General features: G+C 50.4%; 1 protein-coding gene across 3 annotated transcripts; it reads right to left on the minus strand.

Moving 5' to 3' along the window:
- Window positions 1-13333: 13333 nt before the first annotated feature.
- On the minus strand, window positions 13334-52949 carry LOC144931008 (uncharacterized). 3 transcript variants are annotated; one of them, XM_078854866.1, is made up of 13 exons: window positions 52859-52949; window positions 45483-45656; window positions 39556-42882; window positions 24958-26175; window positions 23924-24055; window positions 23202-23345; window positions 22236-22312; window positions 21488-21662; window positions 20757-20862; window positions 20082-20128; window positions 18335-19700; window positions 16782-16991; window positions 13334-16026 (listed from the first exon to the last, which is right to left on the minus strand). In XM_078854866.1, exons 3-13 carry the CDS (start codon window positions 42674-42676, stop codon window positions 15831-15833), a joined length of 6792 nt encoding a protein of 2263 aa, XP_078710992.1. In that variant the 5' UTR covers window positions 42677-42882; window positions 45483-45656; window positions 52859-52949; the 3' UTR covers window positions 13334-15830. The 3 variants fall into 3 exon arrangements, with proteins under 3 accessions (XP_078710992.1, XP_078710993.1, XP_078710994.1); XM_078854867.1 differs by having other exon boundaries at window positions 45483-45651; window positions 52859-52943; XM_078854868.1 differs by lacking the exons at window positions 45483-45656; window positions 52859-52949 and adding an exon at window positions 45333-45475.
- Between the last annotated feature and the right edge of the window lie 19140 nt (window positions 52950-72089).

Here is a 72089-nt window from a genome sequence, read left to right on the forward strand (position 1 = left end):
CTGACCACCATCACTCCTAATAATAAGAATTAGCAAATAATAAAAAATGGTAAATGAGGAGCGTTGCAATTCTCCATTGTTTCACCTGCCAGGTTGCACGGAAGTCGAACTGTCAACCTCGTAGTTGCAAGTCCATTGCGGCAACGTTGAACCCGTAGCAGCATCTCCATAATAACAATAATGGATGGCAATCGTTTAAGCAGGAGAGACGGACTCCTGGAGAGTGTCACGATTGTGATGTTCGGTCAATAATATTCATGAGCGTTTGGCAAATGGAAGGAAACCGCGGCACAAGAAGAAACCCCGCGTACGAATACGCGGGGGTTAAACACTCAAATACCACGCACCAAATCTCCGAACCAGTTGACAGCCCAAGACAGCCTCCCACCCACGTGTTGACCCGGCTCAACCCTGCAGTGCATCATGGTCCTTTCAGTGCAGGTGAATGTGCATGTCGTTTATTTAGATAGGCAAGCATCAGTTGGTGTCAAGTCGATGAAACAGGAGAATTCTGCTACGGATGATTATTAATCAAATCGAGTGTTTCCGAGTATATTATGGAATTTCATACGCAGTCGCAAATCTGGAGTGCACGGAAAACACGCCGATGTGTAACATACCTACACGGAGATAGCAATCAGAGTCTGTACAGAGATGGTCCCGGGGTGGTGTAGATGTCGGAGTAGTGAGCTGGCACCCCTGTGATCATAGGATCAAGTCCAGGCAGCTGCCCTCGCCATTAAGCTAGGTTCTCAGACGTAGCCAGGTGATCACCTCAATCCGGCCACCAATGACCGCACAAAAAAAATCCATTGTTATTAGATTTCTTTCCGCCGTTAATTTGGCAAACTTCCATCTGAGAATAGATCGTTCGTCTCCTGACGGCAGAAGGCCCAACCAATGGACACAAAGTGTTGTGGAGTACGACCAAAAATAAGTAAATATAAACTCTGTATGCCAGAAACCCGCTTGCTGTACTGCGACATTTAAAATCACGCTTGGCTCGTCTCACACGGCGAGTGAAACATCCAGAGACAAAATGGCACAAAGGAATAAGTTTACCAATTTAGGACGGCCTGCATCGTAAACGCATTTTTATTCATGCCCTGCCTAATTCACTTGCCTTCGTGACGTAGTGCAGTGTGAGACCACTGGCTGCTTCAATCATTCGCTGTGAGCATTCTCCCATTGGCTCACCCACCAACCTCAAAACACAAACATCACTGATCAAGTCCCCACCACACACAATAAGAATGGGTTTCGGATCAATGTGACGCTGCGGATATTGTTTCCCAGTGCTCCCAGACGTGGCCAAGACAACCAAGAAAGACACCCTTTTCTGAATCTCGAGTGTTTTTCTTTTATAATTCACTAGTCACGGTGGCTAGGAGATGTTAACTACCTCGCCTCGTATACAGGAGATCGTGGGTTCGATCCCGACCCTGATGCCTGCTGGATATTTGGAGTTTGCATGTTCTCCCCGTGGCCACGTAGATTTTTCTCCAGGTCCTCCGGTATTTCCCTCCACAATTAGAATCAACACGTGTTTAGAGTATCTGGCTGTTATACATTTTCACGTCATAAGCCACTTCATTGGGCTATCATTTGTGGCCAGGTCGCTTCTGAATAAAGAGCTATACAGCTCAGCGGGCCTTACCTGGTAGAATAAAAAAACTAATTTAGTTTGCCAAGATTGTTTTTCTTTGTAAGCTGAACCTTGTGTGAAAAGGTGAATTTTGCTCACATTGCCAAGTCACTCAGAAGTCTGTATCCTGTGCTTTGCGTCGTCACCGAGACCCATGGGGGTTTGGCTGCCCGTGATCAAACTGGATTTTCAAGTGTGTCGAGTTGATGGTGCCGGCTCGCTCACGACGCCGTGCCTCCACAAAAATCCACAACATCATATTTGGCTGTGCAATTTATTCACGAAAAATGTGGATAAAGTCCAATTCGGAGGATTAAACAACAGCAGAAAACATTCTGTCTGCTATCATGCGACAAATCTCATAGTCGAGTGAATGGGAAAATGCATCGCCTGCCCCCCTACCGAGTCAAGGATAAATAAAACATACGGGGGGGGGGTCACCACTGCTCCACAACATTTGTGAATATATTCTCATGATCATATGATGTAGATACGACAATGTAATCTTTTTTGGGGGGGGGGAGGAATCTTTGAAATAATTAATAATTGTTTTCAGCTGCATCATGATGAACCCTAGCAGTACTCACGAAAAAGGGCGCTATATTAATCCGAAATAGTTCAAGTTCATTTATTAGGTATAGCCAGTGGCGGCTCCTGCAAAATCTCTCAGGGGTGGCAAATGTCTGGATGATTGATAAGGTCCACCCATGCAATGAATAAATTAACAGCTTAAGCATGTAAAGGCAACTTCACTTCTTTAATATTAATGAAAAATAAAGTGACTCTTACAATACATCTTGTTTGTTAATATACTCACTATTAAAACAAACCACTCAAGTTTATTTTATTAAAGATTCCACTAGGTGGCGATAAATTATATTGTTGGATGAAACGTGCTTACGTATGATGACGGTAGCACGTATGATGACGTAAGCACGTAAGTGCATGCCCTCCCGGAAGCCATAGAGAATGCATTGCAGCGCCCCCGTTCGAAAAAAAACATCTTTGAATGTAAGTCTATGGGGCCACTCTGGGCGATTCTCAGCCGGAGTGAAATCGCCCAAAAAGAGGCGGTACTCCACAGAACGTGACATGACGCTGATTGGACTATATCCAGAGGCACAGTGACGGCTAGCGTGACTCTGTGGTTGAATGACATTGGTGGTGCGTCGCCCAATCGCCCTAATGAAGAAACCGCCCCTGGGTATAGCCCTGTGAGCGATTTGGCTCTTGAATCGGGTGCAACCGCAACAAACAAAAAACATGAACAAGAAAACATCTTAAAGTGACTATGTGACTAAGTGCAAACAGAAAATCCAGGGAAAAAACCAGCAAAAATCCCAGTGGGATGCAAGTTAACAACAACCACAAGACAACTTAGATTATAAGGCCATCAGTCTAACTCCGTACTACAACAAACAAACATGGCCAAACCCAAAAAAATAGAATAGCATATCCACACAGCTGCTGTAAACTTAGCACACACAACGGTGTGAACTGCCGTATATTCCACAACAATTAAATTGCAAGTTTATTAGGCGTTTGCAATTGTGGCATTTAATTTCTTCCTATGCATCACAACGATTTATGCTCGGTATACAGTCAAGTTTCAGAGTAGAAAACATCGCGTCGATTCATCAACACTGATTCTGAAGCTCACGGGTACATGCGCCGAATCATGTGCGTTAACAATCAAACGTTTGTCGATGCAAGTCGTATGTACAGGGTGGTCCAGATGTTGTGACCCCCCCCCCACCCATTTAAATTCAATAAAACTCACTGTACAGTATTTGACAGAGGTGTGGACTCGAGTCATGTGACTTGGACTCGAGTCAGACTCGAGTCATGAATTTGATGACTTGCGACTCGACTTGGACTTGCATAACAATGACTTTGTCCCACCTATGAGATGTGGACTCGAGTCATGTGACTTGGACTCGAGTCAGACTCGAGTCATGAATTTGATGACTTGCGACTCGACTTGGACTTGCATAACAATGACTTTGTCCCACCTCTGGTATTTGAAAGTAATGTTTATTTAAAACAGAAATCAATATGCAAGTAAGAATATTTTCGGGGTCAATTAATTGGGGGGGGGGGGGGTGTCACAAGACATCTGGACCACGCTGTAGCACATTTGCGGTGTTGCATTGTAGTCCGTGCGACTCTTGCAGCCTGCTGGAGGTGCTACCATTCACAGCAATGTAGAACAAAAGATCGAATTCTTTTTTTTTTCGTTACATCCACGAGTGATATTTAATATACGAGTGAGCATATCAATGAAGCTCGCTGCCTTCGCTGCACAGAGCATTTCCATGCGAATGTAAAGCAAAAGGTGCATTTTTCGTTTCACAGAGCAAACAAGCGGCGTGTGTTAAAGGTTGCGTATGAACGTGCTGTGTTTTAAAATGAGGGTGTTGCTGCAATTCAAAGTAAACCTTCGTGTAAACGTCTCGAGGCAGGAGCATCATCAGCACTTGTAACTCTGCTATAGCTGTGATCGCCAGACGCACGCACCACGCCCTGCTGGGTGAGGTGCATTCCCTTCCCACTCAGCCCACTTAGGCCACTAATTCCACTGACCCCACTCGATTAACTCAGCCCACCACCTTCACTCAGCCCACCACCTCGGCTCAGCCCACTCACTCCACCCAACCCAACCCAGCACCCTCCACTCACTCCACCCTAGCCAGCACCCTCCACTCACTCCACCAACCCACCACCCTCCACTCACTCCACCCTACCCACTCCCCCCACTCACTCCACCCTACCCACTCCCCCCTACCCAGCACCCCCCACTCACTCCACCAACCCAGCACCCCCCACTCACTCCACCAACCCACCACCCTCCACTCACTCCACCCTACCCACTCCCCCCTACCCAGCACCCCCCACTCACTCCACCAACCCAGCACCCCCCACTCACTCCACCAACCCACCACCCTCCACTCACTCCACCCTACCCACTCCCCCCTACCCAGCACCCCCCACTCACTCCACCAACCCACTCCCCCCACTCCCCCCCCACTCACTCCACCAATCCATCACCCTCCACTCACTCCACCCAACCCATCACCCCCACTCACTCCACCCAACCCACTCCCCTTGACAAACAAAAAAACCTCCACCCGATCCGATTCATCCACTCGACCGACAAATTCCACCAACTGCACCCCCAATTCACACGCTCCAGAGCTCGCCTACGACCACGTGGCCCCCCGAACGTAGCCGATCATCGTCACATCTCGAGTCTGGAGGAGCTGGTGGTCACGGTACTTGAACGGCACTCGATTCTTGCACCCGTCCAATTGCTAGAATCTAACAACTCCGTCGTACGTGGTGGGGTTTTCTCCGGGTCACTCCCAGACGAAGGCCGACAAAACCACATTGCAGGTACACGCGGAATTCGCCACCGTTTAGGGTCGCGAGCCGGAATTGAACTCGGGTGGCTGGGTCGGTAGCCGCAGCACGCGACTAACCCGCGGCACCACCGGCTCAACGCAAGTGATACGACAACAACACAAGCGGTGCCACACACGCGCGCACGTGCTCCGCTCACAGGCGCGTTACTCACCTACCGCGTTCTCTCTGTTGACTCCCACCCACACACGAGCAGCGCGCTCGCACGCAACGTGCTTCCTCGCGCCGGCTTCTAGAAGACGAAAGCAAAATGCGAACTCTGGAACGCGGCCCCCTGGAGCCCGCGTGCTGCGTAAAGCTGCCACCGCTGCCTCTGCGTAGCGTGGCTTTAAGGGGGCCGCCTCATCTCCATGTCACGCCCCTGGCCTCTTCCTTCCTTCAGCACGGTTCCACTCCAGCGCGCACACAACGTGAGCCGGACAAATGTCCGCGGTCCATGCGCGCGTCTCGTCTGCCTCCTGCCACTTTAAAGGAACGAGACCGTTTTACACAGGAACCAATCGAAACCCCGTCGTCACTTCGGGGAGTGGATCATTTCAACCGCATTGATTGAGTGCGAGCAATTGCCAGACCTCTTTGGACGTGCAGTGGCTCTGATCCGATATGCTTTGCTTTAATCTTCAAACTAAAAACTATTTTTTAAATTGTATTTTACCAGCTAAGGCCCCCTGAATGAATTCTGATTAACTACCATCCTTCCAGACAGGAACCCAGCCTGCCTTTACGATATGTGTCGTGGTTCTACAGATAGTACACGCTATAGTATTACTCTTCAAACCAATGAAGTGTATGTATGAGAATAAGTTTGATTATTATTGTTGATTAATAATAATTGAAAGCTTTGTATGTTATTCAATAGCTATTCGTAGGTAACTTTTCATATATCCATTTAAAAAAAAAACAGTACTGTGAATCAGGAAACATTTTTTACATTTTACATAATCGTGTTTTTTTTCTTTTGGCTAATCGCACGATGAAGCTAGTTGTAATAATCAGCGAAACGTCGTACTCGGATTGTAAATGTTGTGGGTTTACTCTCCAACACACCGGTGTGTTGAAGTAGCAACTAATTGACACGTTTTGTTTACGTGACAAACCTTACTCATTTGCTGTGCCGGGTTGTTGGCGGCTTTAACGACACAGCATTTATATTTACGCGATCTAACCCATATATTTGTATACTCTTTGGTTCTTTCGGTAAAGTCACGTAGGTAGAAAAATAAGATTAAATAAAAAATAATACATCACGATCTTTCGACCGCAACACAAGCGGTCGTCCTCAGGCGGAAAAAATAATCCAGCAGTGGAACTGCTGAACCAGCGAGAGAGCTGCTACAACAAGAGGTTATATATGTGGCGATGGGCAAGCAAGCGGGGTCTGAGCTGGAAAGGAATTCCATCCCCGGACGCTAGCATGTCAGTTGTTGTTAATGGGGAAGATTATTGAGAGAGATTAGGGAAAGAGAGATTAGGGAGAGAGATTAGGGAGAGAGATTAGCATTAAATGAGCTTCCGTCGCTGCACAAGAGCACCGTCCCCGCATATGCGCACAACAGCAGTGTTAGTGGGAGATTAGCACGATGTTGATGGGAGAGATTAGGCAGAACACAAGTTGCGGCGCTGCCAACTGCGCTGTGAGAGGCAAGCGCGTCCACGCAAGAGAACCACCGCAACGGTGATCGCGCCAGTGAGACACACAGCCCATCACACAGCCAGAACCATCGATACATCGAGGCTAAGGGAGCAAAGGTGGCCATGTTAGTGAGACCCTTGGTGGTAGCCCGAAGGTTTGCAGAGTACCGTAGTCTCGAAAAAAACAATATCGTGCGAGCTCACTGCGTTATAACAATGATCAGCCACGGCAGAGGTATTGGTTCTGCCGTGTTTCAAACCTGCTTTGTGTTCGCGAACACATGGATTCCTATCTAAAGCCTGACTCCCACCACCATCCAGCCCAGAAGAACTCCCTCATCAAAACACTACACCATAGCATCACCGCCAACTCAGCAACAGCATCACCACCAACTCAGCAACAGCATCACCACCAAATGAATGTGATCCTTCGCTCGGATCAATGACATTCGTACAGGACGAGGAAACCGCATTATTACTGATAATAATAATAATAGTACAGGACGGAAAACCATTGGTTTCCAACAACACAAGCACTCGGCCTTTATGCATAATGCAATTAAAAAAAATATCACCAGTTCCTCGTGCTGTTCTGGCTTTTAGGTCAGCACCAACATTTAATTTGACCAAATGTGACGAGTTATTAAAACTGTTTGTCTTTTGTTATTATCGGTGACCACATCGTAAACACCCGTAAAAAAAACACACGGTTTCCGGTTTGCTACACACAGTACGATGACAATCAACACCCAATTGCTGTATGCAACTACAGTCCGCGTGTTTGTCTCCGTTTCACATGTTACATGCTATGCGGTGTAAACAAACTCATGGTCAGCAGACTTTGCTTGCAATGCGAAGTCTGCCAGCACGGCTTCCTGATTTTTGGAACCGGGATATTCGATACAAAAAAAACCTGGTCAAACGGTTACCGGTTTAACAACCCTTATTCCCGACACCACCTTCAACCTCTAACCGCCGTGTCGGGTTCGCTGCCGATACCCGTTCCGTGTTTTGAAGTTACCACCTCCGAGTTTTACTTTCCGCCCCTGTGGACCGGCGGTGGCGTGGGCGGTTCACACCTGCTTACACAGTAGCAGCAGTTAGAAGTTGTCCTAAAAAGGTTTTTTTTTGAGCAAATAAAAAAAACACTCAAAAAATGGCTTGTAAAAAATTGTGCTGGTCGCGGGTCAAATCACTTTTGTATATTTCATCCGGCATGTCGAGTCTCCAAAACAAATTTCATTAGATAAAACAGCACTTACAAGTTAGCACGAGGAAATGAATTTGGACATGCAGTTGAATGGCCATGAACCCTTTTCTCTAACTGTGATCTTCCTTATTATACATCTGGGTCCCTAACGCTAACCATGTCACTAACACTATCCTTACTTATAAATCATGACTCTTATAATCCGTAACAATTTTTGGGATCTCATTACTGTCCTATGCATTTTTTCTGGAATAAGTGCCGTTGTATTGAGTAAAAAAACCCACGTTGGAAAATATATTAAGCGCATCGAAAATAATGCCTCATTGAAACATATTTCAAGACCAGGAAGGTGGAGAATACTGTCATTTTATATCCCTAATAAACATTTTATCCTCTTCACAATTATAAACGCTACTAATAAAACCATGACAACCAACCCTGTAACCATATTCACGGCAAACGTACATCCGCATGACGCCAACCCTCAACAGTCCCCGATGTCACTGCGGTATTACAATCTCGCAGGATTTTTCTTTCGAACAGAATGAGATTTGACATATATTGAAGTCTGCTTTGAAAACCCATCTCTTTAAAGTGTCCTTCTCTATTTAGTTTGGTCGGTTGCCCTGGTTCTGTTTTTGTTTCCTAGAATGGAACACCCATTATAAATGTAAATTATTATTATTTTTGATCATCACGGATAATCCACAGCGGTTAATATATTCGCCAGAACGCCGGTCAATACACGATTCGCCAGTTTCTACATTTTTACTTCAAGGTCATTTTATTGTTTTACACGAACGAGCATCCCGGTTTAGGAAGTGCACAAGGTAGGTCCGTGGTGCGTGAGCACATCACAAACAGCAACAAAGACAAACGAGCATCAATAACAGCACAGTACGAGGACGAGGCAATTAAGGAATATTGCCAAACCAACGTCGCAACTGGTTGGTCTTTAAACTCAAGCTGATAACAGGGCAGACACCTATCTCTCTCTCTCTCTTACGGTCTTCTACGCTCTCAATCTCTTGGGCTTTCACTTTCGATTGTGTGGGCGCGCACAAACATACAGTATACACGTGTTTTTTTTACATCAATCAGCCACACGGCCTTCAATTTGAGTGCATCATTTCAGCAGCATTGGGTCCTCCTGTTTTGTTTCGCCAGTTTAGAAACACTGAGACACACGCATTTAGATTATTTAAATCATTTTGCTGCTATTAACGGTGCTAATCGGAGGTGCGGGGGGAAGGACAAAGTAGTTCTAAAGAAACGAGTTTTTAATAAAGATTTAATCTCGATACACTCAACAAAATGCTCTCTCTGTGCGGGCCTGGCTTCTCTCAGTGACTTAAAAAAAATTTCCCTTAATTGCTTCTCAACTGGTTCAAGTCAATCCTGTTTTGATCAGCGCAACACCCCACCCCTCACCCCCCTTATTAATTGCTCCCTATTATGTAATCAATGCCCATTCAGCGCCTCCACCACTCACCGGCCCTTCTGTTCGCGACATATGGAGACGTGCCGGATATTTTAGTCAAGCGCATCTTTGGTGAACGCCAAGCCAAAGGGTGAAATCAAATAAAATCCCCGCCGTGGCCACACGAGAGAGCATTGTAAAGCGGGTGTCTGCTCGACACGCTCACGTTTGATTTTCACTTTTGCCCTTTTTGGGTGAATGTTTCCCTCATCAGAAACGCCTTTGTTGTGCCCAATGCGTTTCTCAACCTCGTTTCATTTACTTCACTGGATATTCATTCGGGACGTGCCACCGGACAGGAGGTGGCACGTGACTCGGAACCGCACCTCCGATGATGCGCCGTTGGCTACTACGTACGTACGTACGGTGCGAAGGAGGTTCAAAGTGTATCGTGGATGTTGTGTGCCGGGAGTGTCAATAAATTCCGCGTCGCTGACCCCGTTTCAAATGAAGCCGAGCGCACGCACGCACGCACGCGCGCGCGCGTACACGTCCGGTATTGCAGTGTGTCGTCAATCGATAGAGATTGCAATTAACTTTCCAATTATCCATCCACACACGTCACAGAGGGCTCGTGAAATAGCGCCGAGACTGCATTATCTAACGAGATAGATTTCTGGCACGCGCGACTGAGGGACACTTTGGACAACAACAATAATCACGCGAGCAGACGATGCACGCCTCTTTCTCGGATCTGTTCCGTGCACTAAAGAACACATTTTCGTCTTCACACAATCACACACCCATCAGCCACGCGGCCTTACTGAGAGCGCATACATTGCAGCAGCAGTCGTTAAACACAAGCCAACTCTGGTAGCTGCTTTCAAAAAACGCAGTTTCTGATCAGCGGTGTCAGGCTTGCTTAAACCGATCAATGCTGGTGACCTGCCAAGATGTCTAAGAGGCAAGATGCCTGTGGTGCCTAATAGGTCCCAGTTCACTCCAAAACTAGATCGGGCATAAATCGTTCGCGTAAATTGGGAGAATGTAAATGACCAAATAAATAAGCGGACTACACGTACAGTACATGCCTTGACGCCAGTGAATTATGTTACCCGTATCTTTGCATTCTGACTTGATCAGTGAAACTTTGGTGATTCATGCGGCAGATCGGAGAAATGTCGCAACTTTTAAACCACGGCGCTGCAGCGTGGCCGTTGCATACCCCGTGGGAAAAATTGAGAACCAATGGTCGTGCACCATAATAGAGCAATGAAAACTAAAGTGTAGTGGACACACGTAGCTGGATGAATAGGTGTGATACAGACACCTGGAAAAGGAATACACACATATACAGACTAAGACGGACAGTATTTATGTACGTTTAATTTATTTCGCACCGTACGTAGCCAACCGTGCAAATGTAAAATGCGGGGTAAGTGCAATACAACTAAATACACAAAGCAATTCGAAAATAAATCAGTTTTGAATCTAGATTTAAAGCTCTGGTTGAAGAGCGTTCCAGACGGCCGCAGAAGTGCATCTGAAAGCGCAATTCAATGCAGTGACTGTATTTGTTCAATGGCGAGCAAACCCACTGTGAGAATGGCAAGAGTATTGTTAACGTTACCGTTTTATTTCAACGTTGTTATAACAAAAGCCAGCATCACGGTGAGTGGAGTTTTTTTTTTTTGTTAAACACAGTTGCTGAGCACATGTCCAAAGCTTTCAAACGGCTGGCAACAAACAGCCCCGTCACGGTTGCGATAGACAAGGGTGAACACGTTTCTTAAATTTGAGCAAGGTTATAAGATCTTGGGGAAAGAGACGGTGGGGAGACAATTTCAATGATGGCTTTATCATCAGAGGTTACGACGACTCACCGCTGAACTCTCTTGCAAACGAGCTCTTCCATCTCCATAGATTTCCCTTGCAAGATATTTTAAGAGTTTTGTATATATATTACAAAAATATTAGACGCGACTAACAATGACACAGGTGAGAAGAGGGTAACCACTTTGTGATCTGTACCTTGACTGCGGTGAAGACACCTCGAGCCTCTCGTGTAAGGGGGCAGAGCGCGATGGAAAACCGCGTCCGATGGCACTGTGCGCATCGGAGGGCACCCACGCGTCAGCCGACGACCCCTCCCCCAGCCGTGGCAACTTCCAAGAGAGATGCGCGCAATTAGAACGCGCTGCGAGCTCGGCGCAACCCTCGAGAGCGGCCGTCGACGACCGCCGTTCGCGCTTTGTTTTTGAGCGGGCGACTGCTGCTGCTGCTGCCGCTGCCGCATCGGACAAAGAGGCCTGCAGCGTGCGTGTCACGTGAGCAAGCGAGCAACACCTCGACGCGAGATGCGCGAGAGGGAGAGGGGCCGTGTCTGCGGCGACTCGCGGGAGCTCATTTTCCAAACCTCGGCCCTCGTGATGAGCGGGGAGGTCCGTGGTTTCAGCCCCAGGAGACCCCCCTCCCCCCCAACCTCCACCTCCCCCCCCCAACCTCCACCTCCCCCCCCCCAACCTCCACCTCCCCCCCCCAACCTCCACCTCCCCCCCCCCAACCTCCACCTCCCCCCCCCCAACCTCCACCTCCCCCCCCCAACCTCCACCTCCCCCCCAACCTCCACCTCCCCCCCCCAACCTCCACCTCCCCCCCCCCAACCTCCACCTCCCCCCCCCAACCTCCACCTCCCCCCCCCAAACCTCCACCTCCCCCCCCAACCTCCACCTCCCCCCCCCCCAACCTCCACCTCCCCCCCCCCAACCTCCACCTCTCCCAACCTCCACCTCCCCCCCCAACCTCCACCTCCCCCCCCCAACCTCCACCCCCCCCCAACCTCCACCTCTCCCAACCTCCACCTCCCCCCCCCAACCTCCACCTCCCCCCCCCAACCTCCACCTCCCCCCCCCCAACCTCCACCTCCCCCCCCCAACCTCCACCTCCCCCCCCCAACCTCCACCTCCCCCCCCCAACCTCCACTTCCCACCTCCACCTCCCCCCCCTCCACCTCCCCCCCCCCTCCACCTCCCCCCCCACCTCCACCTCCCCCCCCCTCCACCTCCCCCCCACCTCCACCTCCCCCCCCCACCTCCACCTCCCCCACTTCCCCCTCCCCACCTCCCCCACCCCACCCACTTACCCCACTCCGGCGATTTGAGCTCAACAGAGCAAAGCGGCAAAGCCACAGTGGGCACGGTTGAACTGTCGTTGGGAAATGCGGACCAATGTATTTTTGGAGTGAGAATATAAAAACAAATTCTCTCCCCTTCTTTCGGGTATAGTTCGAACAAAGGAGAAAAGGGTCCGCGATTCACCTCGTTAATTTGCAGTTGAGTTGGCACACAATGTGGATTGACCATCACCATCAGCCGGAGGCAAGCCTCAACAAGCCGTTGATATCCCACGCTCCTGTTATGTAATAATCCACCTCGCACGATTAATATAGCTGTCCAAGTTGCAAGCATGTTTTAAAAAACAGTACTGAATTATTTAGCAATTTAGTATTTTTATTGTTTAAGTGTATAAACACACTATACAATTATTTCCCAAACACATCCGTTGTCAAAAAGCATAGAAACGACTATCCCCTCCCCTCAACGTATGCTGTTGGCGAGCACACTAGGAAGGCACACGAGGGGGTTGCCATAACCACACCCAGCCACCTTTGTCTCCCCAGTGCTAATGTTTACACAAAGCACCAAGCAATTATTTAAAGATGTGTGGCAATGCATACGAGCAAACGTGTGCACACATCCAACGTTATTTGTAAATAACATGCACGGTTGTTTTATAAGGTGCACACAATTATACCTTTAGGTTATGTACTATTATTCAGTCGTCACAACGTGATGGTACATTGTTTTAACATAAAATAAAAACAGCACACAATTTCACATTGAATCGCCACTAGATTCACACTAGCAGTTGAACATTCAATCATAGGAATATAAGGTGCTCATTGATGTGGCAGTCGTATACAATGAAGACAAAGCACCCCCCAACACTACTTTAATGATGTGCTTTATTGTAATGGGTATTATCTTTTACATTGCACACAACCATAGTCAATAAGTTACAATTTATTAATGAATCTATACTGTACATGAGCCAGCTACGGACTGAACGAGACGCACAATTAAATACGAATTAATTTCCAAAGCCAAAGATATACAACGACCGGGCCAGCATGGGCGTGCAAAGTGCTCACGATTCTCAATTGCGACGAATCGCCACAGCGCCGCCAAGGAGTTGACACGGTGTTTCACGTGGTTACAACAACAGCAACAACAAAAGTCACATGGTCAAAAGAGTCCCTTTGCGGTAGCATAAGTTATGGCGAGGATGTTTGTAAACAACAAAAACAAGTTTTTTTTTCTTCTTTCAAACTGTAATCGTGAGACATCCGTGTACGAATCTTGCACAGTATACTAAGCAAGCGCACGTACTTAGCCACGGTGTACGGCGTGTAACTCTGATGCTCATATCTTGAGAGTGGTAGTCATAGCATTATTCATTTGAAGGCTTAAGGAGGGTCAATTCAATTTGGCAAAAACAAAATACCAACACATTTCTTTAAATTGAGGCATTGTATGGACAAACTAGAGGCTTCTCACACATTACCACAGCATCACTAGAAATCCTGCCTTACGTTTCCCAACTTGTAAGCAGCATTTTGAAATTATTTTTCTCTTATCAGTTGTAAACTAAATACACCCCTGCAGTTCCGATGTGGTAGCAAGTAACGTTTATGGATCGGTACCGCCTCATCTTAAAATCCGGACATGGCCTTCTGAATGTGAAATGTGTCATGGGTTAAAATCATTAGTGCTCGGTTCATACGTTAGGTAAAATACAACTGCATCGTCACTCCCTCCTTCAATTGCACTACTAAATTTAAAATAGTGTTACTACAATCAGTGCACCTAATTTGTTCAATCTCATCAAAATGAAAACTTTCCTCTCGGACACGCAATACTTACTTCTTCGCGTTACGTTGTATTCACTCGCAATATACAGGGGCCCCGATGCCTTCAATAATTGAAATACCGTTTACACGCTACGTTATAGTTGAATAAACTGCGGGACATCCGTTGCACGATTAAACTGCAGCCACAAGGTGGCACACGCGAGGGAAGGTCGGTAGCATTTTATGCAGCCTCAACGTCGAACTCCAGAGGGAAGGCAGCTTCAACAACATCCCATCAAAGTGCCCGCCCCCTCTTCGAATGTGCGGTCATCACGTGAAAGGATCTCGGGTTTAGCTCTGCGTTAGCCACTTACGCGGGGCCATTCCGCAACGCGAAGGGTTCCGCTTCGTCTGCGAGAGATCCCGAGAGGATGCATTGGGTCGCGTGACGGGACGCGACAGCAGTGGCACGATCGGGATAACATTGCGAAGAATAAATATTACACGAAAATTAACGAGTACAATCAAATTCCCATCGGACGGTCCCTTATAATTCCTGGGATTCAGAAGGTACTGCCTGGGAATGGACAGGCCACACCAAGGCATGCTACTAAGCCATGAGACAGGGCACGTGCTACAGAATACACGGCAGTTTGTGTCGTCCGTTCCGCAGACTGCATGCGGCCTTACTTGCACAGCAAAGCAACGTTGGTCTACACCTCGGGCAGGGGAGCGGCTAAGGGATTATTATACCGTGTACAATAGGATGTGCCTATATTTAGACAGAAAAAAATACTCAACACTTTGATTCAGTGCTTATCGACGAGCCTTTCGAGGATCATACCCTGCTCCAGGAAGCATTCGTCACCCTTTTTCTCGCCATCGCAAGAAAGCCGCAGTTACGTTCCGCAAAACGGCCCTTGTGGGAAGGTGAACAAACAACTTCTGGGCTCTGCCCATCGATTTATCGCGCGCCGGAACCCGTCCCATCGCGAGCGGCACCGCAACTCGACCCGGGGTCTAACAGTGCACCCAGGGGAGAGCATTTAACGCGACGTTACGGTTATTTTTGTCGCACTATCGTTTACTATCTGGAGTAATTTTAGACAAATTACATTGCCTAACATGCATATCCTGACACCAGAAGATGAGTTCCCTTTGAGTGAGATTCCTGGTAATGAATGCATTTAATCAATAAGTCCTTGTTACGTGGGTTCAAACACAACGATGTATTAATTGGTTATCATATTTGGCATTTAGTCAAACGGCAATAGTGCTTCAATCCGCAAATGAAAATCTAAATGTTTAAAACGTCGGCGTGTGTTGTACAAGCGGACATCCCTTGCCGGGATCACTTAAAATGCAACTCTAACCCTCTACGTACAAAAACGCACAGCCACACTTAAACCTACCTCAGCAGCGATATCTTCAGTGTATGAACCTAAAATACGCGACTTGCCGTCCATACACGACGACAGAAAAAGTCGGCAAAATCGAAATCGTTACCAATACCACGACAGGGCCAGTCGAGCGCCGCAACGATGACCACCCCCCAACCCCGGTCACGCCGCGACCCACGGGAGGACCTGCGGCGCTAGTGCTCGCTGTCCTCCACCGGTGAGACGAAGCCGGCGGCGCCGGGGGCGGGCGCCGGCCCCTCCTGCCCACCCTGTGCACGGCACAGGAGCCGCCCGGGGACGGCCGCGCCCGTCGCCCGCGGAACGTCGCCCCGGCGGACGCTCGGCTGCCCGCCATCGGCCGCCGCGTGGTGGCAGAGCGCCGTCACCTCCCTGCCACCACCACCGCCGCCGCCGCCGCCACCGCCGCCGCCGCCGGAGCCCCCGAAGCCGGAAACGAGAGTCGGAAAGAGATTTACAAAATGAGAAACTCGCAATCGGTTTGCGTGCAGGTGCTAGGTGGATTGTCGCGTCGAAGGATTGTGGTGGTGTCGGCCTGCGGAGGGCTTTTAGCCGTCAGTGGAATGGACAATGACTGCTGATGATGACGACGACGGTGTTGAGCCCGCGGGCCTCGGTGCGTTTTGTTTGTTGAGGTGACGACAGAGCGGCGACCAAGGAATGGGACGCATCCAAGGGAAGGTCCACCGGGGAGATGGAGCGAAGAAATCAACTTGTGTGCTAGATGGATTATTGCATTGCAGGTCTGTGATGGCGGAGGGTTTGCAGTGGCCTTCATTGAGCAGTGGATTAACCATAACCAATGATGATGATTACAAAAAATATAACTACAGTGATGAGATTATCGATAAACCAATACAGGACAATCACATCAGCCAGCCAACCAACCTAGGAAGGAGCATCGGCAGCAGAGACTGACGGTGATGAAGATAATATTGAAGTTCAGCAAGTCTGGGCTAGCAGACCCACTGCTAGACATCTGTGGCTACAGAAGCAAGGAATCCTCAAAACCATTAAACTAAAATCCTACGACCAGCAGCAGCAGTTCATCATCATCATTATGAGCCATGGTCAACCCGCTGCTGGATGAACGCCTGCCCAAGTCTTCGCCAGCCACAGCAGCTCACCTGACTCTGTCCTCACGGCTTTCAGTGGAGCCTCGTTCCCGTGGCGATGCCTCGTGAGCGGCGAGCGATTGGGCGCCTGCGGTCGCCCCTGCGGGGACAGAACCGCCGTTGTCGGGGCTCGGGGTAGCTTGGTTGGTCTCCGTGGCGACCGGCAGGCTGGTAACGAGGCCGAACGCTGACATGTCCAAGCCGAGCCAGCTGGAGGGCAGCCTGGAATGAGGCCCCCACGTTGTTGTTGTTGCCAAAACGACAACAAACAGTGCGACAAACGGTTAAAATGTATCTCTCTCCGTGTGTTGTCTAGTCAGGGCCGTACAATCATTTATTGAAACGGAATGCACAAAATGAGCGAGGCACTCACGCAGCGATTACACAGGAATTTGACACACTTGTCCCTAACACTGCCCTAAAGTGGAAAACATATATAACAGCTGTGACGTTTTGACCAAAATGACCTTCCTTCAACCCAGAAAGAGCCCTCAAATCTCTGTTATGAGAGACATCTCTCTGCTGTGTGTGTAGGTGTGTTGAACTTCTTCCGTGCCGTACATAGCCAACCGTACAAATCGGTGGGGGTGCATGCGCAGCCAACCTTGTTAATCGGTGGGCGTGCGTGTGTAGCCAACCTTGTTAATCGGTGGGGGTGCGTGTGTAGCCAACCTTGTTAATCGGTGGGGGTGCGTGTGTAGCCAACCTTGTTAATCGGTGGGGGTGCGTGTGTAGCCAACCTTGTTAATCGGTGGGGGTGCGTGTGTAGCCAACCTTGTTAATCGGTGGGGGTGCGTGTGTAGCCAACCTTGTTAATCGGTGGGGGTGCGTGTGTAGCCAACCTTGTTAATCGGTGGGGGTGCGTGTGTAGCCAACCTTGTTAATCGGTGGGGGTGCGTGTGTAGCCAACCTTGTTAATCGGTGGGGGTGCGTGTGTAGCCAACCTTGTTAATCGGTGGGGGTGCGTGTGTAGCCAACCTTGTTAATCGGTGGGGGTGCGTGTGTAGCCAACCTTGTTAATCGGTGGGGGTGCGTGTGTAGCCAACCTTGTTAATCGGTGGGGGTGCGTGTGTAGCCAACCTTGTTAATCGGTGGGGGTGCGTGTGTAGCCAACCTTGTTAATCGGTGGGGGTGCGTGTGTAGCCAACCGTGCCCAAAACATCGTTTTTCTAGATTAAGGCCACAGTGGACAAATATTTCGAGTTTTTTTTGATCGTGCACAGCTACCAAAGCAATATGAAAAAGTACATTCGTATATTTTTGAGTAATTATTTACGAAAAAAATAATGATAAACCCAAGAAGAGTAAGTTAATTTAATATTTTGCCCCTGAATTCGTGATTTTATTGTCTCCATCAAGCTGACGTGCCGGTCAAAGTAGTTAAACTTCGATTTAATAAAAAAATGCCACAGCCGATAACTGTAGCGACACAACCACCGCACTCTACGATAGCTGGCGCCAAACTTTTCCACACACCCTCCTGCATGGCCTTTTACTTCGGAATGGAAAGAGGGGTTATTGCCCCTTGATCTGACCTAAAACGACTCCGTGACCCGTTCGCTTGCCTGTTGATCTGGGGTGACGTCAGCGTCTGCACATCCTTTGCATTCTTCTGCTGCTGCTGCTGCCTGTGAGGGCTCGCGCCGAAGAGACGACCCAGCCACAGGACGGCCGGCGGCGGCGGCGGAGCTTCCACATCGCCTCCGCGCCTCTCCACTGCCTGGCCCCCCTCAGGTGGCTTGTCAAGGTCATCCGAGTCTGGGGGGCTTCGCAGCCACCCTCGTTTCTTCTGCCCGGCTACCGTGTCGGAAGGCGGCGTCTTCTTCAAATAATCCTGCCCGCCGCTTTTGCGAGTGGGCTCCCTGGACACCCTGAAGGCGTCCGGCGTGGGAAGCTTTTCCTTGCCGCCCTGCGCAAAATTCCTCCCGTCGGGCGAATGCCCTTTGTGCGGCTCTGCGCTTTTCGAAATTTGCTTTTCCGGCGGCTCGCCCGCTTTCACGTACGTGAACGAGTGAGGCCTGTTCCACCTGGAAAACCTCGGCCCCCCGCCCTCTCGTTCTGCAGTCAGATAAATCTGAGAGCTCTCCTTGAGCTGTTGCCACCAGTCTACGTTCTTCGACTGCCACTGGCTCGACGTCGGCTGCGTGTTGCTCACGGCAGCAGGACTGCAAGCGCCGGCGCATTCCTCTTCTTTCCGCACCAAAGAATGCTCCGCGCTACTTTCGCCGCCTTCCTGAGGCTTCTCCGCCTCCTGGCTCTGCATGCCGGAAGCCGAATGTTTGCACTCCGCGCACGTCACCATCTGATTGGGCGCTTTATCGATCTCAGCGTCATCCCGTAACGCGGAAACGTTGCGCAACGCGCACTGTTCGGCGGCAGCCGAGCGTTTCTGCCTTCCCACGTCACCTTCCACCACGTCGTCCCTCGGCTCCTGGCACGAGCTGTACAACGACTGCTCCTGCTCGGGGTTGAAACCTTCAGGGTCCTTCTCGCTACGATCCGACAGGCCGACGGCGGCCACGCGATCATCCCCTCCGTCGGGCGACACGTCCGACCCCCGCACCCCTGTGTCCGCCGCCAGCTCGTTCATCGTGCGACCTACGACCCCTTCGCCAGGCACGGCGGCGGCGACGGTGGCGGCGTCGGTCGCGTCAGCAGCGCCAGCGGCAGTGGCGTTGCTCCAGTTGCGCATAAACTGGAAGGTGGAGTGCACCGAGCGCTGGAGATTCTCGAACTGGCTGCGCAGTCGCTCGTGCTGCCGGATCTGCTCGTGCTGCTGCTCCCCCGACGCGACCTCAAAGCGCTCGTCCAGCCGGAACGGGAGCAGCGCCAGCGGCTGCAGCAGCAGCACGAGCTCGTCGACGAGCGGGGCGCACGCGCCGTTCGGCATCGCGAGGAAGCCTTCGGGCAGGTAGTGCGTGGTTAGTATACCTGCGCGCACACGGACAGGGGGCGCAGTGAGACGCAGGCATCGATTCATTGGTCAGGACGCGCGGCCGGTGTGAATGTCGGAGGTGGAGAGGACGCGTTATTAGCGCTGGCGGGTCGTGGTTGGCATGGGCCCTGGTGCAACGAATGAAATAGGGCCCCATGTCCAATTTTCCCCACCTGTCCGATGTGCCCCACCTCCTCCCACCCCTTCGTAGCCCGGCACCTGGGCTCCTCCGGCCCATGGGGCTTGGTGCAGTTGCACCGCCTGCGCACTCGATAGCTACGTCGCTGATTGTATTTTTTTCTTTACGACAGGGGAAATAATGTACGCATATATTAAGCACAAAAGTGATTTTTTTTTTCTGTTGACAGTCTGTGTACCTTCGTGATTGTGCAGGTAGTTGATCCAGAAATCCAGGGACTTCATGCTGTGGATATGAAGACAAATTAGAATAACACCAGGCACAAGTGTTGAACAAAACAGGTTCTAAAATATCATGTGCATGCACGCATAATGCAAAAATTTCCATCACGCGCTTGTCTTTGGAAGTATTTAGTCATCGGTATGGAAGCCGATGGGCACCTATTAGGGTGAAACACCTTTGCATATTTTCAAATTATCCATTTTTGCTTTTGGTTGTGTCTGCGAGCTTTGGACATCGCTCTGATCAATTTGGCCAGATTTCAATGGGTTAGGTCTGCATCGCAACACAACTTTCTACTGCAGTATGGTTGACAATGGATCATCTTCATTGGCGTTATAGATCCCCTCCCATTGCAGACCAATGGAAGAATGGAGCCAGTTGATGAACACTTTCAACCTTAGTTGGAAAGCAAGACTAAAATATATCAATATAAATGTTTACTCAGAAGTGGCATTTTGACACAAGCAAGCTCCCACATTTGTGGCACGCGGTGGAGGTGGTGGTGACAATGGTGGTGGTGGTGGCGGTGGTGGAGGTGGTGGCGGTGATGGAGGTGGTGGTGGTAGTGGCGGAAGTGGCGGTGGTGATGGTGGGGAACGAGGCACGGGAGCGGTTGGCTCAGCACACTTACTTGAGCAGGCCGAGGATGAAGGCGTTGAAGCGCATGCTCTGGCTGCTCAGCTCCGTGAGCTGACACAGGTGCTGGTATAGGCCATGCAGTCTCTTGGTTGAGGGACCTGGGCCGTCAGCGGTCAACATCAACACGAGGTACGACAGTTCCGCTTTGCGACTGGGCTGGTTTAACCAGACCTCATGTTGGAAGACAGAATACCAAGCCTCTAAAATTGGCTGTAGCTTACACAAGAATATTAACTTTCGGCAAATGTGACCAGATTTCAATGTGGAGATGCATGGTGGAGATGGAATGACAAATCAGCCTTGGGTACGGAAGGATGTAAATACACGGGCCATGTGTGGAGGATTGTTTGACACAATGTTGAAGCTTCATTCATTACAAAAACTTAACAATGATAATTAGTCAAATGTTGCCACATTTGTCGTATTCAATTTAAAAAGCGGAAAATGACATCACAGCACGTATGTTGAACTTCTTTCGCACCGTATGTAACCAACCTTGCTAATGGGAGGTGCGTTACCAAAACGCATCTGCATCTGGGTGACATCATAGAGTGGCCTGACGACAACAACCATAACTTTTAAATATTTCTTTCTACTTCACCAAAGCTTTCTAACTCAAGCTAGACACCGCGAGACCCGCGGGCTAGGAACGTGACTGCAAAATAAGTGCCGGATCTTTATGTTGTGTGACGCATCTTTCATTAATCAGAGACGCAAGCGCACCGAGCTGCGTGGAAGACTCCACGACGCTCCAGGGGGTGTTTCTTCGTCGGCCGACGATGAGGTCCAGGAGGTGAGGCCTCAGGCCATCCTTGAGTATGTTGTTTAGCGCAGGACACAGGTACTTGAGTACCAGGTGGCCCACGTTGGGACTCACCGAGCTGTCGCCGAGCTTAGCCTACACCACCGATGTGAGGACACACGCACGCGCAACCAAGACAAGAGATCCCCCGTGTAGCCTTTCACAGTCTGTTGGTTGCAAGTGCCGTCAGCGATAACCTATTAATGCCAGTGTGGCCAGCGGTACCACGTCCGGCCGCCTTTGTTTCCCAAGTGCTGATGTTTTTACACACCTCACTCGACACCCTTTTAAGACCGAAACGATATAGGTGAGGCACATGATCGGTTCAGCTATCACTCGCCGCTCATGTTAGCTGTGGCCGGGAATCGAATTCCGGTCACCGGGTTTGTAGCGCAGTGCACCAACCACCATGCCAGCGCGTCACGAACCCAACACGCACACAGGTGGACACGCACGGGCTCACCAACACAACCACACAATAAGAGGCAGACACATCACCACAGCCCAACGAACACAACCACAATAAGTACACGAGGACACCCGCACCGAGTCATTGACAAGCAAGGCCATGGGCTGAAAAAAAAAAAACTATAGTTCTACACAACTTAATTTATAGTCGTTTTCGACATTAACTTCATACGTGGGTGCGTTGTTAAATGTGTTCCTTGCCTTCACCCCTGCGTCTCGAGTGGTTCCAAAATGAGCCACGATCAGGTCAATCGCAGAATTCACCGTCTGCACGAGCGCTGCAAGGAAAACAAAAAGTGTTCACGCCAACACCTGTCAGGCAGTAATTACGCAAGGCTGACGATAATTTTTAATAGTTTATGTTTTTATCACCATTCGCATCCCATATGCGCTGTTCGGAATTAGGTCATGTGGCAAATCTGTCCATTGAGGTGTCATTGACATGAATGAGGTAGCAATTTCTTACAAGATGTGATCCGTGACCCGATATTGTGGCTTATTGGTGCTGTCGCTATCTATCAGCTGTGCAATTTTCAAGACCCCATGGCGTGAAGCGAGCCCCGTTTATAAAATCATGTGGACTGACAAGTGCCATCAGGGAGGGATGTGAAGAGACATCGGTGAGCCCTGGCAGTAACCTATTAACCTTTAACCTCACCGGGCTTCCCAGGAGCCATAACTCATGTTTCAGTGACAGTGCACCTTCGTTAGCGAGAGATTTAATGAGTACAAATCAGTTCCAGCTGGCAGCAAGATGTTAACTCCCTCGCCTGGTATGCACGAGGTCGTGGGTTCGATCCCGACCCTGACGCCTGTATATTTGGAGTTTTTCTCTCTCACCGTGGTCGCGTGGATTTTTCTCCGGGCCCTCTGGTTTTCCCCTCCACATTTAGAATCAACATCACGCGTTTAGAGTATTTGGCTGCTTTAAATGTCCACACAATAAGCTACTTCGTTGAGCTACCATGTGACAGCCAAGTCGCTTCTGAAAAAGAGCTGTATGATCTCAGTGGGCCTCACCTGGTAAAACTAAAATCGTAAAAACTAGTTTTATACTCCAGGACGTCTCAAGAGGGCCTCAACAGTCGGCGGCAGCTTGGCACGACCTTCATCACGAGGCGGATGGACCACGGCCGCCGATGGAATCCAGCGCGGCGCCATGCTCACCTCTCTTCTCCAGAAGATCGATGGACGTGGACGAGTCTGAGTCGTCGGGACTCAGGCAGAACTCGTGCGGTGGCCGCTCCGCCATCGAGAAGTAGTCAGGGCAGAAGTCGCTGTAGTAGGCCTGCAGCGGCCTCGCGGATGGACCTGGGGCCCAACGGACGCACGCCACGGGGGGGGGGGGGGGGGTGTGCTTAGGGCACGACAGACCTCGACGATCCCTCGAGGGTGGCACCGCCGGTCCTCGAGGCAGCAAAACATTGGCGACTGAACGCCAGAGGACGTTTAAGCGTGAAGAGGAGTTAAGAGCCATAGGCAGTGTTTTCACGTGGTCCGTGTGCAATTGGTCAGTCCTTATGCTTCTGCGTGCTCGGTCACCGCACAGCAGTATCACCTGGGGTGGGCCGTAGTACCCTGGGCATGCACGCGAGTGACACTGGTGGGGCTGTAGTACCCTGGGTCTGCAAGTGAGTGGCGCTGGTGGGGCCGTAGTACCCTGCGCATGCGCGCGAGTGACGCTGGGGCCGGTAGTACCCTGGGCATGCACGCGAGTGACACTGGTGGGGCTGTAGTACCCTGGGTCTGCAAGTGAGTGGTGCTGATGGGGCCGTAGTACCCTGGGTTTGTAAGTGAGCGGTTGCGAGTGCGAGCGGCGCTGGGGGGGGGGTGTAGTACCCTGGGTCTGTGAGCGAGCGGTGCGAGTGGCACTGGGGGAGGCGTAGTACCCTGGGTGTGCGCGCGCGTTCGGGAGGCCCACGAGCTGCTCCCGCGGTGAGGGAACGAGCCGCAGCGCACGGCCGGCGAGCTCGAGGAGCGGCAGCCCCGCCGCCCGTGCCACAGCACTTCCAGGTCGGAGGCTGCGCCGGTAGGCGGGGGAGACACCAAAATGCACAATGGGGTACAGGCGCAGCCCTGCAATTTTCTGCACACGCCACTGCCGGTGAATGGGCCCTCCAACCAGAGGGAGCTCTAGAGAGCCCCTCCAGGTGATCTTTGATTTTTCCCCTCCACGGTATTTGGCTGCTATACGTTTCGATGCGTTGATAAGCAACTTTGTTGAGCTATCATTTGTGATAGCCAGGTCGCTTCTGAAAAAGAGCTATATAGCTCAATAAGCCTTACCTGCTAAAACAAGTTTAAATAGTTTAGTTTTAGTTAAATTGGCCTACTCTTCCACACTGCCAGGACGGCCTGCAGCAGGTAGGAGTGCCCACACTTTACCCCACCACACACCATCCACCAATTGAGCAATTGTGGTGCGCACATGTATACTGCGAAATGGACAGAGGATTCACCGTCGTTTACAACTGCTATGCCAGTAGATCGAACGTCCAGTGTGCTGCCAACCATTAGAACATGGCAGCACACACATACCGGTCAGTAAATAGAAATAATATCTGAGCAGAGGTATTTAGTAATTGCACTCGGAAACATGTTCAAAATTCTCCACTAAATAGGCAATGGCTAATGCACATTTATTCAAGACTGTTATTTATATATTTAAACAGCCTCCAAAAAACCCAAACAATGGCTCAAACCCAAAATAATCGACGATATTAAGCGGGGATTAATTTATCGTGAATATCTTTCAGGTATTAAGCCGTGATTGTAAGTAACAACAATGCTGTCGCTTGCACAAAGCATGTGGCTTTAACATTAAGAAAATAAAATGCCACAAATTTTTTAATAAATGGAAATGCGACAGAGAGCAATGGATCAAAACGTTCAAGAGAACTGCACAGAAGAAGATTAGTTGTACCGGGCTGTATCAGCGTCCCTTGGCTGGCTCTTGAGTTGGCGCAGCTGCTGTGAAATCTTCCACCGTCTCCTACCCTCTCAGCAGCTGGACCATCCCTGAGCGGCCTCGGCGCCTCAGAGCCACCCCACCGCGTCTCCGCCAGGTGCCTGGCGGTGGCGGCGGCGGCGGCTCGTTGCGAGTGACCCTGAGGAGGCCCGAGTGCACCGGAGTTCGCCTGCAAGGACGTGAACCTCGGCGATCGCTTCAGAGGCTGCGGCCGCCACGTCTCCCCCCCCCCAAAAACCCCTCCGCCCGAGCCACCGGCCTTCGGCGACGCGCCAAACGCGGCCGGCGCTGCGACCGAGTCGCCCAGGAATCCGCCCGGCTTCGAAGACGAGTACCTTCCCGGCACGCTCGAGCCGGCGGGCGATTGCTCCGCGCTACTGTCGCCGGCGAGGGCCAGGCCGCACGAGTACGTCGCGATGGTGGGCGGGTACGACGAGCTGCGCGGCGGCGGCGGTGGTTGCGACGGCAGCGGCGCACCGGCGGCGGCGGCCCGAGTCGGGGAAGCCGACGCCAGCAGCAGGAGGTCGGCCCGAATGGGCGACAGGCTGCCGAGCGGCGAGGGGCGGATAGCGCCGGGGGGCGGGCGCCAGCGCCTCCGCGAGCGGCACTCGCACACCAGGCTCTGCCGCGCCGTCCCCACCGAAAGCGCTGCTGGCGCCGCGCCTCCGTCCGAGTTCCACTGGTCGCTGTCGCTACCGCTGTCCCTGGCGTCGGCCGCCTGCTGCGCTGACCTCGCCGCTCCGTCGCCTCCGTCGTCCCCCAACGACTGCTGCAGCGCGACGTCCCGCGAGCTCTGCGAGCCGCCCAGCGACTGCGAGGACCCCAAGGCGGCCAGGCGGGTGCCCGTCAGGGTCGGGCGAGAGATCTGCAGCGGAAGCTGACCGCCGGGGTGGCCCAGGGGCGCCGACCGGCCGTGGGCGGCGCTCGCCGGGGGCGGGGGGCCGCCGCTCCCCGCCGGGTCCGACGCCGGCGGCTGCGGCTGCCCGCGAGCGAGCGGGAGGGCGGCGCTCGGCTGCTGCGGAGCGCCGCGGGCGGGCCGGACGGGACGGGCAGCGAGCTGTCGGCTCAGGTGGTGGTGCAGGATGAAGGGCTGGATGGGCAGCGTCGTGGGCCTATGCTCTTTGCCGTATTGCGTCGGTGTCGTTGTTTTTGCACACGGATTTGTGCCCAAGCCTGAGCACGGAAAGGAGAAAAAGGGAACATTCAGGCAGATGAAAGGGGAAGAAGGCACCGTACTCTAATGAGCCCAATGGAAACACACAGATAACCTCAACTGACAGCTGCAGGGAGAGTTAAGTTAATTATTTGCATTCATAGGGCAATTGCTTCCGTAACTAAAAGCGTCTTATGCATATGTGTTGAACTTCTTTTGCACCGTACGTAGCCTTACAACACACAATCGTCTCAGAAATTCCAATGCCCGACTGCGGTCCAGCGAAGAGGACCCCCACAGTGGCAGCTGTCCCTGGGCGGCACAAGTCGAACGCAGCACCGGCCAGCAAACAGGCCTCGGGGTCTTCCGATGGCAGAGCAAAAGATTTCCCCCGTGGCTTTACGCTGCCGTGGCTGCTGTTCCCCGGGCCATTAGGGGTAATACGCCGCAGCTGTGCACGGCGAGTCGGAAGAAGCGCACACTCGACTCGGCCACATGAATCTTTTATCAGCCCACGTTTAGTGTCTTCCGGGCTTGCCACAGAAATATCAGAATTCCCGTCGAAGCGTAACCATCAGGCTACTACAGTATCCTCATCTTGGCTTCTTGTGCCGTGCTGAGCACACGATGGATGAATCGTAACACGCCCTCGAGCGCAGCTAACAAGCGTCGTTGTCATCATCATTTAAGATTTTTTTTTTTTTCCCACGCTTTAAATGTTTAAATTACCAGCACATTAGTCCCGTAGTCAAAATGATAACTTTGGTGAGTGCATTAGAACTGTACTGTACTTATGGAACAAAAAAAGGACACTCCCACCCCCGCTCGTGTTGCACAAACCTCCCATGAACCCGAATTCAGAAAATAAAGACACGTAAATGATGGTGGCGTGTTAAAGTAGCTATATCACAACCTTTATAATGCATAAGTAGGGGCTGGGCAGCCTAGGTGGGTGAACAATTGGCCGTGTCAGAGCATTGAGCCGGAGAACTGGGTTCGAATCTAGGTGTCCAAGTCCAACACCAGGAGCTCTTGAGTTGACCATGTCAGATCAGTCACCAATGCACACACACACACACGCACAACAAAAACAACCCCGCAGGTTATTCCATTCGGTTTTCACTTAAATCGGCTCATTCATTTGGCTCCGAGTATTAAAATGCAGTATTTCAGTTTGCTATGCAGGGCCTATTATAAAGGCGTGCCCCATCATGAGTGTAGGTAAAGAGGCCCCACAAAGCCTGGTCCGGTCAGCAACGTCAGCTTCTATGCTCCAGGTGGTGCACTGCTGGCTGCCAGAGTTCCAAAGGAAAACACAATTCATCTCATGAAATGCCTTAATTCACCGGGAATAATAACAGTAATATTCTAACTGGGAAGGGGGGAAAAAATCCCAAACACGTATATATACAAGGACAAAGATCCTCCGTATAGCCTTAACAGACTGTTGGGGCAAGTGCTGTTAGCGAGCACCTATGAAGGCCGGAACGGCACACGAGGGGAGTGGGTGGGCAGCACCATGCCCGACCCCCTTTGTCTCCCTAGTAGCAATGTTTACACACCATACCAGGCACTAATTTGAGTCTGAGTCGACCTAGGGAAGGCCCAGGACCGGTTCAGATAATCGTTACTCGTGCTGCCCTTGAGCAGGAATCGGAGCGCAGCGCGCTAACCGCTACACTACCGTTCCCCGCTACACACAAATACGCAGATATTTGTTTACATTTCTGGAACATAATTTCTAATTTGGCTCTTCCTAAGAAATTCCCAAGAAACAAAAGGGCTTTGAGAACACCCATTCATCCAGACCTTCATCCAATAGTGGATAGACTGTGGCTGATGATGATAATCTCCATCTAGAATATCCATCGAGCACAATTCACACTCAGTCTACCACCGCCGCTCCCTACAAGGGCTACCTTTGTCTCACGTGATTGATGTGCTTGTTAATTTTATTTGGGTTTGCTGCACCAACGCGCCACATTTACTAGCTCGTACCGCTTAAAATTAGTGTGTAAGGGATTCCTGCTAAGGTTGATACTTTGTACAGTGGAATGGTATTCGTGTTGGTCACATGGTTTATTTTAAAACGTTATTTGTAGCTTGTTTTATTTTCGTGACTGACATTTCCCAGCTGCCATTGTTGATGCAATCAAGTGCTATTGTATATGCTTTTACAAAATCAATGTTCCACTCATCTTTAATCATGATGATTATTATTACTACGACAGTGATGGACATCAGAACTGGTTATCTCATCAAGTGTGCTATTGACTGAAACAAATGGAACATTCCAGATGGCTGCACAGCAATGGATTGCCGAATCTGGTGGAGATGTTGCGTCTCATTTCCTCCCGTGTAATGTATTTTCTCTCCTGAATCCAGTTTCCTCCCACATACCAAATATTATTTACAGATAATTGGCCAATGATACCAATGTAGGCACCCTCCCTGTAAAAAAAAGCATCTTGAGACTCGATGCCTTTTGTGGATAAATACAATAATTTGTGACTTTACAGGCCTTTACGATTCCACTTCTGCATAAAGGCCCCAACGTGCCGTGTTGGTTGTGGCAGTCGCTTGACTATACTGAACATCCAGCACGCTCACCAATGCGGGTTTAGCGAAACAAGTGGAACCCAAGCCTCATTTGGACATCACTCGCCACTGCTCTTAGCCACAGGCAGGAATCGGACTCGCACACAATCACTGTGCCACACCGCTCCACCCCATCAACTCTGCACTGACCACCACAGTGAAGTATGGTCAAATAAACCTCCACAACTGACAGCCTGGCAGGGCCTTCATCCAATAGCGGATTGAAAAATAGCCGTGAAATAAATTTAGCGGCGACAAATGTATCCTAATATCTGCATTTATCGTGAGTGGCTACGCGGATATAGTTTATACCAGGAACAATTTCCACAAATGGGCACGGACGAAAATAAATGTAAATAGCGCCCCCATATCCTCACTGATTATAGTGGTTCCACAAACAACACCGTTGCATTTAACTCCATCAGCTGAGCATAGTTTCTCGTCATTGGACACCTCGACGACAACAACAACGTCGTCATCATCAACAACAAAAACCGCTAGTCATCTACGGCCCGGGGCTCAAGGCTGCCCGACAAGAGCAGGTGTCAATTTTAGACACTTCAGAATCTTTATTTATCCTGGGAGGAAAAAATACGATCAGCCATGAAGCTCTTTTTCACAGATGCCTAGCAGGGGCGGGTCAGACATTAAGCACATTTTTTTTTAACCAGGTAAAGCACACTGAACTATCAAGCTCATTCTCAGAAGAGACCTGGCCACACATGATAGCTCACCGCAGCAGCGGCTTATCACGTGGTAATGCATCGCAGCCAAACACTCGAAACGCGTGACCGTTGATTCTAAATGCGGAGGGGAAAACCGGAGGACCCGGGAAAAAAATCCACACGACCACGGGGAGAGAGACGTGTAAACTCCAAATATACAAGCGTCAGGGTCCGGATCGAACCCACGACCTCCTGTGTAGTTATCAGTGTGGGGGGGAGGGAGACCATACCCAGGATATTAACCCCAATAATTATTAAGTCCAAACGGTGCGTGGTGTCTTGGCTCTTGGCCACTGTGTTTCTTCAATGCCACTTTTAGGAATGACGCATAGCTCAGCCTGTGCTCGGTGCACGCTATAAATACAGCTTGCCCCTGAGCTCCTCAAGCAGTGTAGGGCCCCCACGTGTAAAGCGCCGGCGTGTCTCGGCAGTGTTAGGAAAACAACAACAGCAACTGCAAAAGCTGCCATTTGCCACGAAGCGAAGTCAACACGGCGCTTGTGCCAGGCTAGGTGTCACTTTGAGGCCAAGCGGAGTGTTGAAGGCTCGCTGGCATCATCAGGTCACGGGGCAGACCCCATGGGTGGAAAAAACCCGATTTTTCCAGCGGCAGGGCATCGGGTTTTTTCTTTAATACAATTAAACCCGATTTCGAGGAATTAAAACCTGGTTTAATGAATACGAAGCTCTGATCCAAGGCTTAGGCTGCTTCCTCGTCGGTGCTGCTATCGTACTCGGGGAGCCGTCGGGCACGGGGTAGTCGTAGAATGCGGCGGGCAGGTTGGTCGTGATGAACACGAGCTTCTCCACAATCGTGGGCGCCAGTGAGTTCCTTAGCTTGGAATGGATGAAGCCCATCGTTGAGAAGTTGGCGAAGTGCGGTTCTGCAATTTGACCCAATTAAACCGGATTTCGGGTTTAATATAAAAAGACAATTAAACCCGATTGTAAAAAACCCGCCTGTGCCACCCTTGGCAGACCCAGGTGCTGTGGGTTGCCCGACAGAGATCGCCTGTTAGATGCGCCACCACCTGCGCTACCCACTGCCGCCAACTTGCTGTTCTATCCGCCCGGTGCTCCGCTCATCGTCGTTGTTGAGCGTCGCTCCTCCAGCAAACAGTGGAGGGGGCGACTGCCCAGCAGCGTCCTTCACGAGCCCCCTTGACACCTCTGGTACCCAGTCAATCGGCATCTCCACTCAGCTCCACGTCCTCCTGTGTACCACAAGGGTCCGTCTCTTGTCTAGCCCGTGCCGCCACCGCCGCCACACCGGTCCCCTTTTCGAGCCCCCATCGATCCGACCAAGCCGCTCGTGCATGCGGGGGGCTACACGAGCCAGCCAACGCAGCCTCGCCGCCTGCCGCGGAGGAGCCCACCCAGAGGACCGTGTCCAGATATTTCACGCACAACTTGCTCGCACACACTCACACGCCTTGCTAACACACAGACACACCTTGCTAACACACACACACACCTTGCTTACACACACACCTTGCTAACACACACTCACAGACCTTGCTAACACACACGCACGCCTTGCTAACACACACACCTTGCTAACACACACACACCTTGCTAACACACACACACGCCTTGCTAACACACACACACGCCTTGCTAACACACACACACCTTGCTAACACACACACACGCCTTACTAACACACACACACGCCTTGCTAACACACACACACGCCTTGCTAACACACACACACACACCTTGCTAACACACACACACACCTTGCTAACACACACACACCTTGATAACACACACACACCTTGCTAACACACACACACACCTTGCTAACACACAAATACCTTGCTAACACACACACACACCTTGCTAACACACACACACCTTGCTAACACACACACACCTTGCTAACACACACACACACCTTGCTAACACACACACACGCCTTGCTAACACACACACACACCTTGCTAACACACACACACACCTTGCTAACACACACACACACCTTGCTAACACACACACCTTGCTAACACACACACCTTGCTAACACACACACACACCTTGCTAACACACACACACTTTGCTAACACACACACACCTTGATAACACACACACACCTTGCTAACACACACACACGCCTTGCTAACACACACACACCTTGCTAACACACACACACGCCTTGCTAACACACACACACACCTTGCTAACACACACACACACACACCTTGCTAACACACACACACGCCTTGCTAACACACACACACGCCTTGCTAACACACACACCTTGCTAACACACACACACACCTTGCTAACACACACACACACCTTGCTAACACACACACACGCCTTGCTAACACACACACACCTTGCTAACACACACACACCTTGCTAACACACACACACACCTTGCTAACACTCACACACCTTGCTAACACACACACACACCTTGCTAACACACACACACACCTTGCTAGCACACACACACCTTGCTAACAGACACACACACCTTGCTAACACACACACACCTTGCTAACACACACACACCTTGCTAACACACACACACCTTGCTAACACATACACACCTTGCTAACACACACACCTTGCTAACACACACACACACCTTGCTAACACACACACACACCTTGCTAACACACACACACACACCTTGCTAGCACACACACACCTTGCTAACACACACACACACCTTGCTAACACACACACACACATACCTTGCTAACACACACACACGCCTTGCTAACACACACACACCTTGCTAACACACACACACACCTTGCTAACACACACACACACCTTGCTAACACACACACATACCTTGCTAACACACACACACGCCTTGCTAACACACACACACCTTGCTAGCACACACACACCTTGCTAACACACACACACACACCTTGCTAACACACACACACCTTGCTAACACACACACACCTTGCTAACACACACACACCTTGCTAACACACACACACCTTGCTAACACACACACACCTTGCTAACACACACACACACCTTGCTAACACACACACACCTTGCTAGCACACACACACCTTGCTAACACACACACACACCTTGCTAACACACACACACACATACCTTGCTAACACACACACACGCCTTGCTAACACACACACACCTTGCTAGCACACACACACCTTGCTAACACACACACACACACACCTTGCTAACACACACACACCTTGCTAACACACACACACCTTGCTAACACACACACACCTTGCTAACACACACACACACACCTTGCTAACACACACACACCTTGCTAACACACACACACGCCTTGCTAACACACACACACGCCTTGCTAACACACACACACCTTGCTAGCACACACACACACACCTTGCTAACACACACACCTTGTTAACACACACACACGCCTTGCTAACACACACACACCTTGCTAACACACACATGCCTTGCTAACACACACACACCTTGCTAACACACACACACATATACCTTGCTAACACACACACACGCCTTGCTAACACACACACACCTTGCTAGGACACACACACCTTGCTAACACACACACACACCTTGCTAACACACACACACATACCTTGCTAACACACACACACGCCTTGCTAACACACACACACCTTGCTAGCACACACACACACCTTGCTCACACACACACCTTGCTAACACACACACACACCTTGCTAACACACACACACCTTGCTAACACACACACACCTTGCTAACACACACACACCTTGCTAACACACACACACCTTGCTAACACACACACACCTTGCTAACACACACACACACACCTTGCTAACACACACACACCTTGCTAGCACACACACACCTTGCTAACACACACACACATACCTTGCTAACACACACACACGCCTTGCTAACACACACACACCTTGCTAGCACACACACACCTTGCTAACACACACACACACACACCTTGCTAACACACACACACCTTGCTAACACACACACACCTTGCTAACACACACACACCTTGCTAACACACACACACCTTGCTAACACACACACACACCTTGCTAACACACACACACCTTGCTAACACACACACACCTTGCTAACACACACACACGCCTTGCTAACACACACACACCTTGCTAGCACACACACACACACCTTGCTAACACACACACACCTTGTTAACACACACACACACACACGCCTTGCTAACACACACACACCTTGCTAACACACACATGCCTTGCTAACACACACTCTCACGCCTTGCTAACACACACACCTTGTTAACACACACACACACGCCTTGCTAACACACACACACTTTGCTAACACACACACACGCCTTGCTAGCACACACTCTCACGCCTTGCTAACACACTGCACACACACTGCGCGCGCACACCCAACACACACACCACACACACACTGCGCACACACACACCACACATACATCCACACAACACACACACTGCGCACACACACACCACACATACATCCACACCACACACACACTGCGCACACACACACCACACATACATCCACACCACACACACACTGCGCACACACACCACACACACACCGCGCACACACACACACCGCGCACACACACACACCGCGCACACACACACACCGCGCACACACACACACCGCGCACACACACACACCGCGCACACACACACACCGCGCACACACACACACCGCGCACACACACACACCGCGCACACACACACACCGCGCACACACACACACCGCGCACACACACACACCGCGCACACACACACACCGCGCACACACACACACCGCGCACACACACACACCGCGCACACACACACACCGCGCACACACACACACCGCGCACACACACACACCGCGCACACACACACACCGCGCACACACACACACCGCGCACACACACACACCGCGCACACACACACACCGCGCACACACACACACCGCGCACACACACACACCGCGCACACACACACACCGCGCACACACACACACCGCGCACACACACACACCGCGCACACACACACACCGCGCACACACACACACCGCGCACACACACACACCGCGCACACACACACACCGCGCACACACACACACCGCGCACACACACACACCGCGCACACACACACACCGCGCACACACACACCGCGCACACACACACACCGCGCACACACACACACCGCGCACACACACACACCGCGCACACACACACACCGCGCACACACACACACCGCGCACACACACACACCGCGCACACACACACACCGCGCACACACACACACCGCGCACACACACACACCGCGCACACACACACACCGCGCACACACACACACCGCGCACACACACACACCGCGCACACACACACACCGCGCACACACACACACCGCGCACACACACACACCGCGCACACACACACACCGCGCACACACACACACCGCGCACACACACACCGCGCACACACACACCACACCCCACACGCACCACACCCCACACACACGGCGCGCACACACACCGCGCACACACACCGCACAGACACCCCACACCACACACACACCACACACACACAGCGCACACACACCGCACAGACACCCCACACCACACACACACCACACACACACACACCGCACACACACACACACAGCAGCAGCTCGTATGCTGTTAATACCTCTCTGGCCGCTCCACCGCCCCTGTTTTCCCCTCTCCACGCAGCGCACGCCCCTGGCGACTTCACCACACACCCCACATTTCCCACCACACATCCGGCACGGCCCGGACTGCTTCCTCGTTGAGTCGGTGTTGCCAGATTGAAGGGTTTTATTTCCTTCATATATATACACACATACGCAGGGTGCTTCAAAACAATGTTAACACTTCTGAGAATTGGCAACGATATCACAAGAAATGTGTCTCCGGGCTCTGGAGACCACCTGGAGAAGATTCCAGGCACGTGTTGACAATGATGGCGTTAAAGTGGAGGCTTTTTGAAACTATTAACATTACATTTGTTATCATGTTACAGTGTATTCGTACTTTTCTATTAAAAAGATATATATAAGTGTTAACACATTGCTGAAGCACCCTGTGTATGTATATATCTCTTCGCATCCGAGAGGTTTTCAATTGAAGCGTTTGATTCGATTTCATAATTTTGAGTTGTGTAGTTTTCCTTTCATGAAATTGAACCTCCATGCGTCTGCCCGTAAGCGTGCCCCCATTAAAGGTCAACCATGTTGGGGTCAATTAGGCCCAACTTGGCCCAACGCCTTGTGTAAAGTTACGGAATGCACGTTTTCCTGATGTCTGGGCGAATGCGCGCAAGTGATGAATGACACCGATATGAACTGACGAGAGAATGGGGGGCCACAGGGGCAGGGCGCGTTACTCGAGCGGAGGGGTGGGCCGGTGGTCGAGAGTAATGGGGGTCACGCATCGCGTGACCCTGATGGACGGTGACCCGCCAAATCTGCGGAAAAGAGCTTCATAGCTCATCGGATTCCTCCTTCGGTCGAAACAAAGTTTCTGATTCTGGTGGGCGGCTTTGGGGAGGCTTTCAATCCAGCATTGCATATAGATCATCCGACAACGATGAGACAAATGCTAAAACCACTATTTGCACGGACCGCCTATCGGAAGCCCGCTTGCTGGATTGCAAGGTCGTTATCGTCTGTTGGGCTACGTTGAGGGCAGTGAAGAAAAACATACTTCATTGGACCGTACTTCTACGATCCCACGTCTATGCTCCGCACTTTCGCCAACCTGCACTGGCCAACGTGGTGAAGTTTCGACAAAGAACCTCGTCCCCAATATGGTTGTAAATTAAGATTATTATTGTTTTATTGATCCATGAAAGGCTCACTGAGTGTTTAGGCTATTTTTCAGGATGATCTTACAATGTATATATATTGTGCCTGTTTACCTGCGAGAGTCTCAAGACTACTTCTCAGGAGGGTCCTGCCAAGTTTTCGCAGTAGTAGGGGGCGATTTGTTGCTTACGTACTGCATACTCTATTCGATTGAATACTGTACAGTAATTACGAAAACTACACAACCATTTTTTTTCATTTTACCAGGTAAGGCCCACTGAGCTATTATTAACGATAGCTAAACAATGCGGCTTATCACATGGAAATTCATCGCGGCCAACTACTCTAACCGCATGATGTTGATCCTAAATGTGGAGGGAAAAACCGGAGGACCCAGAAAAAAATCCACGCGACCACGGAGGGGAGAGAAAGGCATGCAAACTCTAAATTTACATGATATTTTTGGTCAATTACTATACAGTAAATTTCGATTTAAAGCTTGACTGCAGGGATTCATCTTCTTGGTTCTTTCGGTAAAGTCACGTAATAATAATTTATTTTTTCATAATGAAAATAATAAAAAAATTCCATAATAAAAATAACAATAATTTTTATTATGTTTTATTTTTATTATTTTATTACTTCCCTTCTACGTGACTTTACTATACAGTAGTATATCCAGCAGTGAGTGGACCACAACAGGGCTGTCCAAGTGCATGCAAACGAGTGACTAAATGCGTCTCATTTGTTAAGACCCGCAAATGGAGCTTGTGACTAAATAGGACTGTATTCATCGAATTAAAGAGGTTTTGTCCGTTCCATTGGGAACACTGCTATTGGACACAGAGAGAGAGAGGTTGGGAGCAGTGGCACACGCGATGATGGGAGACCGCAAATCTCAAGGGCAGAGCAGAATAAAAACACACAAAGGGAGAGAGCGCCAGTGTGTGGGTGCAGCCAACACTGTGCCGCACTGCCCACGTGGTTTCATCCTCAGATGGCGTTTGTCAAGCGCACATGTTACATCTATTATTATCATCCAAAAAAAAACACATTTTCATCTTTTATAATTATTGTAAAGTCTCTTTGCAATGCATACATTATACAATTATATTTCCTAACGTGAGTTCCAGTCGTCTTAACTTCATTCTGCTGTCTCTGTCCTTTAAAGTGGTCAATGTCGACAGTGCTGCCCTTTGTCAATCCACTGCTGGATGAGGGCCTCTGCAAGCCGTGCAGGGCGTGTGTGCGTTATTTGACCATACTTCACCAAAGTTGGTCAGTATGCGTTGGTGGAGGCAGGGAACGTATGTGGAAAGCATCGAAGTCAAATACAACAACGAATATTTCTGCACTGCCCTCTGCTGCGCCCAACATAGTCCAGCAGTCTACAACATCTGTTCGGCACGGTGGTTGCCTACGCAAGCACTATCCCAGGCTCAAACCTGCTTAGCTCCATAGATCTGCTGCTGCTCAGATCGGACGCGTTCCACGTGATTTTGTTAATTTGCCTTACATTGCACCACAGTTTCAGCCTGCAAGCAGTCGGTCGGCACAAAACATTCATTTTAGCGCGCACAAGAGACAGCCGAGGCTTACGGAGATCTTTGTAGAAGGGCAAAATAATAAATAAATGAGGCGCACAAGGGGCAGTGTTCGTTAATGTCGAGGGTGTGAAGTATTTCCTGCCTTTGTTTAGACACCGCTGCTGCCACCACGGTCACTGACATCTGAGAGAGAGAGGTTGCTTTTCTTATTCTTCTTCTGGTGTGAGACGAACGATGCTGGCGACAGTCCAGCCCACAAACCATTCCCATCACGCCCGTCACGTTTCCCCCCAACCAAACTGACTTTCCAGATTCCCACGGGATGTAAAATGTACTTTTCTAACACGCCTTGCTCACGTCCTTGAATGTCATCGCGCGTGTGTGTAAAAGACATGTCCGAACCTCGCACAATTCACAAATACGCGGATTTTGTTTATTTTACTAAACTTCTTCTCGCTTACAGACTCTTATCCGCCCTGTGCCAGGAATTCTGGGGGGAAATGCTGTTAGGCGAAGATAATTTTTAGCGTTCGCAGTTTTTTTTTGTTAACGCTTGTCAACGCTCACGAGGGAGAACGCTGCGAGTCCAGTGAGACGCAAACAAAAACCGTTGCTTTTCTGAGTGGCGAGGCCACTGGGTGTAATTGAAGTCACAATTTAGCATTCAGAGGGTGGCCCACGGAAGGGCCATTAGTTGCGTTAAGTGCCAGTTACCTTGTCAGCCAAGGTAGCCGGGTCATACGCCGCTCCATGTCTTTCACGTGTGTTCACGCATTAATGACATTTATTGGGGGAATGAAATACCGTACTGGTGTGCGTTTGTTGAATGAACACAGCTGTACGTTCATTGCAGAATTATTGAGTTAAACAGGATAACAACAAATATATTTTTGTTCCCACATGTTGTATTTTATAGGCGTGTAATAGTGCATCGATTCATCAATTGAAGTTCATTTTAAACCTCACAATGTAGACATTCAATTGTGCACGTGATTTATTTTCGATTCGTATACGGTGCATGCAATTACTCTCATTTATGTGACCCCTTGCAGCCACTAGCACTATATTCTCCACAATGTTGACAACAGCACTACTTCTCGAATCGCCGCCCCGAATTCTGAGTTTATTGAACCGCGAGGGGGCCAAATGATTACACTTCAGCATTTAATGATTGTTAATATTATAGTTGACGTGCGGGACGTCTAGACCGTGCGCCGGTTATGTAGCAGTGGCAGAGAACAGCAATGCCGACGCGGCTGTATTTTGGCAGCTGTTCGGGGTGGCCATGTCTACTCTGGGAGACTCACAGTGGCCATTCGTGGCGGTGAAAACAACCTGATATAGATAACAAATGGTCTCGCATTTGTCACCGTCTAGATTCATCTACGGCTGTTCCCAGATGTCCCTTGCACAGAGATTTGTTGCCTAAATGGGCTCTGACCTGTGTGTGCTGTATACAGACAATATCAAGTTTCATGATTCAGGGTCACAATTCGATAGATTCTTATTTACCATTGTATTGAATGTGTATCTGGCCACTGCAGCTGCTGCATACACCAACTGTATGCAACACCAACTGTATGCAACGCATATTAATTCAAAATACCCCATTCTCAATTGCATGTAAGCATCGTAAGTGTAATCATTAATATACAAACCAAATTCATCATCATGACGACGTGGCATGCACCTGAAGCTGCTGTTTTTTTGTGCGATTCAGGGCACGACCTCACCTGCAGTCCCGTGACCTTCCCGTAATGCCCACGAACGCCCACCGCCGGAAGCGCCCATCACGTCCGCGTCTCTTCTCTGGCCGTCGGCACATTCGCCGCACACCTCTCCCCGCGTGCCAACGCTCGCGCCCGCCCGCGCCGCCGCCTCCTCTCTCCTTCCCTTGGGCAGAGCGCCGCCGCCACCGTCCTCCTCGCCGCCGCTGCGGGCTCCGTCGCCGCCCGTCGTGTTGTCCGCGGGACACGCGTAGGGGGGCGAGGGGCTCCACGTCTGGAGGTACTCGGGGACGGCTCTGCCGTTCAGCGTGAAGCTCGCGGAGGAGGGGACTTTACCGCCGCCGCTGCTCTGCGGGAGATTCGGCTCGCTCTGGAAGGGGTTCGACCTCCGGGACAGGGATCGGCCGACACCGGGGGAGCCGTCGAGGGCACCGCCTGCCGCTTCGTTGGTGGCACGGCATGCGCTTCCGACCGAATCGTAGGGTCCGTTCCCGAGGCTCGAGCGCTCGTCGATCGGCGTGATCTGCATCGACGCCAGGTCGCCGTGCCGGCACTGTGGCGGCGGCGGCGGTGGCGACGGGCCGCCTCCCTTCTTGCGGCTCTGAGCGATCTTGGCGAAAGAGGTGACACGCTTCTGCGGCGTGGCCTGCTGCGACGCAGGGCCCTGGCTCAGCTCGCTGGGGCAGCTGAGCAGGCGGTTGAAGGAGACGATGCCCTGCAGCGGCTTGCGGCCCAGGCTCTGGTCGTAGCTCTTCGAGCGCTGCCTCAGCGAGGGCGTGATGTGCTGCGGGAAGCTGTGGCACGTGTTGAGCCCACAGACGTGTTTGTAAGGCCGGATGTCAAAACCCCTCGGCATGTCTTCGTCCTTCTCGCCCTCTCTGTAAGCACCGTTGGAAGACTGCGGACTGTCGGTCAAGGACTCCTGCCTACTCTCGATGGAGGTCTTGCTTCGGAAAGACCAGGTGGTCAACTCTAACATTTGACTTTCATCGTCCCTCGTTGGAGTCTTAAGCGAGGGGTCTTTCGGAGACTCCCGACATCTCAAACCTTCGCCCAGGCTGTCGTCCCTCTCGTGTGGGTGCGTCTTGAACCTCTCGGCCCAGCTCGCAAAATCCATCGAATCCAACACCGGATTCTCATCGCTCGCCGCCACCTCGCGCTCCGCGACTTTGCCGCTTGCCTCCGCGCCAGCTCGCCAGCCGGACGCTTCCTCCTCAGACTGCTGCTGCTGCTGCTGCACCCCCACCGGGCTCTCACCACCATCTCTCTCGACATCCCCGAATCGTCCTCTCGCGAGGGCAGGCAACGTGCGGGAGCGGCGGCCGCCGACCTCGTCCACGAGAGTCGCCCCCTCTCCGCCGGCATGCGGCCTGTCGAACAAGTAGTACTCCGTGGACGCCTCGGCCGGGCCGAAGGCGGCACCGCCGGGCCCCTCGGACGAGGCGCTGCTTTCGGCCGACGAGCACACGGCCGTGTGCGACGGCGTCGACTGCGTGGACAGGTCCACCGTGACCAGCCGGTAGTAGTTCTGCATGGCCTGCACCAGGCGCGCCTCTCCCCGCGACCCGCTCGCCCCCGGCAGGGGCGAGTCGCGCCCTCCGGCCGCTGCGCTCGCGCGGCCGACGCCGAGGCCGTCGTCATCGTCGGCGGCCGATTCCTCGACGGCGCGCCCGGCGCCTCCCCCCCCGCCCGCGCCGAGTCCACCGGGCGCGACGGCGGCGCGGTCGCCCGTGCCGCGCAAGTTGCCGTCGGAGTCGGCGCCCGCGTTGTAGTCGAGCGCCGACGCCGAGCGGAGCTCGCGGTCGACGCACACGGTGAACGGCTCCGAGGGGCTGCTGCTGCTGCTGCCGCCGCCGCCGCCGGTGCGCTGGGAGCCGCACGGAGAGCTGTGCAGGTCCAGGTAGAAGGACTCGCTCTCCAGGGGGCTCCACTGCATGGAGGAGGAGGAGCCCGTGGGGGCCTGGCCCACGTCCCCGTCGCTCCCCTTGTCGACGTCGCGGCGGCCGCCCGGCGCGTCCCCGCCGAAGTCGCTCAGCTCGGTGCGCGCGCTGCCATTGCTGATGCGCGTGCTGCACATGCTGCACTCGTACTCGCCGCAGCCGCCGCAGCCCCCGCCGTGCGGCCCGTCGTTCTCGCAGTACTCGTAGTTGGCGTCGCCCAGGCTGGCGTAGCCATTTCGCTCGCAATCCACGTCGTCGCCGCCGTAATTGCCGTCGCACCCCCCATCGTCGTTGTCGTGCGTGCGCGCCGATCGGGAGCCGCGCCCCGCCGGATCGCGGCGCGTGCCGCCGCCGCCGCCGCTGATCCCAAAGCCCTCGACGGGCGCGTCGTCCTCCGCTCCGCTCTCGTTACAGTTGTCGAGCATCTCCTCCGCCTCCCTCAGCAACTCGTTGGTCAAGCCGCTCCTGCTGCGGTAGCCTCCCACGTCGGCATTGTCGATGTCTCTCACGATGGACAGGCCCTTCCCCTGGCACTGCAGCGACAGCCGCTTGAACCTCACGTTGTTGCCGTTGTGGCCGTCGGGGCACGACGAGGCCCTGTTGAAGCGATTTCCCGCCCGGCCGTTGCCCGTGACCTGCGACCTCGCCCTGCTGTTCGTGTTCGTCACCTGGCCGTCGGCGGCGATCGTCACGCCGCACCCTCCCTCGAGCTGCGAGCTCAGCGACCTCCACCGCGTCATGCACCGGTTTTTGTTGTTGTGGAGGTGGAAGGAGGACTGCTGCGTGTGCCGAGGGTCGTTCTGGACGACGGCGCCGCAGGGTCCCGAGAGCCTCGGGGAGTCCTGGTCCTGGACATGGGCCGTTCCGTCGGGCAGCGAGGCGACGGCCGTAGAGCACGGAGAGGACAGCCCGGCCTTCTCCCGCCCCCGCACGCGTCCGCTGTCGCCGTTGTTCGTGCTGTTGTTGCTGCTGCTGTTGCTGTTGTTGCTGCTGCTGTTGCTGCTGCTGTTGGTTCTGCTGCCCGAGAGAGACACGGACCCCTGGCTGCCCAGGTCTGACGTGAGGCTGAAGGGGGCGGCACGCTTTCCCATGATGCCCTGCGCGCGGACGGCTGGCACCTGGCAGTGAACGAGCGGGATGTGGTGGACGATCAGCGTCTCTCCGGTGAGTTTCGGCGGGCTGGCCATTCCACGCCGCGTGGGCCGCACAAACTTTCTCGGTCTTCGCCCTCTACGGTTGAGAGGCTCCCGGCTCCCGAGTGGTTTTCGGCCAGGTCAAGGAGAATCGGCCCTCATCGTTTGGTGGAAGAGGATTCCTTTACGCAGACTTGTGATGACATGACTACGGGAGCCTCGTGTTTGCCGACTCTGTATGGCGGCGTTCACATTTTGGCCTGGAACGAGAGAGCGGAACAAGCACGAGTTGGCAAAATGCTTTAAAATGCGTTCACACAAAGCAATGGCAGTTGCAGATTTTGTCAACGTAATCGCTGTGTTTTCACATTGGAAGGCTGAAACAATAAGGGCAAAAATATTTGTCCCCTATACGTGATTTCCTACGTGTTCTTCGTACAACCACGGAGGTCGACTTTTATCAGCCCTGCTGATACAAATCACGTGCAGCTCTTTTGTCGATCCGCTGCTGGATGAGGGCCTCCCCATGCCGTGCAGGTTGTACTTTGCCAGGCTGGTCAGTCCAGCTCAGTGAAGAGGTGGGAAGCATAAACATTTGAGCAGAGTACAGCTCAACAATGTATTTTGGTCCACTGCCCCCCTCTGACTACGTAGCTTTGTATTAGTCGACAATACCACATAGAAATCAAAACAAAGCAATTCACGATCACTGAAAATCAATCGTTGCTGTCAGTAAGTTTTCGCAGTTCTGCGGTACGCCTCGGCAATGTCTTGTCAAGTTGTGCCATCTCTTGTTCATTTCCTGAAGAATCTCTAAGCACAATGGGCGAAACGTCGGACATCATGCCGAACAGCATGCAGCACGGCCCATCAACGCATCAAGAGGGATGCGAGACAGTGTATTTTTGTCCCGCACATAGCTCGCAACCGCAAAGAGCGATAACGAAGCTTGTGGGAGAGGCACAGGCGCGACATCTCTTCTGAAGCGTGTCCCGTGATGACGCGGCCTATGAAACCACAGCCCACGACGAAGCGCAGGGCACAACGCCGGCGAGGAGCTTGAGTGCGGGAAGAGCACAAAGCCTTGCCGCGAATGTTGTCACACCCGCGGTTTAGGGTCAAGTCTCAGGCTTACCGTTACAAACTCACGAGCATCGTCGCCAACTCCTCAAAAATTGTTTGCGAGTATAAAGTGAACCCCAGAGAAATAAGCTATGATTCGTGACATTTTAGGATGTTCTCTGCAATGGGGGGTGGTTGGGTCTCACTCTGCCAAAGAGAGATGTTTGGAATTCTTTGTCAGTGTCAAGGCCAAACTGCTCACGCGCACTCAAAGCGAAGTACAGTTGCGTACGGCACGATGGAATGCGCTCGGAGACATCAGAGGCAGCTTGTGCTTCCGAGCGTTATGAAGCGCTCGTACACCGTTGACGTAAGCGAAAACTTCCATCGTAACGTGCGCTGGATGCGCATTTTTTTGACACGGTCTTTGGGGCTTTGGCGGGCATCGCATTCATGAGCCAGGCAACAAAGCCACGCGTGCACTGCAGTCTGCGTTATGTTTAACGTGAACCATGGCTCGCAGATTTCCCAGCTGCCGCTGAGTTTTATTTGTCGGAGCTCCCCGCCGATAATCTTGGCTTTCGCGGTCACAAAACCGTCATTTCCCGTGAAGTCACGGACTGCATTAATGCCACAAAAACAAACGCACATGACTGACAGTGTAAGACACGCTTGCCTTCAAGGCTGCGTGAGCAAAATTTGAATATGTGAACAATGAATTTTAAATAGCCACATCACCATGACGAAGACGATGAGAGAGCGCAGCTTCTTGAATGTGGCGCAAGTCCAAACAGATCCACAGACGATGACACGAACGCCGATCATCGCCTGCCTCCCCGAATAAAACCGTGCGGCACACGATAAAACGGACGATTGGCATAGCAGGGCAGCTTTAAGATCGAGTTGAAACGTAATTTTACGTGTTGCTGTACTACACATAGGTTTATCATGCTTGTTGTGAACACAATATCTCAACTGTACTGAAATTACCCAGGTCTCCGTTGTCAAAGTGACTTGTCTCTGGAGGCTTTTGGCTCACTTACATAAGGGATGTGCTCGTTACGCTGTAGCAGGAAGACACGTAACAATGTAAGCTACATCCCTTTCCTTTACTTACGCTTTCCTCCTGCCTCTGACCGCTATTCTTTATGGAAGGTCCTGAACGTTGGGTGGGTGCTGGATCGGAAATTACACGAAAATTCGTTGCCAAAATCTGGCCGTACGAACGTACTCTAACCTCAGCCCTCCAGCGCAACAAAAAAACGCATGAAAACGTTACGTGCCGGTTTCTCCGCAAGCGGGCATTCATCCCAAGCCCAGAGCGCAGCTGCGTCACATCGGAGACTGTCATCACGGCCTCGCTCGGCATCTCGCTCCTTCCCCGCAGATGAACGGTGTCGGCAAAATCGTTGCCGACGCGCATCCATCTCGGAGCGGCGGTTTAAAGGGAACGACCGGCGCCTGCCTCCGTGTGGCACAGCGATGTTCGCCGCACCCGCCCCTTTATTCCATCACGCAAATTCGCTCAGTTATGCAGCGTTCTCTTCCCCCATCTCTTTTGTGAGAATACATTTTTTTTCTAAGCACACCCACAAAGCAAAACATTGAGAGATGGGCAATACTGTACTGTACAATGCGGCATCCTTACTCCTCGCAGCAGACCCCCGCCCCCCGTGCCGGCACCAGACCTTGGTCGCGACGCACGGCGTAGGCTCACACCGCACCGTCCCATTTTCTAGAACAACCCAGGCCACCGCCGCCACCGCCGCCGCCGCCGGCGTTCGATTGGGTGACGCACCGCTCACGGACACTGCGGAGAACGACGCGCACTCCCCGCTCGGCCGCTCGCTCGTTCGCTCCTCTTCTCCCTCGCACGCGCACAGCTGGCTCCCTCAGCGGTGATTCATCCTGCAGCCCTCGCCTGACATCACCTCCAGAGGGACGCAGGAGCATCTGATCCGATCCCTCTGCGCTGCACGCGCATTGGATGGGGCAGGCGGGCAGGGAGTGAGGGAGGGAGGCAGGGATGGAGAGGAGGATGGGAGTGAGCGGGGCAGGCAGGGAGGGAAGGGGTGAGGATGCTGAAAGGGGCGGCGACCAGGGTGATTCCAATATAGCTTGTAAAATGGCTGCCGTGGTGATGCTGTACGGTGAGAAAAATGTTAACAACACCGAATGAAAATGGCACATGCAGGGAGCTCTTCATCTAGCAGTGGATAGACAATGGCTGCTGATGATGATGATGCTGATGGTGCTGCTGATTACGAAAATTAAAAGGCATTTCATCAACAATATTTTATTTTAAGTGTATTCACGGAATATTCCTTACACTGCTCACAATCGTTGTATTTAATACCACAGCATGTATGATGTTTAATTAGAGTGCCAAATGAATGCAGCATATATTGTCTGGTCATGCAGTACATGGAATGCCATCTACTTGTGACGAAATCTAGATGCAAAACCTCGCGTAAAAATAGCACTGCAGTATACGCAACTATTCACACGCAATATTGTTTTTAAAATGTGCATTTATAGCACATATAAAGTATATGCTCCATTTATTAATGCTGTCCCACAAATTACGCAGAGACATATACAAACGCCGTTGGCACACGCATGTAATCTGTACGTTTCGACAATTTTAGGATGGGTTTTTTTCATTGCATAAAATCAAATCTATTTTGATCCATAATTGCTTGTTGGGTTAGGTTGCGTACCCAAAAAGCCAAATGGTGCCATACATCCTCCACCTATTTTCCTGATGTAATCAAGCAATGCCGGTACTGTATATTGGGTCAGCACATATGAGCATTTAATTCCAGGTACAAAATGCAATCTGTTTTGGTTGACAGTGATCAAAAGTAAACAACAACAACAATAATACGAGTGATCGGACTCGAGATTGAATCAATCACATCCCATCTTTTCATTTTCACACCGCAATTATGATTGGGATTCATCGTGGGGTTTATTGAAGGCGTCTATGCAACCGCATCTCTGCATGCTGTAAGAAAAGTGCAATGTGCATGCCTGGGATGAAAGCGAGATATTCTATTTGTATGTGCATAAGTAAGGTGTCATTTTTATCACATAATACATGGGAGCCAGGCAGTCACAGACAGTCAGAGGCAGCTGAGAGGAGGACGGTTATGAGTCTCGGACTTGACCAGGGAGTCAGCAGCACGGATGGCTGGAGCCCACAGACTAATCAAGACCATTAGGACAGCATCAACAGCAGCAGCAGCAGATAACAAGAAGCAAACCTGTTTAGGTTTTATTTTTTCCCAAAGAAGGTCCTGTATTGACGGAGCGGAGACAATGCAATGTGAAGCAGCCGTAAGGTTTGGCCATCAGATGCCTGGTGTGTTGATGGCGGTGCTTTACAAAAAAAAGGGGGCCTCTCATGATGGGGACGGTGATGATGGTAGTGGGGGTAGCCACGAGTACCCAGCCGTCTCTGGAGAAATGTGCAGTGTAGCGAGAGCTTGTGCGTGTGTGCGTGCGCATTGCCAGAGGGCGTGCATTATTGATGCCGTGAAAGCGTCACATGAGCTCACGGAGAGACAAAGGCGAGCTCGTTAATTCCTCCAATCGGTGACCAGCGCAGCAAGGCCAAAAATGTGAACGGGGTTCATTAATTTGACGGTTCGAGAACAAAAGGAGGTGCCACCGAACAATTTGCTCGTCAAAATTTCGAAACGAGATGCAAATAAAGCAGCCGCGGATCTACGCCGGGAAAAAAAATGTAACGCCGCCGAATAATATTAATGTTGTATACGCAGCACATGTGCCGCACTGTACATGTGATGCATGAAACCAAACTTTAATGGATGACTCGAGAAAAACCATTGCTATTATCACAAATGTATTGTTGATTACAATAGGTTATTAATAATTACAGCACGGCATTTATGAATAAATGGTATCCTGTGTAGTTTCAATGAGCGTGCACTGATATTTGATGTATACTGACAGGAAGCTGCATGAAAAGAGCGTCGTTTGTGAAATCGTTGTTTTTAATGTGTGCCAAATGCTGTGCGACTGCGTGTATGAATGTACGCCAGTGCGGATAGCACAATGCAACATTTAAAAAGCGCCCGTCAGGGTAGTCCCTTTACTTTGGGTAAGGCCTCGCTAAGATGAGAAGTTATTTTTCAATGGCACGACCAGTGGCGTGTACACGCTTTCATTGAACTGCGCAAATCCCTGAGACGAATACCAATTCATCTGCCACTGGAGGGGTTCACACACCGCATCCGAGTTGTTGAGGTGGGGCGGGCGGGCGGGCGGAGGTGATTGGAGCAGTGGCACGGGTTGGCACACAGTCCAATAATCCTTGTGACCTGATTTTGATGTCCCCTGGCTCATGTCAGCGACGAGTGATATCTGAACTGTCCCCCGGTCTCATCCCTGGCTACGACAACCCACACTGACCGGCGTGATGAAGTATGGCCAAACACCCCCCCCCCCCGTGTCCATCACAGCGTGAGGAGGCCTTTATCCAGCAGCAGATTGACAAAGGGCTGTACACATATCAAGAGTGCACACTCTATTCTCCTTGTGCATTATTGGAACGTGCATTGTGTGTTCCCCGTGTCCCTGCCCAGCCCTCGGAGTCTCCTCCTAGCCCCGTTTCTGGCAACAGACGTTGCATTGAAACGTTATTTTGGTGCTGCTGCTACTGCATCGGCAGTGGTGCACAAAACACAATCAGCAATATATATTCGACACGCCCTGACCTTTCTTCAGAGCGCAGATACAAACGAATGGACGGACCAATGCGCGAAGCCATCGCCTGTGTTGTGCGCATTCTTTTAAAGCGGCGTTATTGACGAACGCGTGGAGTTCCACCCCATTAAAACAACAGAGCTTTGGTAATCTCTGCGGGTTGCATTGCGGCACAGTATACAGTGACGGGCCCATGATGTCACCTAAGATTGTTCTCCCCCACGACCAACCACCACCACCTCTCCCTCTGCGTGACTGGCAATGACGCGCCCTCTCAGAAGGGAACGCTTGACTCAGCCTGGCTTGTTGGTGAAGCTGCCTTCTTAAGGTGGCCGATTGGCTGCCAGTGAACCGATGCAGTTCGTGTGTCTTAGAACTTGTGCGACGAGGTCCCGCAGCCTCTGATTTGCACGGTTGGCTACGTACGGTGAGAAAGAAACTCAACATAAATACATACGTTGTCCATAATAGAGAAATTTTGGGTTAGATCGCGTAGATATAAATGTGTTGTCAAACCCGCTTCCACCCGGCGCAGCCAATTAGTAAGGTTTCTCACGTTAACAAAACGTGCCAATTCGTTATTCGTACAGCACACCGGTGTGTTGGAGAAAAAACCCACAACAGTTACAATTCAAGTACGACGCTTCACCAGTAATCACAACTCGCATCATCAGGCGACAGCCAGATATTTGGGAGAAATGCTCCTCGTTCTGTTCTTAGACAGACTGCGTCAGAGCAATGTACCAGCACAACTGACCGTCCGGGTTCCGGTCCACAACCCCAACCCGAGTGCAAAACCGAAATTGCCATGCGCAGTGAGCGCGGCGTTTTAATGCCACTGAAGGTTTGTTTGTTTTGTATGTATGGATGAACTTCTTTTGCACCGTGCATATCCAACCGTGCTAACCAATGCGGAAGATGTTATCGCATTCGCTCTGTCCATTCGTCTTTCTGTAACGGTGGGGAGTCATGAAGAGGTGGGGGAGGAGGAAGGTGCCGGAGGGCACTGTGACCAAAATTTAAAAAAGATCCAACATGGACCAAACTGCGCTATAGGGTTGTGTCGCTGCGTGGTGAACTGGCCAAATTGATCAAAGGGTTGCCCAACACTTTCAGACGGAAACCAGAGGAAAGAAAGTCCACTTGTGTTTGAAAATATGCAAACGTGGTTTTTTTTTTTCCCTGAAAGCTACCCACCGACTTCTGAAAATAAGCACAGTTATGTAACCTATGCATGCTCATGCAATGATTACTTCTTGATAAGTTGTTTTTCCTTTAATTTATTCGCCGTCCAACTAAAGCCCTACTACGCAGAATCAATCATTTCAATACAGAAAAAACCCTCATTACATTACAGGATTTGCTTAAAACACCTGAATAAGTTGGTGATAAAAACTCAGGTCAAAGCCAGTCCAGAGTTGTTGTTTTTTCCTTTTAAAAACATTTGTTTGCATGGACAGATTGGTCCCAGGAAGGCCATTGGGGTTACGGATAAGAGAAAAAAAAATAGATTTGTTTTTGTCATGCAGACTAAATGTTGCCCAATTAATTAAGAGCATGCAGTTAACGAGTCGTATACGATATACCATTCAATACTATTCAACCGCTGGCCTGTGTCCTCAACAAAATAAGTGAGGCTTAGTCACGTGTAAACAATGCCTTTATTAGTGAACACACACAGAAGAAACATTTACAAAGCTGTTTTTTTGCACCTGGTCTTCTGGCAAGTGTTTCCCCTCCATGCCGCGACATTCCACACATCCCTCACATGCCAAGCATGAATCTGGACCAACCACACACATGCACACAGCACCATCACTCAAACACAACCCTGGTGCCATCCAACCACTCACCAGCTCTCCGTGTCTCTACCACCACTCAATTATGAACTAACCACATCCTTTCGATTTAAAGCTTTCGTAACTGCAGGGATTCATCTTCTTGGTTCTTTCGGTAAAGTCACGTAGAAGGGAAATAATACAATAATAAAAATAAAACATAATAAAATAATATAATAATAATATAATATCAAATAATATAATAATATTTAATTGTTTTATTTTTATTATTTTATTATTTCCCTTCTACGTGACTTTACCGAAAGAACCAAGAAGACGACCACATCCTATGAGAACCAATATTAACCTCCCACACACCCTTACAGAATTTCAAACACAACTCGAATCCACGCAAACGACTAAACCACCATAAATAATAATGTTCTTCATTGAACTTAAAACGTGGGTTTATCGATGAGTCTCGTGCTTTTTTTTAGGACCGTCCAGCATTTCCATTCTTGGCTAATTCCATAAATGGTTGGCTTCGTGGGTTTGGAGGAAATGGAAGTACCCCACAACGAGGGGGTAATACTCAAAGCTTCACTTCATGAAACCATCGCTGTACTGCAATCTCCTGGCCACCTCACGGGCCCCCCAAGCCTATAACACCTTGTAATGCTAGGCAGTCATACATCCAAGCACGAAGCAAGTCCAGACCTGCTTAGCTTCCCAGATACAGTGCGATGGTATCGGTCACATTCAGGGTTATTTTATTGCAGCCATCTCTCCCAACCACCTCTTACATTCTCAGCGACTTACTGCCGCTCGTCGCCACAAGCAAAGCCGCCACCAAGCCACGACTGTCTGTCAACCACGACCAGCGATGGTAACGGACGAGCTCCTCGTGCCATCCTTAAAATCTCGCTCTCGCCCACCACCCATAACCCCCCCCCCTACTATTGATCACCCAATCACAGCCCAGGCCATCACACTCCCCCCTGTATCATTAATTAATAGGCAGTGAGGCGTCGTATCGAGTGTGTAGGTGATGCAACTGCACCGGGAAATGAGAGTCGGGGGTGGCCCGTTTGAATTATTTTCACGAGTCCACGCCAGCCACTTTATTGTCACTGATCAGAGCACTACATTCTGCAAACACTGATGAAATTCATTTAAAAACGCAGTGTTCGAACCCACCGATCGATCGATCTACTTCGCGTTCCACCAGCGACATCGATTATACACTGATGGGGGTTCATTTCTGCCGGAGTCGTCCGAGGCTGAGCTCTGGAAAATAGGATCCATCGGTTTCCCGGGAAAATATTCAATGAGAAACTCGGCCTAGATTTTATGGGCCTTAATTATACACACTACTACTACTACACCGTACTGTGTATTGCAGAAATACGATTACTATTGAAACGAGCTAACCATAACATCAGCAACAATAACACGTTACGACGGGAATCACGGAATATTCCACCCATTTATGCAGTGGATAATACACGCAAACATCACTCGTAAGGCATTCATTCCAGTCAGCACTTGTCCCAAAGTCACAACAATAACCACACACAAGAGAATGCCAAGCACAAGCAGAAAAACAAAGTTGTACGTGAATAATGGCCTCTATCCATAAAGGGGGGAGCGGTGGCACTTTGCTGCAACCCCAGCCAACTGAGTTGTATTCCTGGCCATGGCTCAACATCAGTGGCCAGTGATGTCCGAACCCGTACTGGGCCCCCCACATCTTTACAAACACACAGCGATCAGCGTGGTGAAGAATGGGAAAGCGACCCCGGCGTGGATTAAGGACTGACATTACAGTATATATTTTATGCTGGATATCAATGAAAACCTCCGAGGCTCAAGGCCCCTTTAAGGATGCTCTAGCATCGCCTATGTTTGGCCAATTCCGTTAAAAAAATCTTTGGTATGTGGAAGGAAACCGTGGGACCCAGAGGAAACGAAACGGGGGAAAAAAATATATCTCACGGCACATTGCGAGGGATAACAGAAGCACTCAAAGGCCCGCCACAGATAGATTTAACAATCCACATGGTGTATCTCCCGCATCCCTGCTTGCGCTCATAGACGCCATCAATTCCATGACGCCACCCACACACAGCACTGCGCTGACATTCCACACTCAGCGGCTCGCATACGACGCCACACGCCCACCGACACCACCAAAAACAAATGTCCCCGTGTAGCCTTCATAGACTGGAGGAGCAAGTGCTGTTAGCGAGCACCTATTAAGGTGGGCACCGTGGCACACTAGGGGGTGGCCAGCACCACGGCCGGGCCGCCTTTGTCTCCCCCCAGTGGCGATGTTTACAACACCGCACCAGGTACTCATTTGAGGCTGAGTCGACCTAGGGGACGGGAGGCCCAGGACCGGTTCAGATAATCGTCACTGGTATTGGCCGTGAGCGGGATTCGAACTCGGGTAGCCGGGTTAGGAGCGTTGCGCGCTCACCGCTCCACTCACGCTCACCGTTACACCACGACCGCAGCTCTGACGCACACAACACAGAGGGTATTGATTTTTGTTTTGTTCAGCCGTTCCACAAGCAATGGACATAGCGAGCCACAGCATATCCTGTAAACTGGACATTTAGATTGAGATGTGCATGGGGGGGGGGGGAGAGAATCGCAGCCTTACCCGGGGGTCCAAGCTATCTCCTCCGGCCTGTGGCTGTTCACCAGAGCGCACGAAGACCGAGCATCACCGCAGCCTCTAAGCCCACCACGGACCTCCCACCCTCCCTCCCACCGCACCACCCCTGCACACGGAGCAGTCTGGATCATCCCCACATCCCTCTCTATCCCAGTGGCGGCGCTAGCCACAGGCAAAAGCTCAAATTCAAATCAGAATAAACGCAACGAGCAATTAAACCGAGCACAAAATAATGAAAAATCTAAAATCGAAGCTCTCATCTCTATCGCAGCTTATACATCGCTCTCATTTCACTGCATCGCTGCTGTCTTACGTCCACATTCTAGCTCTCATATCCAGTGCCGGATTAAGCTAGTGCGGGCCTGTAGCAAATGTTATAAAGGGGCCCTAAACATAAAAAAAACACATTAATATTAAAAGACAATTTTTTTACTTGCATAATAAAGTAATTGCATTTTTTCATTTGCTATACAGCCAGATAATACGACATATCGCTAACCTTTAAACACCCAGTAGTTCGTAAAAGTTGAAGGCAGTATAGTGCTATAGTAATAGAGCAAGCGCAGAATCACTGAACCGGAATTGATAGTTTGATAGCATTTAGCGCGGGGCCCTTGAAAGTGCGGGGCCCGTAGTATATGCTACTTTTGCTCCGAGGATAATCCGGCACTGCTGCATACGCGTGGCATGGTGTCACGTGCAGAAGGGGACTCCGTGTTCCATGCGTACAGACAGTGCGTGGGTGGAGACAGTGCGGGCGCAAAGACATCCCGGGGACTAGCGGTCACGAGCGAAAATTATAGGCGTTGATAAATAATAGGGGGAGAGATGTGACAAGGGGGAAGGTCGGAACGGGCCAGAGAGTTCGAGAAAGAGGGCGGGGCCAGGGGGCAGAGTGAGGGCCACGCCGGGGATAAAAGGAGGCGAGGAGCAAGGTTCGGGGCTGCCGTGGGATCGGGGTCGTCGCTGTCTTCACACCGTCGCTGTCTTCGCACCCCGCCGCTGTTTTATTCTGCTCGGCACGGCCTGGCTCCGCCCTGGCCGCACCTCCATGACCCTTGCCCCAGTTCCTCCGCCCTGCCAGCACACCCGTGGATACGTTCGACGGCGTGTGCGCTAACTGTCCACCGCAGTTGCCTCTGCTGGACAGCAGCCGGCGCTATTACTCTACACTTGTTTTCGGGGACGGAACAGCCGCGCAGTGGACATTCGTGATGCTGCGACAAGAATAGCCTCGGTCCGGCGTGGTGAAGTCTGGTGAAACCCAGCCATCGTGAAGCGACAAGCTCGTGGTGAGGAGGAGAAAGAGGTCTCCATGCAGTAGTGTGCATTTAACAAATGACTGCGCGCTCTTACGTCATGATTATTCGTAAATAATCCGCAGCTGAATACTGGGTTTGTTGCACTTCCCATAAAATGCAGTGTGGGCTTCTCAGGCCGCTGAAGCTTCCTTCCGTGTAAATGTTTTTTTTGTGAATTTTCGGTTGTCTGCGAGGGTTTCACGAGGTCAGATACGAGTGGGGGAAATACAAAACAAAAAAGCTCGTTGGAATTCTGCCATATGGACGTGGTGACCTCACCGGACACCATTACAACCCTCGTCAGACACGCTCGGCAGATCTTGGCCTTGCAGAAAAATCCATTGATCCGTACCTTTGTATCGATAGTTAAATGTGCCATTATATTGAGGGACTGTGTGTTATCTTGGTGTAGTTGGGTTATTTTTTTTGCCGTCTTGCCCGAGCTTGATAAATCGGACTTATAAAACACATTTATTGATTACAATCAGCGACTTGTTTATATTTCTCTCTATTTGTATTCCTGTCGTTTTTTTATTTGCCGTTGTCGCTTGTTGACCCCACCCATGCCGGGCAACTGTGAGACACATCTTCATAGCTCATTGGATTCCTTCAGTCTAAAAACAAATATTCGATTTCTCACATTGTTAGACTGTACGGCTATGCTACCACGCCTATGCCCCCCACCTCCACAAACACACGCTGACCAGCGTGGTGAAGTATGGATCAATAACCCGGGCGACCCATACGGACCTGGAAAGGCCCTCTTGCAGTAGTGGATTGACAAAAGAAGGGCCTGTGCATGGGAATTCCATGTATCCTGGCTTTCCCAGCAGCACCGTCATCTCTCTTTGATGAAACTGTCCCGGAAAAAATGTAATCCATCCCGGGCAATACAAGTCCCGGTTACTGTCAACTGCGTGATAATTCATAACTCAAGTCAACGCATTTGCACTGAGCTCGCCCTCCACACTCTTCCTCTATTGCGAGAAATTGCTCTTCCCGTGATACGTCCTGTGCTTTTGTACTTGCATGTAAAAGCGTACATGCAAGTGCGTACATGCAAGTGCATGTACGCTTGTGTACTTGGTGCACGAGGAGGTGAAATAACTGTTGTGCATCCAGCACGTTCGAAACTTTTTAAACTTCGAGATATCATCTGATCTTAAGACACGCTCATTTTTGGGCGCATTTGAGATTGTGGCTTTCCGCACCTGGTCCTCTAATCGCGTACCCGCCAGGTGTTTCACTTGAGATTGTGCACTTTAAAATCCTGTCACATTTTTTTTTATTTTACACACGCGAATGACGTCGCATTTATCAGAATTACAGCGTCACCCCGCTTCGTAGAGGTGCAAAAGTCGAAGTGGGGTAATTCCCCCTTTAGAAACTGAAAGTCCCAAGACCTACTTAAAGAGAAAATGTAAAAACAAGTCGCTTCAAATCGCGGAGCAAGCTCGCTCGTGCACCTGTGGAGAAATAACCGCGTGCGTGTAGTTCACAGTTCACCCCCTCGTTGAGATATCATAACTTGTCAACAAGCTGGAAAGACGAAACAGGCCAGCGTTCCAAACAAAGACAGAGTGTGTGGCTTTGAAGATGAATATTCAACGAGGATTGTTTTTGGTAATAATCATCATCATCACCGCCGGCTCCGTCTTCGTTGAGTGCGGTGAGTGGATTGCACGGCCCTTTTACCGATCCACTGCTGGATGAAGGACTCCTTCCCAGACTACCGTGTCGGTTTGTTTTGACCATACTTCACCACGCCGGTCAGTGCGGGATTGTGAAATGTGTGAGAACATTCCTGTGTTAATACAACAACAACCTTGTTCATGTAGACGGTAGGCCTTCAGCGGCTTTTATTACAACTTATCAGCGTGTGAATGTGTCCACGGTACTGTAACGTTTATGCCCGCCGACTAATAATTACGATGAAGCCAATTATTAGCGTGTCTTTATTAAGTTATTCGACCGTGTATATTTAGTTACAATTATCTCAGAGATTCGCCCCTTTGGGTCACGGTCATTCATTGCCAGTGATATTTTGCGCGCGCTGCAAATTGATTTGTTCGTATATGTCCTGTAATTTAATGCACTTGCTTAATATTCGATAGTGTCCAAGTGATGCGAGTTTTATTGATAAGGGCCGGGGAGCTGAAACTTGGCATAAGTATACATCGGATCTATACTGTGTGTAACTGGGACATTCAGAAAATGTAATATCTCACATCTGAGCCTGGCTTCATTGACAGATCAGGGTTTTTGCCCAAACTTCTACACCACTTTAAGAATCGCGTTAAGTACATACCTGCAAAACCCTTCTCAGTGACCCACCTTATTACAGACCAATTCAGACCGTATTGGTAACCCTTGCCCCTTATAAGTATCAACGTTCATCCTACAAAGACCCATCACAAGGGGAAAACACAAAAAATAGACAAAAATGTGTTTTGCCCGTATTGAAACGGGTGTACGCCGCACGGACCTGCAAGCTCAATTTCCCTGCACAAAAACACGGGGTAAGCCGTATGGGCCGACGGGTCTGTAAGTACCGGCATATATACAGAAGAATTGTCCCTAGAATTTTTTTAACCAAGTCATTCGCCTCGCGTGGAGTGTGTGGCCGAGACGGGGAGAAGTCTGGAAGCTTGCTGGCGGAAATATGAGAATACAAGCACAGTCACGAGTAAACTGGAGGACTCCAAAACAGTAAAATTAAATACTTATTGCACTTGGAGAGCCACACAAGAGATGTTTGACTACTTTACGCAGTAAATGCATTGCGGGTGTAGCAAAAAGAAGATTTCAAAGTATGTTGCATTACAGTGCAGTGCGCTATTGTAGACAGTACTGCATATAGACTAGTCACCTATAAAATAAAATGAAATACATAACCGAGTCTTTTAAAATACTGGCAAGGGGGTAGCCGATTAAGATGATTAGCAGATTGTCTTATGAGCGTGTGCTGTCGTCTACATAAAGGCTGTTTATGCAAATAACTTTAATCAGGCATCGTGGTCAAGTGGATTGACAAGCGAGCTGTACATGTACACACAACATGGAGTGGATAGTGCTCATTTGCTTGTTGTGTGTTTGTGTGTTAGTTTGTTGTCCTTCCCCAACGCCTAGCCGGTGAGCGCGGTTGGCTACGTACGGTGCGAAAGAAGTTCAACATACATCAGTACACACAACAATTTAGACGTAAAGTGCGTAAAACACAGTCGATCAACAATAAAGGCGACAATTGTACTGACTGTTTAATTTTTATATATTTCATTTGTAATCGAGACTGCACGAGGAGATACAAGCTAGATTGCATTCACATTCACCTGCACGGTATAGTATTGATGAATCGTCAATGATACATCGCTGCAATTGCGTGGCGTTAGCAGTGGTCGAAAACAAACCCTGGCAACTCCTGTGGAGGCACGGCCTCAACTGCTGCAGAATGCATTCTGGGTATTTGCAAATATGGCAGTAAGTACTGTAATTGTATGATTTGCAGCGGGGGAAAAGCATTGAAAAATAATGTTTCTGGTGAAGGGAAATCTTCAAACAACAAACATTTACAGGTTGGCCGCGTTACGTGTTCGAGTGGATTTTAAGACTGCCACTAACCTATGAGGCTTTAAAACGGCTCACCCCACATTACTTGCAGGAACGAATACATTTATATATTCCAACAAGGTCCTTAACATCTTCTGATCTCCAACTACTCAGCACTCCCGGGTTTAGGTTGTGCTCTGTTGGTGACGAGCTTTTGTTGTTTGCGTGGCACCCAAGTTGTGGGATGCCTCGCCACTTGAAATCAGGCAATCGGAGTCGAAAGACACGTTATACATTAAAATTAGTATTTAACATGCATTTGAGTAGTGAAAATTGTGAAATGTGGACTCGAGTTGGTTGAAAGAAAAGAAAAGTGATGTGAAAACATGCTCTGAAATGGTTGAGTGCACGTTCCCAAGGAAGTGTTTTCTTTGAGCATAACAGAATCACAGCACTGGGCAGGGAAATACCCTGAAATATGAGAAGATATATTTACACAATTTCGAAGTTTCTAGAACAGAAAGCGCAGGTTAACCTTGCAAGCTGCCACAAAGGAACCACAATACCTTGATGATCTCGTCAAGGAGCATACACCATCACGCGAACTCCGCTCATCCTCGCCGCGGCTTTTGGTTAACCATCGAACAGACGATCACTGCATTGCGCGCTTTCAGATGCGCTTCTGCGGCCGTCTGGAATGCTCTTCCTTCCGATATTAGAGAGCCACTGGAGCTATGCACTTTTAAATCATCTAGATGGAAAACTCATTTCTTTAGAACTGAATTTCGAATTAAAGCTTTCGTGACTGCAGGGATTCATCTGCTTGGTTCTTTCGGTAAAGGCACGTAGAAGGGAAATAATAAAATAATAAGAATAAAACATAATAAAATACAATTCTCACGACGTTTCGGCCACAACGCAAGCAGCCGTCCTCAGGTGAAGAACAGGGCTGTCGGAAAGACAGAACTGCTTTTTGTGTTTGGTTTGTTGCCCTTCCCCCGCACCTTCGATAAGCACAGTTGGCTACGTGCAGTGCGAAGTAAGTTCAACAAACATACAAACATATAATGAGATAATGAAACAATCGACTAGTATGGTTGTTCAATTGGCTCCCAAACGAATTCCGAATCGATTTCAAATTCGCACTCACCGTCTTCAATATCCTGCATATTGAAGACGGTGAGTTGCGGTCGCACCCGAGTCAAGAGCCGCATGGCTCACAGGGTTACACCTAATGAATGAAACTAAAAATGAAATGAAAACCTCTCCCCTCTCATTTCACTCTACTACCCTCCATTGCCTCTCAACTCAATGGGAGGTGGCTCATTCTCCTCTTCTGTCCCATAGTCTGTGGAACTTCCTCCCTACAGCCATCTGCGCTGTTGACTCCCTGCTCATGTGCACCTGTTCAAGTACAGACTCAAGAAATGTCTATACTCCTCTGCCCAGGACTGCCTCTCTACAAAACATGCATGTTCACCGGTTCTGCATCCTGAGATGCGGTCGCGTTTAGATGCCGTTTAAATTCTAATTGCGTCGCATGTTGTGTTCCTGCTGCGCGGGTTTTCACGGTTGTGCCGCATGGATGATTCTCCGATGGGTTTTCGGGCTGTACCGCGTTGCTGTTGGGCATGTGCGACGTTTTGTTCTTCATTGCTGGAGCAAAACGTCGGACTTAACGGCGAGCGCCAGGCGCGACACAAACCAAAAAAGTGCATGGAAGAGCTGTTATCTCATGGTATGACTGTGTACTTTATTATTGTTGTAATCACACACTCCGACAATTGCTGCTCCAGCAAAAATATATTTATTCGAACGGACGCCATTTTCCACAACCGATTGTTACCGATTGGAATTGTAGAATGTTCCAGAACGGTAGCGCTGTTAGTGTTCCCGCTATTTTTAACTTTCCAAGCCGCACTCAGCAGTGCGGCAAAGTACGGTGCCATATCTCACCGCCACGGCAGAGTGGCCTGAACCACAGCCCTCAGCCACCTGCCGCTCTGATCTCTTCAAACATATTACAAATATGTACGTTCACTGTACGTGGCCAACAGTGCGAATTTGCAGGAGCGTTACAAAAACGCATCAGCGTCCGGGCGACATCAGAGGTGCGGGGGAAGGACAACAAACGATGGGTCTCTGTGTGACCCCATGTGCGTACGTACGTTGAAATTCTTTCGCACCGTACGTAGCCAACCGTGCGAATCGGTTGCCTTCGTACGATGCGGGCGACATCAGAGGTGCGGGGGAATGACGACAGATTAGTGGCGGGGTATCGGTAGCAATAGAGAAGGTTCAACTGTAACAATACCATGATTTTTTTTTTACCATCGTAATGATATTTAAGCCACTAGCGATCGCTTGCGTCTCAATGACGCGCCATCGTGAGGATTGTTTGACCATACTCCACCATGCTGGTTAGCGCAGGTCAAGGTAAAAGGTTCGAGGTCAATATATATATGGAGCGTTATCCTCATAACTGAGGGTTGGTGTCCGTGAGATGCTTTCCATCTTTTCGGATCTTCAGCCACTGTCATGAAGAGTCCCACCCCAACTGCTCGTGTTGCCCCAGCAATTGATCTGGTTCATCCCTCTCCCCCTCTTCCCTTCCATCGCAAAATCATCGAGGCCAATAGGTCAGAGTAAAACAACAACAACAACACCTAGAGGTCAAGAGGGTCAGTGCCACATCCATGCCTCACCACTATTTTCTTTCTCGCCACAGGGATGAGGCATCAGTACGGAAAGCTGGGCTCAACAGTGAAGCTCACCTGTGGAAGTCCTGAAGGGCACGAAGAACCTTTGGTGTGGAAGCACGATGGACAGACCTGGACAACACCAACAACACCAGTGCCGCCATTGTCATCATCAGCTGGATACGACGTTGATGATGGCGGTTACAGTGGCGTATCGTCGTCCACCGATTACGATGATGACGAATACGATGAATATGATGGCGACGAGATGGAGGTTCTCACCCTGAGAAATGTTAACATGTCCAGCCGTGGAATCTACAGCTGTCACACGTCACCTACGACAGAGCCACTCGATGAGATTGCGCTCCTGCTGGGACGTGAGTTTTACTTACGCAATCAAAAAAAGCCATATCCAGTACGTGCACGGCCCTTTTGTCAATCCACTGCTGGATGAGGGGCTCCCCACGCCATGCGGGTCGTGGGGGGGGGGGGGGTTATTTGACCATACTTCACCGCGCTGATCCGTGCAGGTTGGTGGAAAGCCGGGAGCATAGGCGGGAGAGCTCAGTACGATTTTGCTACTCTGCCCCCTTCTGCCCACAACGTAGCCCCACAGCAGCTGCTTCATGCACGGTGGCTGCCCATCCAAGGGCTATCTAGGCTCGAACCTGCTTATACTTCTGAAATCTGACGAGATCGGGCGCATTCTTGGGTGATGTGACCACAAGCATACGGTCTGCATGCATAAGCGAACATGTCAACCTACTTTTGTCAACCAATACAAACAACACACCCATACCAAGGCCGTAATTTTAATATATATTGGGGGAGGACACATCCCCCCCAAAATATATTGCTATAAAATAGATTTATGTTTACAAAACGACTGTGAATACATTCTAGATATGGTACTAAACCGCATACGGTAATGATGTCACGCAAACACGCGTATTAAAGAAGGTCAATGTCAACAAGCTATACGACTACTACCACCACCACCACCACAGCAGTACTATTCCATCGTCATTCCCCAAGAACCCTGGTATGGAGTGTCATGTCGTGAAGGCGATGGGAGGGGGCGGGGGGCATGTAATTGGATCAGATGGACAGCGCTTGCGCCAGGGACCTGACCTTGAGCAAGAGATCTTAAGAACCAGGGACCTGACCTTGAGCAAAAGATCTTAAGAGCCAGGGACTTGACCTTGAGCAAGAGATCTTAAGAACCATGGACTTGACCCTGAGCAAGAGATCTTAAGAGCCAGGGACCTGACCTTGAGCAAGAGATCATAAGAACCAGGGACCTGACCTTGAGCAAGATATCTTAAGAGCCAGGGACCTGACCTTGAGCAAGAGATCTTAAGAACCAGGGACCTGACCTTGAGCAAGATATCTTAAGAACCAGGGACCTGACCTTGAGCAAGAGATCCTAAGAACCAGGGACCTGACCTTGAGCAAGAGATCTTAAGAACCAGGGACCTGACCTTGAGCAAGAGATCTTAAGAACCAGGGACCTGACCTTGAGCAAGAGATCCTAAGAACCAGGGACCTGACCTTGAGCAAGAGATCTTAAGAGCCAGGGACCTGACCTTGAGCAAGAGATCTTAAGAACCAGGGACCTGACCTTGAGCAAGAGATCTTAAGAGCCAGGGACTTGACCTTGAGCAAGAGATCTTAAGAACCAGGGACCTGACCTTGAGCAAGAGATCTTAAGAACCATGGACTTGACCTTGAGCAAGAGATCCTAAGAACCAGGGACCTGACCTTGAGCAAGAGATCTTAAGAGCCAGGGACTTGACCTTGAGCAAGAGATCTTAAGAACCAGGGACCTGACCTTGAGCAAGAGATCTTAAGAACCATGGACTTGACCTTGAGCAAGAGATCCTAAGAACCAGGGACCTGACCTTGAGCAAGAGATCTTAAGAACCAGGGACCTGACCTTGAGCAAGAGATCTTAAGAGCCAGGGACTTGACCTTGAGCAAGAGATCTTAAGAACCAGGGACCTGACCTTGAGCAAGAGATCTTAAGAACCAGGGACCTGACCTTGAGCAAGAGATCTTAAGAGCCAGGGACTTGACCTTGAGCAAGAGATCTTAAGAACCAGGGACCTGACCTTGAGCAAGAGATTTTAAGAACCAGGGACCTGACCTTGAGCAAGAGATCTTAAGAACCAGGGACCTGACCTTGAGCAAGATATTTTAAGAACCAGGGACCTGACCTTGAGCAAGAGATTTTAAGAACCAGGGACCTGACCTTGAGCAAGAGATCTTAAGAGCCAGGGACTTGACCTTGAGCAAGAGATCTTAAGAGCCAGGGACTTGACCTTGAGCAAGAGATCTTAAGAACCAGGGACCTGACCTTGAGCAAGAGATCTTAAGAGCCAGGGACCTGACCTTGAGCAAGAGATCTTAAGAACCAGGGACTTGACCTTGAGCAAGAGATCTTAAGAACCAGGGACCTGACCTTGAGCAAGAGATTTTAAGAACCAGGGACCTGACCTTGAGCAAGAGATCTTAAGAGCCAGGGACCTGACCTTGAGCAAGAGATCTTAAGAACCAGGGACCTGACCTTGAGCAAGAGATCTTAAGAACCAGGGACCTGACCTTGAGCAAGAGATCTTAAGAGCCAGGGACTTGACCTTGAGCAAGAGATCTTAAGAACCAGGGACCTGACCTTGAGCAAGAGATCTTAAGAACCAGGGACCTGACCTTGAGCAAGAGATCTTAAGAGCCAGGGACTTGACCTTGAGCAAGAGATCTTAAGAACCAGGGACCTGACCTTGAGCAAGAGATTTTAAGAACCAGGGACCTGACCTTGAGCAAGAGATCTTAAGAACCAGGGACCTGACCTTGAGCAAGATATTTTAAGAACCAGGGACCTGACCTTGAGCAAGAGATTTTAAGAACCAGGGACCTGACCCTGAGCAAGAGATCTTAAGAGCCAGGGACCTGACCTTGAGCAAGAGATCTTAAGAACCAGGGACCTGACCTTGAGCAAGAGATTTTAAGAGCCAGGGACCTGACCTTGAGCAAGAGATCTTAAGAACCAGGGACCTGACCTTGAGCAAGAGATCTTAAGAGCCAGGGACCTGACCCTGAGCAGAGATCTTAAGAGCCAGGGACCTGACCTTGAGCAAGAGATTTTAAGAACCAGGGACCTGACCTTGAGCAAGAGATCTTAAGAGCCAGGGACCTGACCCTGAGCAAGAGATCTTAAGAGCCAGGGACCTGACCTTGAGCAAGAGATCTTAAGAGCCAGGGACCTGATCTTGAACAAGAGATCTTAAGAACCAGGGACCTGACCCTGAGCAAGAGATCTTAAGAGGCAGGGACTTGACCTTGAGCAAGAGATCTTAAGTGCCAGGGACCTTATCTTGAACAAGAGATCTTAAGAGCCAGGGACTTGACCTTGAGCAAGAGATCTTAAGAACCAGGGACCTGACCTTGAGCAAGAGATCTTAAGAGCAAGAAGACAATGTCAATGTGGCTGCCACATGAATTAACTTGTTTTCACCACATCAATGTGGAATTTCCACCACTGGCTCAGAATCAACGCGAGACACGAGAACTATGCCCACATAATTTGCAATACCTTTTGGGATGGCAACACTTTTTGGGAGGGCTTCATCCAGAAGTGGATAAATCATGGCTGACCGTGATGACATTAAATATGGTTTGAGATATGTATAGTAATGTTGTATAAAACGGATATGATTGTGTGCGCATGTATATATGTGTGTGTGTGTCTCCCCCAATGTGGTTTCAGGAAAGGGCGGTCCTGCACAGATGCCATATTTTCTGTCCGTCTGCTACAGCAGAGGTGTAGGGAATTCCAAAAATACCTACATCTCTGCTTTATTGACCTGGTCAAGGCCTATGATACCATCAGTAGGACTGGGCTCTGGGTTGTTCTTCGTGCTTTCGGAGTCCCTGACCCTCTGCTCACGATCATTAAGGACCTTCATGATGGTGAGCGGGCCCGGGTAAAACTACGTGGCCGGGAGTCGGAGCCTTTCCCTGTACACCTTGGGGTGCGACAGGGATGTCCTCTGGCTCCCACATTATTTAACATCTATTTCGACTGCGTAGTTCGTGAAGCCTTCAATAGCTGTACCGGGGGAATTACCATTTGGTACAGATACAATGGGAGGCTGATCGACGCCCGGGTGCGATCAAGGGATGGCTCCCTATTGGTCAACCACGTTATGTATGCCGATGATTTGGTAATAGCTGCTCATTCAGAAGAGGAGTTGGAGACGCTGCTGCTGAGACTGGAGCGTGCCACTAAGAGGTGGGGCCTTACCATCAGCCCCACCAAAACTAAGCACCTGCCTGGGTATTTTGTACCATCGGGCACTCCGCCCCCACAACTCCCAATCGGTGATGGGGCAGTTGTGGAGAGAGTAGAGAGTTTCCCATACCTGGGCAGTGTGCTCATGACCGGCTCCAGTTTATCAGCAGAGGTCTCACTCCGAATCAGTCGAGCGGCAATATCTTTTCATCGGTTGCGTAACGCTGTGTGGAAGCTACCTGGTCTGTCGCTCCGCACGAAGCTTCAGGTCTTCTCGGCCACGGTCATTCCCTCCCTTCTCTATGCTTGCGAAACGTGGACCCCCCTAGTGGAGCATCTTCGCCGGTTGGAAACATTTAGGCTGGCCTGCCTACGATCCATCCTGGGTTTAACCAGGCTGGATTGTGTGAGGAGCTCACAAGTCCTTGAAAGATCTGGGCAAAGTCCCATCAGTGAGCTCCTCCGGCAGGCAAGGCTGCGTTGGCTGGGTCATGTAGCCCGCATGCCCAGCCACCGCATGCCTAAACAGCTTTTGTTCGGCCGGATCGAGGGGGCTAAACGGGCGCGGCACGGGCTAGAGAAGAGATGGAGTGATGTGGTACAGGAGGACGTGGAGCTGAGTGGACTTGCCGATGACTGGTACCAGCGGTGTCAAGATCGGCCTCAGTGGAGGAGGCTCGTGAAGGACGCTACTGGGCAGTTGGAGGCAGTCGCCCTCCAACAACAACGGAGGGCGGAGGAGCGACGCTCACAACAACGAGCGGAGCGCCGGGTGGCTAAAGCACAGCAAGTTGGCACAGTAGGGGGCACAGGTGGTGCATCAGCCAGTCATCTCGGTCATCTCGGTCAGTCGACCCGTGGCACCTGGGTCTGCCCCGTGACCTCCTGCCAGCGGGCGTTCGACACTTCACGTGGCCTCAAGGTGCACATGGCCTGGCACAAGCGTCGTGGTGACGTCACCGCCACTTAGTGGCGAATGGCGGTTGTTGTGTGTCTCCCTGCTTTAAATGATTACGTGGTGTCGTGTGTGGACATCAGCACTGGGAAAACAAAGAGAGTCGGGCGTGCGGATGACCATTCCACCTCCTTGCCTGCCACTCCAGCCTCCATTGGTGCTCATAGACAGCACTTTCCCCAACAGCCCGTGTCGGCTTCACGTGGGCATCTTTGTCTTTGGTCGCCGTGATCAGACCCTCCAACTAAGCCGACCATCACGTGCCGCTCCTTTGACTACCCGGAGAGCTTCGAATGCGAGTGGCGAGCGGGCAGGGACACGTTCCTCAACACTTCCTACAACGCCTCTTTCACGTGAGCGCACGGTCACACTGCAAGGAAAGACGTGATTTGATGCACGGGCAGCATTAATAAACAAAACACGTGAAAGGGTTTTGCGGGATACAGTTGGTACGAGCACCGTATACATGTAAGTGGTTCTAAGAAAGGACACAATCACAGCCATCTCTCAACACGGAAACCTCATCATTAATCTCAACTAAACTATTTTTTTTATTTACCAGGTAAGGCTCACTGTGCCACCTGGCTATCACAAACGACGGATTATCACCGTGTGGAAATGTATTGCTAAGCGCGTGCTGATTCTAAATCTGGAGGGAAAAACGGAGGATCGTGGAAGAAAATCCACGCTACCACAGGGGAAACACACACACTCCAAATATACCACCAGGCGTCAGGGTCGCGATCGAACCCACGACTACCTGCATACCAGGCGAGGGAGTTTACATATATCACCACCGTGCAATTGAATTTCACCCGTGCATTTGAAAACACTTGTTTTGTCCATACAAGCAAGCAAACACTGAGGGGGGGGGGGGCGTATTAAGTGAACTTTTGCATGTGTCTTTCGTGATGAATGTGCTCATCAGGAATCCACGGGATGTCGAGCTGCAAGCGTGTCCTGCAACGGGGCCTATGTCCTGCCGTGTCCATCAGTTGGTGATGTTCTCTGCGAACGAATATGGTGTGGAAGTGGTGGCCACGAATGTCCTGGGATCAGCCCGTGGCGTCGTCTTCTTCAATATACTGGACATCAGTTAGGATCGCACTCACCAACACATGCAGAGCACGACAGCGATCAGACATCCACTCACACACAATGAGTCACGGTCATATCTGGCCATTGAGGGTACTAAATCGTTCACACTACTGAGTGCGTTTCAGCAGTTGTGCTGTATAACCCTCCGATGTGTTTTCGGGTGGCACTGCGTGCTGTTCGGGACAACATCTGACGTTTAAATCCACGTGGAGCTGAAGAAGATTCCAGAACGTGGAGCAACAACATCGGACATCGCGCTGAAAAACACGTGGTACAGCCTGAAAACACATCGGAGAGGTTACACTAACTACATGTCCTCAGTGCGCTGTACACCGTGGATTTGTCGTGAATTCTATAATTTATTTCGATTCGGACCCGTGCCTCTTGGTCAACTTGTCCATCTGTGTTCATCAACCCAAATGCACGCGATGGTGCACATCTGTAATCCGGCGCTTTGGACGCAAGAGTTGGTGGATCACGTGACATTTTTTGAGACACCCAAACCCACTTTTCTCTTTTTAGCAATGTGCTCATGAGCTGAATGCCAATGGTCGAGGTCCGCTAGCCACGAGAGGGCTTCAGTAGAGTTCGTGTATTTTTGCTTCTCCTCCATGAAAAGGAGCACAGGCTACAGGGGTTTACTACATGCTCCATCGCACCACCCATTGCCACGGTTAGCTACGTATGGTGCGAAAGAAGTTCAAAATACACACATGGATGGCTTGGGTTGCACGGCCACAATCGGACTGTGGCTTGTCTTTGACCTCACCCAAACCCACTGAGCTGCAAGGTTTCGAGGTGGTCAGCAGATGGCAGTACAACAAACGGATTCTTGAAACTCGGTGTCGAGGTCTTCTTGGTTCTTTCGGTAAAGTCACGTGATTTTACCGAAAGAACCAAGAAGATGAATCCCTGCAGTCACGAAAGCTTTAAATCGAAATCGGTGTCGAGGGTTTTTTTTGCTGTTACCTCCATGTCGCAGTGAGGTTTCCCTGGATAAATGACAATTATTTATAGGTAAAAATGTTTTCAAATAGCCACTCAATTGAAGTCAGGTTTATTATGTTCACATTTATTTAGGTGAACGTGAGATGTCAAGCGCGGTAGAAGCTGGATATAGACACATCTTATTTAAGCACAGTTCGGGTATAAGCAACTTCTGCTTGAATGACACTGGTGGAGAGGGGGAAGGTGAAGGGCTACATTTGATATAAGCACACGATTTAAAGTCTGAAAATTATTTTTTAAAAATCCTTGAAAATCCAAAAATTGGACATCCGTAATATTTATTCCGTGTTGGCTTCCATCAACTCAAGTACATGATTTAGACAAATTAGGCTATTGCAAACCGAATACTGTACGCGAAATTCTAGTTTGTGTGACACATCACCGTGCCTGTGTTCTTTGACACCTACTCCTGTCTAATCCCCATCTCGTGTCTCAACCACCACCCTCCCTTCTGCCAAGTTATTCCAGACCCCCCGGAGAACATCACGGCCCAAAGGACCTGCGCGTCCGTGATCCGCGTGGTGTGGCAAAAGCCTCACAGGTGGACGAAGGACGGAGCCTTCTTTCTCATGTACAAGCTCAAGATCAGCACATCGGCTGCGCCGGGCATTGAAGTGAGGGTCGTACACACAACAACAACAGCAACAACAACACGGAAGGCTGCAAGGATTCTGGGATAACTCATCCAAACAACTGAGAGCTCACGTGCTCGCAGTGTGTGTGTGTGTGCGTGTGTAAAGGTAAAGTTCCAGCCATGCAAGTTGCCTGCTCAGGCCACTGCATGGCGGAAGGACCTCCACGAGAGGGAGCTCTATAGAGCCCCTCTAGAGAGCCGTTCTTGAGGGTATCATTGGCCTAATCTTCCACGCCGGCCAGATGTGTCACAAGTGGTGGGATTCCCCACACTTTCAACCCACCATACACGACCTTCCAGTCGAATGACTGTGGTGCAACCACGTGTACAGCTGCTGGATTGCAAGTCCAGTGAGCTCACCATCCGCACCGCCGCAGCATGCTCTGTGCATGTTAGGGGCCGTCCATAAATGACGCCACGCACCTGGGGGGGGGGGGGGGGGTCAGACATTTGTGACGATGTGTGACGAGGGGGGGTGAGAAATGTGACGTCACATCAAAATGCGCAACTTTAAATAAATATAGACAACACGTTCTACTTTATTAAATAGACTTTTTAATAAATATTTTCTCCTACAACATCAGAGTGCAGCGGCACATTAAATACGCACTACAGTGACAATAGTTCAAAGCGATTTGAAGCAAGTTTTATATTTTTTTTTTTTGGGAGGAGCAGAGCTTTGTGACGTCATATTTGAGGGGGGGGGGGTCTGACTTTGTGTGACGCCGTGTGACGAGGGGGGGGGGGTAAAAAATCGTCCAAAATCGCGTGACGTCATTTATGGACGGCCCCTTATGTGCGCGCACAAAACAAAATATCTGTCGCGTCTTCCAATCCCACCACAGATCGATGTCCCCGAGGAGGACATCAAGCTGGTGACCTGCGACCCCGCACCCACGCTGCTCTACGACCTGCCCGACTCGCGGCTCGGCACGGAATATCACGTGCAGATGGCCGCCTTTGAAGGACTTGGCGATGGCTCGCAGAGCGAGTGGAGTGAACCCGTGCCCGTCTCACCGGTCACAGGTGCAGCTTTTGTTTGCGTTCGACACTTCGAACCGGAGCTCGAGAATGGACGGCAAAAGGTTTTCGATGGCATTCCCAACAGATTTCCTTTCAGCCTTTCGGTTTAAATCGCCTCGGTCTTGACGCCGCTGCTGCGTAATTGTCTCGCGAACCGGACTCGCAATCCAGAGGTTGATTCCGTCCTCCGAGCGCAACGCTTGGAACAGCGGGCACGCCTCTGAAATCCCGACGCCTTGTGTCGTCGACCCAGCCGTGTCGCGGCGTGCGGTGCGCGACACGGTCCCGTGGGTGAATGCGCCTAGATTGCTTCGCTATACCCGTGCGTGTTTACCACGGAACGCCTCGCTGAGTCTCAAGACTCTTCTTTTGTAGGAGGGTCCAGCCAAATGTTCGCAGTAGGGGGCGATGCTGCTACGTGCAATCTCGTACCTTTTTGGGGTATTTTATTTGAGCGTCGGGAATGTTTGGAGAATACCGGCTGCTTTGTTCGTTTATTTTAGTGAAGGGAGGAAATTGTGCACAAACCTGAGAGGGAGAATGTGGACACCACACACACAGAAAGGCGCCACCCGGGTTTCGAATCGAGCCCAGGGCCCTCTTGCTGATGAGATCGGGCGCGTTACGGGGCGATATGGTTGACAGGCAGGTACCAAATTGGGGAAATTTCATTTCAACAATTGCGGGGAAGTGGAGCGTTGTATCTACACATGTGTCCAGAAAGCGTGTACCAAGAACTGCGCCTTTTGCTCATGAAATTGTGCTGATGTTGACCAGATGGACATCCTGTCTGCCAGGTTCATCCTGTCCGGTAGCAGGAACTCCTACACCAACTCCCAAGACTCAATCGCTGAGATACCGAGACAGTGAGTGTGAATGACGTAATTGACTTATAAAACGACATATTTTGCACGAAAAAATGTGTAGGCTGTGGTTTCACCACGATGCTTGGTGTATTGTCACGTATCTGGGTAAGGGCACACATATCCATTATCCAGTGTGCAGAAATTCAACAGTTCAATTTTACTGTGGCCCTCCTGGATAATGTTGAAGGTAATTATAAAAGCATGCCATCTGCGTTAAAGTGGATGGGAGATAGCGTATCAGGTTCAAAGTATCTAATCCAAAGATAAGGAATCTCAAAGGGTGATCACCTGATTTAATGAAGCGATAGTTCTCTGAACTTTATTTTGGGCCAAGAACCCCTCAAGCCACAGCCTCCCTTGCCCGAGTAGATTCCTTGGCACTTTGTTGACTCTTGCAGAATACCGACACCTTCAGATAGAGCCTAATAATGTCTACAAAACATGATAACACCGGGGACATTTTAGGGCAATCGGATTTATGAATAACTAGCACATATTCTGTCTAGAATGCAACAGAAAATGACGTGCCAACTACTTCCAATGACCATCTGCCCTGCCATTGCCCAAGTGCACGATGGTCTTTAACAATATATAAATACATGTATATATATATTTTATATGTTTTTCCCCACAATGTTATGCCGGTTATGGTATTGGCGTGATGTCACGAAATGAAGGATCTATTCTACTTCGCACAGAGCAGTGCAACCCTTCATGTTGAGAACAGCCCACGGATGTGGGTATCACAGAACAACATCTGAATTCCTTCACGTGACTTCTGGTCCACACACAGCATAGGGCAGCGGTTCCCACTCGCTCTGCACATGATAATTCGATTCCCACTCACGGCCAACACCACTGATGATTATCTGAAAATATCGCCACTGGGGATACAAAGGCGGTCGAGCGTGGTGCTCGCCACCCACCCCCTCATGTGCCGTGCCAGCTTTCATAGGTGCTCGCTAACAGCACTTGCCCCAACATCATGTAAAGGCTACACGGGGGATATGTCTTTGTCTTGCAGCCCAGATTGTTGTCCCAATGCGTGGCCTGTGTGTGTCAGGTTTGATGTGTGCATACGAGGAGGAAGCGGAGGATATCGCGACAACCACGGAAGAAACCACCACCACCACCAGCACCACCAGCACCACCACCAGCAGCAGCAGCGTAGTCGACACGGCCCAGCCCACAGGAGACGGAGGTAGCAAGCATCACGACTCGGACATTGTAACTCCCTTCTGAAAATGCGATTAACATTTCAAGAAAATAACAAAGTTATAAGTTTGGGAGGGTTTATGCTAAAATGTTAGTTTTTTTAATTGAGGGGCATTTCACAGATTTGGAGGATACAAAAAAATGCATACTAAGGTAATATCAGGCTTGTTTTTTTTTTACCTTTTGTTCAACGTTATTCACGGAGAAATGTACAGACAAGTAGTAAATTACTTTATTATTTTGAAGCCTCACAACTCAACGTATAATACAACATGTTTACAATACTAACAATGTATACTACTAACAATGTATACTACTAATAACGTATGATACTAATAATGTATACTACTAACAATGCATAACACAAATAATGTATCATACTGGACGTCAGGGCTTCTTAGTGTCCGTTCAGAATTAGTTTTGTCTATGTCCACATTTCTGATCCATACGTCATCGCAGGTAATATACTCCGATCGAAAGCGCGCAACGAGAGAAAACTCGTGACACTGAGCGATAGCAAGAAAAGACGTGGATTGGAGAAGGCACGCACGTTAGAGACAGTGTACGGACTTCTGAGAACAGC

The sequence above is a fragment of the Lampetra fluviatilis genome, chromosome 3 (genome assembly GCF_964198595.1).
Source record: "Lampetra fluviatilis chromosome 3, kcLamFluv1.1, whole genome shotgun sequence".
In the NCBI taxonomy this organism is placed as follows: domain Eukaryota; kingdom Metazoa; phylum Chordata; class Hyperoartia; order Petromyzontiformes; family Petromyzontidae; genus Lampetra; species Lampetra fluviatilis.

Bases quoted from the DNA above. Each gene is read 5' to 3' on its own strand.
- LOC144931008 (XM_078854866.1), bottom strand. From the start codon at position 42,676: ATGGCCAGCCCGCCGAAACTCACCGGAGAGACGCTGATCGTCCACCAC. The intron at 21,663-22,235 runs GCAAGGAACACA...TCGGTGGTGTAG, and splicing joins CTCGAGACGCAGGGGTGAAG to GCTAAGCTCGGCGACAGCTC. The intron at 20,129-20,756 runs GTAAGTGTGCTG...TCATATCCACAG, and splicing joins TTCATCCTCGGCCTGCTCAA to CATGAAGTCCCTGGATTTCT.